General features: G+C 38.3%; 1 long non-coding RNA gene and 1 pseudogene across 1 annotated transcript; one reads left to right on the top strand and one right to left on the bottom strand.

The window, feature by feature from the left end:
• Window positions 1-30,351: 30,351 nt before the first annotated feature.
• On the bottom strand, window positions 30,352-31,060 carry LOC143350157 (uncharacterized; annotated as a pseudogene).
• Window positions 31,061-49,505: 18,445 nt separating this feature from the next.
• On the top strand, window positions 49,506-64,530 carry LOC143349816 (uncharacterized). Its single transcript, XR_013081000.1, has 3 exons — window positions 49,506-50,363; window positions 50,826-50,899; window positions 64,486-64,530. It is a non-coding gene; the product is annotated as an uncharacterized LOC143349816 (long non-coding RNA).
• The last annotated feature ends 7,559 nt before the right edge of the window (window positions 64,531-72,089 follow it).

Raw genomic sequence — 72,089 nt, 5'->3', positions numbered from 1 at the left:
AATAATGATTTTTCATCTTTAAATTCTTTACATCTTACCATAAAGAAGTAGCCAATTACATTCTGAACCAATTGAATAAAAGAAATAATTTTGGCCAGCTAGATCGAGCAAATACCCCACTGTGCGCCGGTGGAAAGCGTTTACGGGATCGTGTTCCGTATTCCGGGAGAATTTTTCTTACTGAAGGATATGACTATCAACCCTCAAATGTTCCTGGAGGAATTTCGAGAGCACATGCGCCAAGTTCGCTCAGTGCCAGTAGCGCCGAAGTTCAAAAAGCGCGCGTTTATATGTATGTGAAGACTTAACTACTATCCAGCGATGACTTGTTGGCTAGACACCCACAAACTAAACGGGACAAGGGCAAGGAGAGAAGGTCTACGCACCGCCCTATTCCCACTATAGAGGCCCGCTCTGACGTCACGCTACATAGTAGTAGGATCTCGATATCTGCGAGAGATATAACGAAACCGCTTTTACTTACTGTTTACTAAATAATGCAAGTTCATTCATTTGGTGAAGTCTAGAATAGTCTTCAAACATTTCACGAATTATAAACAGACCAAAACATAAACGTATAATTCATATGAAATATTTAAAAAAATGTAAGAATTATTAATAAGCTTTGAGATCTTTTTGCAAATATTTAAGAATAAGTATGTAATTATTTATACGAAAGATTTTTATTCGAATAATTTATATGTATTTTTTTTCATTCAAGAATTTCATAAATACTTATTTTATCGGATTCAATCATCCTTTAGAAAGTTGTGACAAAAGGGGTCCGTTTCGCTTGTCTATGGGCGGGATAGGGGGTGCTACAAATAAATAAGTCGTCTATGTTTGGAGGTAAATTATGACTGTAGGTCGATACCTGCATGAGAAATGTTTCATTTACGCGATAATGATGGACGCTCAGACCAATCGGGCCCATAATAAACTCGGCTGGCAGGTAAACTGTGCAGACTAATTGTGAATTTTCTGGCGACTTTCATGCGATTTTTTACACTTTCAGGTCGTCGCAGACCCTTCTTCCATTCCTCATTTAGAAACAAATGAATTTATAGATTCATAAAGTTTTTCGTACTAATTCCGCAAATTTAATATGATTCCTTATAATTTCGTAAAATTTTATCTTAAAAAATGCATTCAACACATTATAGAAGTTGTTTAATTTTTAATAAACTTAGAAAAATAATATTATTAGTGCACCAACAAATTTATTATTTTGCCGATCAGTTCATAAATTGTGTATAAACATGTAGATAATTTTTATAGTTTTAAATAAAAATCATCATTATTCTGTAAAAGAAACACTGAGCGAATTTTTAACACGGAATCTCGGCTAGGGGGCAGTAAAGGAGTGACAAAGAAAATTATGTCGGGAAAGGTTTATGATACTTCGAAATCCTTTTTGTTCTTTTACCGTTTTACTTAGAACCACCCAACGACCAATCATATTTAAAATATTGTAAGGTATAACAAAACACACCCATTTTTTAAGCTTCGTGAAGCACTGAAAAAAAGGAAGGAGTCATTCTTGTTGCGAACATTTAGTGAGCAACAACTAATTTCTCTTGAGCAAAAAGCGACCAAAAAATTACAAAGTCTCTTCAGAGATTTCTTATTTAGTATAAGATGGAATATTTTATATTATATTATATATTTTATACAATATTAATATTAATTTTAGTTAGTGTAATATCAAAGTTTAGTGATACGTTTAGTATTAAAATATAAAATTTCAGTGCTAAAGTTCAGTGGTACATTTAGTGTTACAATTAGTGTTACAGTTTAGTGTTTATTTATAATGGAATCGCACAAAAAAGGTCAAATAGTTCGCAGTGAAGCGAGGACCATGGTGAAAAGGATAGCGGTAAAATGTGACGAGGAAGCGTCAAAGGGTGAACTTCTGCACCCAATACAGCAGGCAAATGCACGTGTTGCCAAATACACTGGTTTGTCGATCAAAATGATCACCAAGATTCGAAAGGAAAGTTCAACGTCTGAACAAGGAAAGTTATTATCGCCAGGGAAGAAACGGCCGAAAAGTATCGAGAAAAAATTCCATTGCACGGAGGAGAATAAAATAGTGATTAGAAATATTATCCACGAGTTTTATGTGGAGAAAAAAATTGTGCCGACTGGTCCAAAATTGTTAGCCGCGATAAGGGAAAAAATTGTTTTCCCATGGAAATTACACACACTACACAAATTATTAAAGAGCATAGGGTACACGTGGAAAAAAAGTGTTAATATCAGACAGATATTAATTAAAAAGCCTAATACTGTTGCCTGGAGAGGGAAATATTTAAAGGCAATTGCTCATTATAGAGAGGCAAACAAAAATATTATTTATATTGATGAAACATAGGTTGATAATACCTTATCTTTCAGAAAGTGTGGTATTGTGAAAAATACCAGTTCTTCTCACCGGTTTATAATTATCCATGCTGGTGGGAAGAGTGGCTTCGTCAACAATGCATTGTTGATGTTCAAAGCGAACAGCACAAGTGGCGACTATCATGGTCAAATGAATGCCATTAATTTTGAAAAGTGGATGACTGAAAAACTTTTGCCGAATATCGCACCAAATAGTGTTATTGTGATGGACAATGCTCCATATCACTCCGTCCAAATGAATAGGCCACCATCGAAGTATGCAAAGAAGAGCGACATGATGGACTGGCTTCAGACATGAAAAAATATGAATTAGTACACTTAATACAAAAACATAAAGGACCAGAAAAAATATTTAAAGTGGATGAAGTGCTGAAATGCCATGGGCACATTGTGCTGCGATTGCCACCGTATATGTGTGATTTGAATCCCATTGAGTTGGCGTGGGCATTAATAAAACGGAGAATTCGCGAAAGAAATCCGTCCACATTAACAGTGAATGAATTGCAAACCATTGCGGAAGAAGCAGTAAATCGGACAAGTGTTGGTGAGTGGGAAAATCTTTGTCGCCACACAGAAGATTTAGAGAAGAAATATTGGGAAAAAGACAATTTATTGGAGGATGCCATGGATGACTTGGTATCAGAAATTTTGGACCATTCAGAAGACAGCGAAGACAGCAGCAGCTCCTCCGAAGATTTGTAAGGTAAGATACCATTTTTATAATTTTTACGAATTATAATGATACTGTAAAATGTAAGGAAAGATTTTTGTTCTATTCATGGTTAGTATTCTGAGCGCGCGGTTACGCCAATGTCGCTAACTCTTGTTCTATCCTACTCTATCTCGATACGTTTCGTTCGCGTCCTTCGTCACGTAATGGAATTGTAGTTGTGAGCCCTTCAGCCAATAGCGATAATACGTGTGAGGACGGGTGTCGCTATGACGCTACGGCCAATCGGCGTGTCTAGCCAGCAAGTCATCACTGTATGGTACCTGTTCTCATGTCTTCCTGCTGACTAAGGCTACAAAGAAGCCATTAGAGCGACCGTTTACTGGTCCGCATCGCGTATTGGAGCGAATATCCGACCGCGTATATTCTATAGAGGTTAATGGTAGCGCGAAGAATGTATCCGTAGAATTTATTAAATCCGCGTATATTCTTTGCGAGGAACTGCCAACCGACGGCAGCAAAGTACCACCGATAGATCAATCAAGCGATGCGCATCCAACGTTAAAATCTTACCCTGGGAGCAAAAGATCAGTGACGATCGCAACTGACGTAGTAATTAAGAAATGAATGTAACAGTTCCTACGAAACCAAAAATATCTAATTTATTTTTCGTATATAGTCATATATTTTTATATATTATAGACTAGACTAGACTAGCGCTGCACAACCCCAGACAGAGAGAGTGGGGGAAGAAACGAGCGAAGTTACCTGCGCGCAGCAGACTACGTGGGGGCAGAGCGTGCCCGACCAGTGTGGCCAGATCTGGCATAATTGAGTGCACCGACGTCGACGTTAGTAACGACAAACTTCCTTAGTGTTTAACGGAGTAGTGGGGAAAGTCGACATATCTTACCGCACGAGCCACATGTTACGCTGGATCAGCACCTCATGCAACTTCGAGAATTCGATAAAGAACGTGAATAGGAGCCTTTCCTTCTTGCTCCTGAACAGCCGAAGTCCGTCTTTGCGGCATACAATTTTGAATTTCGACGGCCCAGGCATTTAATACGTTTCGAGCTATATAGGCACATACATATAAGTAAAGAATTATTATTTGAAATAATAGAATAGTTGGAAAATAAAACGTTTAAAAATAGTTTTCATAGTCTTATTTGATAAACGAAAACGTCGGATTCATCCGCCGAGGGATTCGTCATAGGTGCAATAGTATGTAAGTCGGTTAGATTTAAGATTTAAAGATTAACGTCGAACATTTCTTTGATCAAATTAATTTAAATTAATTCTTAATTTCTTTCTTAACTTGATTAGTTCGAGCCTCGACGTTAATTTTCGGCCCTTTAGCATATGCGTAAATTGCCAATTAATTATTCAATTACTAGATTCTCGTTTTCAGTCGTTCCCTCGTCCTTGGCTTCGGTCACAGCTGTTTCATTGAAGGAAATATGTGATCGGCCGTGTGGCTGATCCGAAAGATCAAATCGTCTTCTCCTGTTGGCTGGATTCATGGAGAATGGTACTCCACTTGAAGGTGTGGAGTATCCGTTTCCTGCGGAAACGCATACCTTCCGGTTGGAAGTCCTTGTTACAGGTACTCTCTCTATATTAGACATCCTGAGTCGGGTCCTTTGGTTCTCGGCGGGTTGCAGTGGAAAAATGGAGACCAGTTTCAGGGGCGCGCATCCGTTCTCCTGTAGAAATCGAGTCATCAAGCGGAGTCAATTCGATCCCAAAATCTGTTACACGGTTCAGCATCGCGTCGTGTCGTGTCTCCCACGGTTTAGATTCATCCCTCTTTTAAAAAAATGACTACTTGGCATAATTCTATCTCTCTCTCTTCTATATTAGTTTCTAGGACTGTAAAGGGGAGATCGATGGAACTTTGATTCGATCTATCTCTCTTCGAGTCTCCACTCGCAGCGACCTCCTCGTGGTAAGACCTGGTAATCGGTGTTACCCACGATGAGGAACTTCTCTTCATATATCTGCAAAATGTCACTACAAAACAACCTACCTGTCGTTAAAAAAAAGGCCGAAGATATGACAGCCTAGACAACAATACTCCCTTAATAAGAAAAAGTATTATGTTTCAAAACGGAATAACCGATACAGAAAATGATTCGAACTCGGAAAATGAAAATAATTTCCGTCTATGTAAAAGACGAAGAAACATATGCAGCACATCGGAATTAGAAACGGAGTTAATAGACGATGAAGCTAAGGACGCCTATTGCAACATATTATGGACATGCGATAATTTCACACCAAAAATTCATCAGTTCTCTTCAAAGATGTCGGGAATAACAAAAAAAATACGCAGATCGTCCGAAATAATAGACTACTTTGAGCTTGTGGGCAATTATACGTGCCGCCTTCGGAAAATCGGCACCGCTGTCAACAATCGGTACCGCTACCGGGCACGTGTCATCGAACACGTGCCACCGAGCACCGGGTTGCGTATGATGAGTGTGTGTGTGTGAATGGGTATTTTAGAGAGAACGGAGAGAAGACGGTTTAGTCTGTGGCGTCGCCTCCCATGCTCGCCACCAGAGGGGTCGCGCTCTCGCAAGCGCTCGACCGACCCCTCAGTTCCTATATATACACTCCTCGAACGACTTCCCAATATCCTGTTGTCTAAGGCAGGGCCTGCTAGAAAGCCTTACTGATGAGTCCACTAGCAGGCCCGGACGAAACGCGCCCCCCCTCCTTTCCTTTTCCGTCCGTCCTACAGAATTCACTCGAGCAGCCCCCCGTCGCAGCGAAGCAGCGCCACAAGTCTTAGCCCGGACTCCTTTGGAGGCCACTGTTACGAATAAAGCCTTTTTTTGGAAACTTTAAACGTTTTTACGCTCAACCATCCTACAAGCTGTTCATTTCGCAAAAGCTCATAGAATATATTGCATCGGAAACAAATTGCTATTGGGCACAAAAGAATAATAACAACGTAAATGCCTAAGAAAAAACGACAGTAGACGAAATGTATTGCTTCTTCGTTCTATCATTATTGATGTCACGTAACAAAAAATTAACATTGCAAGAGTACTGGAGTAAGGATAAATATTTACAAAGCAATATTTTCGATGAAGTAATAGTCAGAGATCGTTATCTTTCGTTACTACAAATGATACATTTTTCACATGAACATGGACGCACTGATGATCGTCTAAGTAAAATAAGAGTCATAATTAATATCCTGCGAAAATCGTTCAATGACGCATTTCACCCTTTTCAAAAACTTTGCATTGATGAAAGTTTGTTATTATATAAAGGTCGCTTGTTTTTCAAGCAATACATTTTGATGAAAAGAAACCGCTTTGGCATAAAATCCTATATGCTTTGTGACTGTAAAACAGGCTATGTACAAGACCTAATAGTTTATGCTGGAATATTAACGATTATAGAAAGTGAAAACTTTCTATAGTTAGAAAATCGGGGGAAATAGTTTTGTCATTTTTGAAACCGTACCTAGGAAAAGGTCATACACTCTACGTCGATAATTTTTATTCAAGTCCCGCGTTATTTACCTTTTTACACAACAATTATACCGATGTATGCGGGACCATGAAAAAACGACGAAAAGGAATGCCGAAGATTGAAGGGAAATTAAAAAAAGGAAAGGCATGTTTTCGATATTCAAAAAGTCTGCTGGTCATGAAATGGATAGATAAAAGAGACGTTTACATGATTTCGAGTATGCATACCACAGATTTTGCAACAGCATCAAAATATGGAGGGCAATGCAGTGTGCAGAAGCCTGTGAGTGTTATCGACTATAATAAGTCAATGGGCATAGTCGATAAGGTAGACATGATGATTAGTACCGTCAATACAACAAGAAAATCATTAAAATTATATCGTAAATTTTTTTCCACCTCATCGACATCTGTGTATGGATTGCATATTGCTTGTATAAGTACAAACGGGGAGAAATCATATCGATGGCAAAATTCCATTTAGCGTTGATAAAGCAAATAATCAAAAACTACCATCATAATGTAATTCGGTGTAATACCAGAGCCGCTGATAATCCAGCGAGATTAACGGAGAGACATTTCTCCTCACTGTATACAGGGTGGGGCATTTTAAACAGGTCACCTGAATAACTCGCTTGTTTTTGAAGATAGGAGAAAATACATTAGACCAAACTTGGTATTGGGGGGCTCATAATCTGGTATTACCAATTTTTCTGTAGTTGGAGGCGTCAAGGAGATATAAAGGTTAACTCTGTTTTTTTAAATGGAACAGTATATTTTTTTACTTACATTCTGATAGAATGTTTCAAGGCGAATACAATGACCTATTATTAAAATCATTCAAGGTCACCCAAAGTCAACTGCAATAGAAAATAAATTGTTTCAGAGTACTTTTCGAATACTTGTGTATCACGTGTGTGTCTTACGTGACACGGGTCACAAAACATAAACAAAAATTCAATCACATTGTACGCTTATCTGTATCCTCAAACATTATTGGTAATTTGACTACCGACTAGAGTACAGCTTTATTCAGTCTAAGTGTTCAGTTTTCTAAAATGCGTTACACGATAGCAGAGAAAGTAGAAATGGTTCTTATTTATGGTGAATGTCATAGAATTATGAGGGAAGTGGTATGTGTGTATGGTGAAAGATTTCCCGATCGTAATAATAGACTTTCACTTTTTGTCTTTACAAACATTATAAAAAAGTGCCAAGAAACTGGAACTGTGGATAATAAAACTCGTAATCTTGTCAAACGAGCAACTGATGATGGAAACTCGATAAATATTGTAGCAGCTGTAATACGAGATTCACATGTTAGTACAAGACAACTGGAACGTGAAAATGGGATCAGTCGACGAAGTATTTTACGAATATTACACATTAACAAATTTCATCAGTTCCACATATCACTTCATCAACAATTAACTGAAAATGATTATACAAAACGTTTACAATTTTGTGAATGGGGCTTACGAAAACTACAAGACGATGAAATGTTCTTGAGTAAACTGTTATTTACCGATGAGGCCATATTTACAAACCATGGAGCAATTAACTACCTTACTGGTCAGTAGATAATCCACGATGGTTGAGAGAAGTCGACAAATAGAGACCTTGGTCTGTAAACGTCTGGTGCGGCCTTCTTCATAATAAAATAATTGGTCCATATTTTATTGATGACACACTAAATATTTAGTAGTAAGTACCTGAGAATCTTAGAAGACGTTTTGCCAGAATTGTTAGAAGACACTTCACTGGACATACGACAATCCATGTGGTTCCAGCAAGACGGATGTCCTGCTCATTCAGCACGCAATGTTACAGAATTTCTAAATAGAAAATTTGGAGATTGTTGGATAGGTCGATCAGGAAGTAACAAATGGTCGGCACGATCCCCAGACCTGACACCTCTCGATTTTTATTTGTGGGGAAAATTAAAGGCAGAAGTGTACCGCGAAAAACCAACTACCAAACTTGACATGCAAGAACATATAAGAAGAGTGTAGCGGCCATTGTATAGCCACTACGCCCTTGCCAGAGTATGAATGGTAATGGAATGCAAGGCTAGTTTTAAGCATTCTATTTTTCCATTTTCCCGGGGTCTCGTGCGAGCCTGGTCATCCTGTAAACACTTGGCGACCAGAGCCGTACGAGGCGCCTGTTTTCCTTCAAGGTTTCGCCTGGGCCTCGGACTACCCCGATCCGGGCCCGGCGAGCCTCTTCACTTTTATTGCCTGCGAGCCTGTTTCATTTTAACTAAACTTTTCCTACACTCGATATTTTTCAGTTTCGTTTTTCCATCTTTCTGTCCTATCTCTGTTTCTCTCCCTTTGTCTATTAGGGTAAGGAGTGTATATAGGGTGTAGGGTTTTAAGAAAGAATGCTCAGTCCGTTAGAGACGTTGTCAAAGCTCAGTCCGTTAGAGACGTTGCCGTTACACAGTCCGTTGAAGACGTCGTTATATCACAGTCTGGTAAAAACGTCGTCGTGATTATATTTAAAGTCAGTATTAACTTAACCTACGTGTGGTAGCGTATGCCCCACACCACCATCACTCCCGCATATTTAATAAATAGTAATAATTGTGGGGTAGTCTGGTAGAGTGATCATTTTACCTCCTAGCCCCCTCAGAGATTATCACGGACAAATGGATGCGGAGAAATTTGAAAAGTGGATAGTGGAAAAATTGTTATCAAATATTCCACAAAATTCAGTAATTGTTATGGATAACGCTCCATACTATTCGACCCAATTAAACAAGCCACCAACAAAATCATCCACCAAAGCTGCTATGGTGAAGTGGTTAACAGAAAATAGCGTAACATTCTCTTCTAATATGAGAAAATTTCAATTATTTGATTTAATTGAAAAAAATTAACCCTAGAGAACTTTTAAAATTGACCAAATTATGAGGCTACATGGACATAATATTTTGCGCTTATCGCCCTACAACTGCGATTTAAATCCCATTGAATTAATACGAGCTGAAATGAAAAGAAAATTGAGAGAAAGAAATATTTCATCATTCACAAGAGCTGAATTGGAGACATATACCTTCGAAGCAATTAGAGGAATTAGTGTTACCCATTGGAGCAATTGTTGTAAACATATAGAAAAATTAGAAAACGAATATTGGGAGAAAGATGGATTATTAGAAGATGTTGTAGAATCAATGGATCTGATTACAACAGACGAAGAAACTGATGCTGAATCGAAATGTAGCACAAGTTCAAATAATGAATGAGGTAAAAAACACATACTATATTTTTTTTATAACTTGTATATGCACAATTTTTGATAGCTGGTTTGCGTCAACTTGAATAGCGCGCGATAGAAGTTTCGCGAGCGTTCTAGAAGAATGCAACTTCTCGCGTATGTCTTTTTTTTTCGGCGACAATACGTTCGACCATGCTCTTACCTCGTGGCCGCCTTACGAGACGGACGCATCGCGCGAGTACAATGTTAATCTTGTTATATGTATATTATATCTAAACGTATATTTATATGTGATTATACTATATTAAAGTAAGTTTTCGCTCACAATTTTTTTATAATTTGTATATTTCAATTTTGTGACGATAAAATAGGTGTACTTTTACATTTTTCGTTCAATATACATAAATAATTAATTTTATTAAAGTTTTTTTTAAAGAATTGTCCATTAAAATACTCAAATTAAGTATATATTGTGTCTTTATTTTCTAATATGTCCGTTTTTATTTATTTCCCCGCCAATTATCATTGTTAACCTAGGTGTACGCTTAATTTTGTGAGTAACTGTATGTACAGTCCATTTCTTGATCCATTTCAATCATTCGCCCAAGGTTAAGTCAACGTGCGAAGTACGACTTCCATTATCCGCCATGATAAAAAACGCATACGCAACACCATATCCCGTTAAATTTCTGCAGCACAACTTCTTCCGTAGAGTTTTACCGATGACCTTAGCAATAAATAGCAACGACCATAAGCCAGCGATTTTCTGAGCACTGTCAGGCCAAGTCAGGCGACCCATGGAGGTTAACGACCCCAGCCTTCGGCCCAGTGATCGGCGAAAACGACGATCAGCAAGTACACCCCCACCTAAGCGTATTTCCGTTCCAACGAACAATGTATCGAGGGCGTAAGCAACGGGCGGTAACAAAAATGTAAAAACCCATCGGATTGGCGAAATCCAGCGCGTCGATCGCCAAGGTATTAAAATCTGTGCGGGACGAATAAAGTTTAAAAAAATTATAAAATGTCGACTAAAAAAGTGATGTTGAATATTCAACAACGCCTTTAAATGCTGGAGGATTTAAAAACTTTTCCTATTACGATTGTTGCTGCAAAATATCAAACACATCCGTAAACAGTTCGGAGAATTAAAAAAAACAAAATTCGTATTCAGCAATTTGCTGCGGAGGGTAAAAAGCAGCAAAAACGACAAAGAATAAAGATAGCAGTGTATCTTGATCTTGAAGAACAATTGTTGACGTGGTTCAGTGAAAGAACAGCTCTTGGCGAACGAATAAGCGATATTCTCATACGACAGAAAGCTGTAGAATTACAGTAAAATAGTGGAATGTCCTCAAACTTTAAAGTGAGTATGTCGTGGGTGACGAATTTTAAACAGCGCCATAACATACGTTTAGTGAATGTATGTTGTGGAAAAGCCAATGCTGATACAAATGCAGCAGAAATTTTTAAACAACATTTTCAGCGGCTTATAGAAGAGCAGGACATTGATATAGAAAATATTTATAATATGGACGAAAGTGGGCTGTTTTAGAAAGCGCTTCCAACAAAAACCTTATCTATAGAAAAAAGTGTAGCTGGCTTCAAAATTAAGAAAGACCGAATTACCTTCAGTTTATGTGCCAATGTTACTGGAACCAATAAAATTAAGCCATTGGTAGTTCACAAATATAAAAAACCAAGAGCGTTGAAGCACTCGATGCACAGACTTCCAGTCTGCTACAAATTTCAGAAAAATGCTTGGGTAGACCATCCAATATTTCAAGATTAATTTGAGAATCATTTCAAGCCCAGCGTACGCGAAATTCAATTAAGAAAAGACATCACTGGGAAAGTAATATTATTAGTTGATAACTGCACAGCTCATCAACTCTCACCATCCGAGCACGATGAAGACTTGTTTTTGTTAAAATATCTTCCAGCGAACACCACATCCCTTCTACAACCGATGGATCAAGGAGTGATTCTGAAAACTAAACGAATGTTTCAGAAAGAAATATGCCGCTCAATTTTAACATATGAGGGTGGGGTTAATGAATTTTATGCCCATTATAATATAAAAGACTGTATAGACATTTTGGTGCACGCATGGGCAGAAGTTACGCCGGAAAATATACGGCATAGTTGGAATAAAATAATTCCAGCTCCTTCACATATACAGAATTATTTTAGAAACGAGAGTGAAGAAAACGGTTTAGAGGATGTAATATCTGTGATCAGTGATGGGCAAATTTTACAAGAAGAAGTAATTATTTTTCTAAATACGTACCGTGCAGAGGAAGACAAAATTACATAAAGTGACACAGACAGTGCAACGAAAATTAACAGCACAGTAACGATGAAAGTGAGAACAATGATAATGAAAACGAACACAACATACAATCATCGTAAGAACAAATAAAACATAAGTTACTATGTTTAAAACACCATCTAATGAGAGCAAACTGTTTAACAACAGAATTAGAACAACTTACATCTTCATAGGAAAACTTAAACATATTAAGGTAAGGGTGAAATTGCAATGTTTCTTATTCCTTATTTTTCATTCAATCTTATGACCTAATAAACATGAACCGATTTATATGGTGTTTAGTCTCATTTTAATCAGAAAAATCTCTCCAACATGAGTGTGGTCACACTGACAGGGGTATTTAAACGAAGGTGACGAAGGCAATAAAGATTTTTAAAGAAAGCCGCTACGTTTCCGGTTACACTTCGCCTCACTGGTTCAAGGGGAATCCCCTTAGCGGTGGGGTGTTGGAAATTCCGACACTTTTCCCCTACACATGAGGCAAGGCGTCACGCAGGCAAGCGGGCCCCAGCGACGAACGCCAGGCCCCGCCATAAACCACCCCCGAAGGCCCTTGACAGGCCTTCGTCAAGAGGGCTGCATGGCGACTTGGGCGAGACGGAAAAGGGACACTTCTTTCCGAGCGACTAGCTGCGAAACATCGTGCAGAGCACAGCGACGAAATAAAACCTTTATTGTATTTTTGAAAACGTTTCTTATATATAAGTACAGAAAATGAAATTATTGGAAAAACGGGCACTATAGTTATGGAATTATTGAAACCGTATTTAAATAAAGGCCGTACTTTATATGTGGATAATTGGTACACAAGTCCGGCCCTTTTTATTCTTTTAAATCAAAATGGAACTAATGGTTGCAGAACAGTACGAAAACGACGAAAGGGTATGCCAATGATTTATTACTTGTCGTATGCGCTGTTTAAATAAAAAATTGTTAAACCATCAGAAATATTAACAAACATATTTGAATCGACACAAACAATACCAGTTATTGAGGAAAATAGCGACGAAGATTGAATAAAGACTTCTCCCTCATAACATTAAAATGCTTTTTAAATTATTGAACCATGCTCCACCCATTTGACAGTACTGAAAATTTAATATAAAATAATTCGGTAATAGAGCATTATTTTTAATTTTTTTGGTGATTGTCACTCAAGGGGTTGTTCGTAAACACCACCCTCAAAAATTAAATTAATTTTTTTCCACTCCTTATAATTAACTTACAATTTTGAAAAAAATTTATGTAGGAGAGCTAATAAATATCTATTATTTCCTTTTGGATTTGTCCAAATATCATAACCCGTTTCCGAGAAAAAAAGTGTTAATGCTCAGGGTTATTATCCCCATATCTACCTTAAGAGGAGGGTTAGAGATCTGAAACTTTACACAGTTGACTTCTAGGTAAACAGTAATATTTGGAATACATAAATAGTAGTATTGGTGATGGGGGCTGCTTCCCCATGCTTATCCGGCTAGGCCCTTCCATAGGCTATCAAATTATTCTGACCGAATATTCATACATTTCAATGCAATTATTCGGCATCAGCTTTAGATTTTTTCAAATTATTCTGTTCCGAAAATTTTATAAATTTCGTTGTTGGCACGACAAACGATTGTCGGATTAGAGTTGATAAGGATACAAATACGATAAATTCCCGAAACACTTCTCCCCCAGAAATTTATTATTTATAATTTATTTAAAAAATTATCATATAATGAATACTGGTTTAACGACAAATTGTCGAAAAGCAAAATTTTTGGAAAAGTGATGAGTCGAGACCAATTTTTATATTTGCTAAAATTTTTACATTTTAATTCTAACGAAGTAACTGCAGAAAGCGACTAATTATACAAAATACGGGAAATTTGCGATATGCTTCGAAGTTTTAAAAATGTATTTTACCCGTTTGAAAACTTATGCATAGATGAGAGTTTACTTTTGTATAATAGTAGATTGTCATTTAAACAGTACATTCTCTCTAAACGAAACAGATCATTCATTTTATGCGATACCAAATTTGGATTCATACAAGATTTTATAATTTATAGTGGAGCATTGACTATAAGTAGCGAAAATTAAATTATTGGAAAAACGAGCACTATAGTTACGAAATTATTGAATCCGTATTTAAATAAAGGCCACACTTTATATGTGGATAATTGGTACACAATTCCGGCCCTTTTTATTCTTTTAAATCAAAATGGAACTAATGCTTGCGGAACAGTATGGAAACAACGAAAGAGTATGTCAATGATTCAAAATAAATTAAAAAAAGGTGCAGCGAGTTTCCGCTCCTCTGATTATCTATTGGCTATGAAATGCTGTGACAAGAGGGAAGTGTTTATGTTGTCCACTTTTCACAATAAAGAATTTGTCGACACGAAACGGCATTGTCGCACACACGAAACTAAAGTGTGTTGTCGATTATAATCGATTAATGGGAAGTGTTGACAAAACAGACATGGTTATTAGCACAATTCATTCACAGCGAAAAAATATGAAATGGTATAAAAAATATTTTTTTCATGTATGACAATAGGGACGTGTATAGACAATAGGGATATCACCAGTGGACAATAGGTATGTTTTAGTTCGTAATTATTAATAAGACATAGTGAATTTAAGTTTAGCGTAAGTGGACTTTTTATTAATTTAGTGACTATAAAGTGCATATCATGAGTAATATGGATCGTGCGTCGTGCAGCCGAGATGTGAATGCGGCATCGAATGGAGCCAGTGTCGTGGAATCACGCCTCGAAAAACTTGAGAATATTATAATGGAGGAGTTTTTAAGACGTTCGCGCATGCAATCGCATAGGTCGCGACGGCGCAGTGGTTCGAGCGAGGAAAAAAGACGATTTTTGCAATGTTGTATAACCAGGTTCTGTTTATTATAATTGCGAATGAAGATGATTGAAGTATCAGAATCAACAGAGATTTCTGTAAATACCCACCTGATTGCAAAGATATTATAACATGAAAGTTAGCAAATAGGGAATCGGCAATTTTGGACTACAAGTGCACCTACAAATAAACGCAGTTACAAGTATCTGAAAAATTTAAGAAAAAATACAATTATGTAATTTGATTATGTTGACAATAAGTAAGTAAATTACATAAATAAAGTTAATGACAATCTCATTTATTTCAATAGGACATATGTTGAACAAAACGGTATTTTTAAGAATAGAATTGAAGTTTAATTAGACATAACTTTTTTGCGTCAGCTAGCGTCAAAATGAGACTTAATGCTAATTGTGCACTATATTTTTAAGTTTATATCCAAATAGGTTTCAGCTGCGTAAATCTGCAATTTCGATATTGGGAGCATTTTTTCTGTAATGTTGATCAATGTCTGAAATATCTCGCTTTCATTTTGGGTCATTGATATTGTTTTAAATGGAGTCATATATTTTTTAACTTATTATTTCATTGTATTTGTTATTTTCTACAAAAAAGTACTAACATATTTATATCGGGAGATCATTAGTTTTAATTTAATGACTTAATATTAACCCTTTGCACTCGAGGGCTCCGGAGCGGAGCCATTTAAAATTTGTCTTCAAACTCGAGGGCTCCGCTACGGAGACAATGCAAATAATTTTCAGTTTTTAACATAAGAACAAAAACAAATCGTAAAAACTAGTTGTAGGATGTTTCGCTGTTGGTGACAAATGACGGTCGCAGCTCGCGGATTGTTATGCTCTCGATAACAGCAAATAATCGCGGTTTGAGCAACATTCTGTTGTCCGCACTTGGATGCAAGTGAGTTAAGTCCTATTATTTAGTAGTAGAGTGTATCAGATTCGAGTTTATCTGTTGTTTTTATATTTTGAATTCATATTTATATCCCCGATATGGCAAATAAAAGAAAAATTTGTGAAAATTATAGTGATATTGAAAGTAGTAGCGATGAATTAGAATTTGAAGTTTCTAGTGAACATAACATAAATAATATAGACGCTCTTACCCATGATAACGCAGACAATATTGAACTAAACCATGAATCCGATTCTAATGATAGTGATATATTTCCTGTTGTACGACGATACATACCGAGAATTGAAAGTGATACCGGAGAAAATGTAGAAGACACAGCAGATTCAACTGGAAATGACGAATGGATAGATGTTTCGGAAGTGGATAATATTCCATCTCCTATGGATTTCGATATTTCACCTGGAATTGCCGGACCACAAATTTCCAACGATATAAAAGAACCATTAGATTTTTTTCGATTATACTTTACGGATACATTGATTGATTCCATAATAAAAGAGACAAATGATTACGCAAATTCAAAACTGCGAGGAAAGCAATTGTCAAAGAGATCAATATGGAATACATGGAGTGATATTAATCGGAAAGAATTTCTGGCCTTCATTGGAGTGATCTTGAATATGGGAACCATGCCGGTTGCAAATCTCCAGGAATATCGGTGTACCAAATTCACCAGTAAAATTCCATTCTTTTCAGACGTATTTACCCGAGATAGATTCCAACAAATATTTTGGATGCTTCATTTACACAAAAATGCACCAGTAGGCAGAAATACATGCTTAAGGACCCGCATTCAAAAGGCTAATAACTTTTTACAATACATCAACTGAAAGTTTTCCGAACATTTTGTACCTTATCAGTCGATTTGCGTTGATGAATCCATTAGAAAATTTAAGGGGAAAATATGTTTTATGACATATAATCGAGCTAAACCCACTAAATGGGGAATTAGAATTTACGTTCTGGCCGACTCAAATACCGGTTATGTTTATTCGGATTTGCCTTATTAGGGCAGTATTACTTCTGAAAATCTCATAAGACCTGATCTGCCTGTCAGTTCCAGAATTCCCTTAGACCTGTATAGAAAACTATTGGACAATGTTCCTAATGCTAAAGGTTATCACATGTATACCGACAGGTATTATACAAGCATACCCCTTGCTGAAGAACTGCTAAAAATGAATTGTTTCCTCACCGGCACAATAAAAACAAATAGGAAATATTTACCAATGGTAATAAAAAAAGCGCAATTTGTAAGAGACAGAAAAACAGTGGCTTACAGAAAAGGCAAAACCCTAGTTCTCGCATGGAAGGACAAAAGGATTGTAACTTTGTTAAGTACTCGTAATGAAGCGGGTTTGATATCGGTTGATAGAAGAGTACGTGGTGGTGAATTAGTCAGAATACAAAAACCTAAAATTGTTATTGATTACACAAAAAATATGCGTGGAGTAGATCGGGCCGACCAATATGCTGCAACATATTGTTTTTTGAGAAAATCCCTGAAATGGTGGAGGAAATTATTCTTCTGGGGGATGGAAATGTGTACAGTAAATTCATACATATTGTACACTTCTGTTAAAAAAATAAATAATGAAAAACCAATGTCACATTTGAAGTTTGTAAAATTGTTGGTGGACCAATTGATTGGGAATTTTCGACAAAACAGCACATCTCGAAAATACACTTACACACCAAATACGGAGGGCAGGCTCAACAACCACCTACACGTTATACGTTCTGGAACCAAGAAAGATTGTGTAGTGTGTTCCAATAGAAAAATTTCGGGTGAAAGACGGCAGACCCATTATTTTTGTGATACCTGTCTAGAAAAGCCAAGATTACATATTGGCAATTGCTTCGAGAGGTATCACACTTTCGACGATTACAAAATGTAATAATTTTATAATTTTTTGTTTTTTTATATATCATAACATTTGTATTCATAAACAATTAAAAAAATACTAACATACAACGATGACTTTTCTTTTAATGCGAATATCATTAACTTACATGTGAATATGATCTTTTCACTAAAATCGCTTCGAGTTGCTGGTAATATGAATGAAAAAAAACTTCGAGTGCAAAGGGTTAAAGAATATGATATCATCATTTCTTGTAGTTATTGTGTGAATACTTCTATTGTTCCTAAAAGGAGCATATTCTTTATATTTTCTACAGCCTTGTCTTTCCTTGTTACAGAACAACACATTGCGAGCTGGGCCGATAGCAGCCGGCAGGTTTTTTCCCCAGACGTATGGCCGACGTCTAGGCAGTTTTTTTCCCTTTTTCTTTTATTAAAGGATAAAATAAAAGTTAAATTAAATTATACAAATATAAAGTAGTACAGATACTACTTTACGAACCCATTTGAAGTTTGACTTGTTAGTAATAGAGGGCACGAAGATAAGTGAGAATACGAGACAGAAAAGTCATTAATCAGTATAATGAAGGAAAGATAGGGAAGAATAAGCTGTTAATGCTGTTTCTCTATTTATAGGTAAGGGATCTGTAAATAATGTAAACAAACTTTAACTATAGTTTAATAAATATCATCTCTATTTATAGTGAAACCCAGTTTAGTTTATTCACCCACAACGTATTGTATTAAAGGAAAAGCTCTTATACAAATTTAAGTGCATCGATTTTTTAATACTTTTTCCCAGTGTCCTTTCCCTCGTAATCCGGACCCCCGTTAGACCAGAATAACCCCCTAAGGGTGGTTAGGTCTTTAAACAATTTTGATTGTTGAAAGTGGCGAGTTTCATTATCGTTCCCTCAATTTCCCACAATATTATATTCCTTTTATTGACAGTTTTCAATTTTATCGTTTTTTTAATTTGTTAAATTAAATAAAAAAAAAAATCATTATGGAACGTAAACAAGGGCAAACCATACACAGTGAGGCCCGAAATATAGTTCGGCAAGTAATCAAACGGCGTGATGAAGAAAAGTTTTCAAATCAATTGATTCACCCTATTCAGCAAGCAAACACTCGTATTGCTGTATACTGTGGAGTGTCCATGAAAACTGTGTCACGCATTCGGAAAGAAGATGCATCGTGCAGAGGGGAAGAACAATTATCGTTGTCCGAAGGTAGAGAACAAATTTCATTGCTCCGCTGAAGAGAGAAAAAGAATCAAAAGCATTATCTCCGATTTTTATACAATTCAGAGAACTGTGCCAACGGGCCGAAAATTATTGGTGGCTATTCAAGAAAAAATTGTTTTTCCATGGAAATTGACCACCTTATATAGATTATTAAAAAGTATGGGATTCAAATGGAAGCAAAGCCAAAGCGACCGAAAACTTTTAATTGAACGACCGAACATTGTTGCTTGGCGAGGGAAATATTTACACGCTATGCAACATTATAGGTTGCAGAAAAGAAATACAGAGTGCGCCGTTAGAATCCGGACAGAATTGAATTTGAATTTCCACCATATTAGAATTCATAGGTTGGTGCTAATTGGCTCTAAAGTTAGTTAAATATGTCAATAAGGATTCTATAACCTTAAAATAACAGAGCTCGTCATGCCAAGCGCAGAATACAATAGAAGAGCGGCGATTATAGAAAGCCTTTGCGCCGGGAGGACGCCGGTCGAAATTATAAAGTTCTTTGGGTACCCGAGATCGACGGTATACGACGTTGCGAAGAGATACGCAGCCTCAGAGAGTTTCGAGAAGGGTTCTCCTTTTCCGGCGAGAAAAGTTCAGGTTGGGGAAAAATCGACAAGGACTCCAGAAATCATTCAAAGGGTGCAAGACATGATTTTGGAAGATCCGGGGACTTCACTTCGAAAATTGGCCTCCCTCTTGGGGGTGAGTGAAACGGTCGTCCGTCGAATCGCTCAAGAGGATCTTAGATATGTCTCCTACGTTCTCAAAGTCCGTCAGATGCTGTCCGAGGCCGCCAAGCTTAAAAGACTTGCCCGTTGTAATTTGCTTCTGTGTTCATTAAAACACGAAGCTACTGGCCACATTAGGTTTTTTTCTGATGAAAAAATTTTCACTGTGGATGCCAAAGTGAACCGGAGGAACGACCGTTGGCTTGCCCACAATCCCGAGGATGTCCCTGTTGTGGGCAAAACTAAATTTCCAGACAGTGTTCACGTTTTGAGCGTCGTCTCAAGTGAGGGCGATGTCATGCCGCCGCACTTCTTCCAAAAAGGTGAAAGAGTGACAAAGGAGGTTTATTTGGAGGTCCTGAAGACTGTAATAAAGCCGTGGATGGAGACTATGACTTCTGGAAGGCCGTACGTATTTCAACAAGATGGCGCACCTGCTCACACGAGTCATCTTGTTCAAAATTGGCTCTCTGATAATGTCGACATGTTTTGGTCGAAGGATTTCTGGCCTCCTAACAGTCCCGACCTTAACCCCCTGGACTACTACGTGTGGGGCGTAATCGAGAGACACACTAACAAGTGCAGGCACCCCAACATCAACTCCCTGCGCGCTGCTATCGAGTCAGAATTGACGGCTATGAAACGCGACCAATTGAAGTCAGCGTCCTCGCGTTTTAGAGCAAGAATCGAGCAGGTTATAGAGGTGCAGGGAGGCTATATAGAATAAAAGTTCTCAGCAAGGAGCCTTTAAATGAGATATAAAAGCAGTTTTTGTATTTTTGTATATTAGCTTAAATAAACAACTTTTTACACACAACTTCTATTGTCCGGATTCTAACGACGCACCCTGTATAGTACTGTTGCGACGGATTGAAGATGCAACGTTGCGGCAACGTGAAGGCTGTTCCGCAACGATGTGAAGCTGCCCCTACGAACGAGCGGATGCGAGATCCCGTGCCTTCCGGTTGCTGAGAAACTGGCAACGATTTGAAAAAGAGAACTACGATAGAACTCGTGGAGAACGAACGTATTCAAAGCATTGTCAATAAAGTTCATAGTTTGTGTTAATAGTTGTGTTATGTTGAATTTTTGTGGTGTTATTATGAGCTACTGGAAAAACGCCCCGCCCCGGCGCAACAGTATGATTAGAACAGAAATCGAGAACAACCCACGCTCGACATTACGTCAATTAGCAGAAATGCTAAATCAATCAAAATCAACCATACACGATCATACAGTGAAGCTGGGTTATGTAAACCGCCTTGATGTATGGGTTCCGCACGATCGAACGGAGAAAAATCTGTTGGACCGCATCTCCATTTGCGACTTGCTTTACAAGCGCAACGAGGAGACGCCATTTCTAAAGCAATTAGTGACAGGTGATGAGAAGTGGATAATTTATAGAAATGTTCAGCGTAAAAGGTCCTGGGGAAAGCGTGATGAACCACCTTTAGTCACCCCAAAAGCCGGTCTTCATTCGAAGAAGATAATGCTCTGTATCTGGTGGGATTGGAAAGGAGTCTTATATTATGAGCTTTTACCAAATAATGAAACGATAGATTCGGAAAAGTATTGTTCTCAACTTGATAAATTGAAGACGGCAATTGAACAAAATCGTCCAGAAATTGCGAATCGGAAGGGCGTCGTGTTTCATCACGACAATGCGCGACCGCATGTGTCTTTGAGGACTCGGCAAAAATTGTTGGAGTTTGGTTGGGATGTCTTACCCCATCCACCGTATTCGCCAGACCTTGCGCCGTCGGATTTCCACCTTTTCCGGTCGTTACAAAATTCCCTTAATGGGAAAAATGTCGACTCTTTGGTTGAGATCAAAACCCATTTGGACAAATTTTTTGCCGAGAAATCTGAGGTTCTGGAAGGACGGAATTCTCAAGCTACAGGAAAGATGGAGAAAGGTTGTGGAGCAGAATGATACCTATATAATTTAATAAATGTATATCAATATTTAAATGAGCTGCGTTTTAATTGTCCTAAAATATCGGCACGAACTTTCCGGACAACCCAATACCGATCAGCCAAAATTTGTACATCCCCATCCACAACAGTTTCCACCAATAGCAATAGAACCGAGACTATGGATACCGCGAGCATCACCAAAAATGTTACTTGTTCTTCAAAAAGTCAATCAGAACCACGAATAAAGAACACACACAAACCGCTTTCAGTGCATTATTTATCATAACCTGCTCCGACGACATTAATTTGCCGAACGAGCAAGCTGGGTTCGCGACTTGAGAACTTACAATTCTCAAAGGAAAGTCCGCGATACATATCCGGTACAAAGAGTAATAAAAGAATTTAGAGAAAAATTAGGTCTAATAATAGATACCCCAAAACAAGGTTTCGGAAATACAAACGATGCGATGGTAATAGTGCCAGACGATTTTTCAAAAATTTTGATATTACAGCGAATATATTAAATATAAAAGAAGAAATTATTATAAGATGTAAAAATATTTTGAATATAATAAATAGTGGATTAAAATTGAATCCACAAAAATTTGGAGAATATGCAAAAAGCACTCTGAATTTATTTAAAGAATCATATCCCCACAAAAATTTAACTCCAACTGTACACAAAATTCTATGCCATGGAGAATATATTATTGGGCCTCATATTTTGCTAATTGGAGAATTATCCGAAGAAGCACAAGAGGCCAATCACAAAGAATACTGAAGACTAAGACTCAATAACACGTGTAAACTATCCAGAGAAAGAATCAACCAAGATCTCTTCCGCATTATGCTTGCTTCATCGGATCCATTAATATCGTCTTTAACCCTTTTAGTGCCGGACGACGATATATCGTAGTTTGCTACACTTGCCAAAAGTGCCAACGACGATATATCGTCGTGTGTGTAATAACGTCTTATTCTTCGCATTACGAGACAACTTTATCTGTTAATAAATTTATAAATGATCTAATTTGATTATAAATAATCAAATTTCGTTGACAAAGAATTTGTAAACCGATTTGGGTCTGACATTTTACACATTCTATACCGGAGTGTGCTGGGACCCTGTTTACGCTGGAGCAATAAGATGAACACTCGACGCCAGACACTCTTCTAACCCCCAAGTTGAACTGTTTATAATAGTTATCTGAGAGTTCGTATGCCACGACTTCATCGAGGCTAAGATCCTTCTTTCAGTCTTTGCTTGACTTTTATAGAGAGAGTTTCTAACCCGTGTGCTGTGACGTTCTTTTGTGACAAAAACCGAGACGTTTTTCAACAGTTTTCTTCAAAAAGCTGTGCCCTTTTCCAAATATGGAGGACGAAGAAATAGTTCGGTTTATTAGCGAGCTTGAAATAAATGAAGAAGATTCTGATAGTGATGATCAGTTATGTGTACCGAGACGACGGAATGTTCGCCAAATTCTAAGCGATAGTGAAACTGACCAAGAAGAGGGGCAAGATGTACATATTAGCGATAGTGAGGAATCTTTTAGGGATTTCACTGAAGTTACTGTTGGAAATGATACGCAATATAACCCACGCCCATTATTTTTGGAAACAGTGGGTCCAAACATATGCCACCGAAGAATTCTTTACCTATTATTTATTTCAATCTATTCTTCACTCTTGAATTTCTTGAGATCTTGAAAACAGAAACAAATCGGTACGCAAAAGCATTTTTCGATAGCACGCCCAGAATATCAATTGCATCTAGAACAATGGACTGGAAGAAAGCCACAGTTCCAGAGATAAAGGCTTTTATAGCCGTCTTACTCGAGATGGGAATAACTCGTAGACCTACAATGTTTAGTTACTGGTCAACAAACCATAGGTATATTCCATGGTTTGGGCAAATGTTTAGCCGTAATAGATTCCAATTATTATGTAAGTTCTTTCATACTGTGGACAATACAACCTTAGCACCACGGAACAGCCCAGACTACGACGCAGCAGCAAAATTTGAATGCGTTGTTGCACATGCAAATAGAAAATTCAGGTACTATTATTCACCGAATCAACAGCTCAGCATAGACGAATCACTGGTAGGCACAAAGACCAGATCATCACTAACTCAGTATTTGCCGAATAAGAAGCACCATAAATGGGGGATCAAATTTTGGATGCTAACTGATGCAATCACACAATATTGTCTCTCATTTTATTGTTATCGGGGAGCCAAAGACGAACGTGACAAAATTGAAATAAAACAAAAAGGCCTTGCTCATGTCGTAATAGACAAGTTACTAAATATGGGTAATTACTTGATGAAGGGATACCATATAATAGCCGATAATTTTTTTACCAGTATGACGTTAGCAAGATATCTGTTTAGCAAGTAAATATTTTTCACTGGAACAATTCGAAGTAACGGGAAATATATCCCACCGCAGATGAAGCAAAAACTAAATGTGGGCGAATCTAAATATTTGCGAAATCGTGAATTACTATTATTAGGTTATAGAGAAAAAAAATCACAAACAAAAAATGTGTTACTATTATCAACACATGGAACAGCCGCAACTGCAACCAGATCAAGGCGAAGGTCCAATCAGGAGAGAGAAGGAGAAATACCAGCTATCGTAGCTGATTATAATAAATATATGGGAGGTATAGATGTTTCAGACATGATGGTTTATGCATATTTAGATGAACGAAGAGCAGTGAAGTATTGGAAAAAAGTTGTATTTTTCGTATTTTCACGCATGGTTCTGAATGCGTATATTTTATATCAACTGAACACAGAAGGAACGGTTATGACCCGACTGGAATTTATAACCGGTATCATCCAATCAATAACAACCGAATGGATGACGGTAAAGAGTAATGTTGAAAGGCCAGTGTGTGAAACATCGAGCAATACCGCAGGCCCAGGTATTCGCAAACTTCCTCAAAGGCGAGAAAAAGTTTGTATTGTTTGTAGTAGGAGGGACGGTGGGCCTGTACGAAGATCACGCACAATTTCTATTCATTGCGGTAAAGGGTTACACGGTGTATGTATTAGCAAACATCAATGCTATAATACGTAAATGATTTGGGTGAGTTATAAAAATGAAATGTTACATATTTGCAATAGCTAGATAACCAAATAGCAATATTTGTGATAGTAAAATTTTGTTTCAGCAATGTTGTAGTACCTATACCGACTGCTTGTCTTGCAGCAGATAAAATCCGTTTATCGCCCGCACTATGCAATCGATCTCTTCTTTTATTTTTGTTATGTAATATTGTTTATCTTGTTACATAATAGCAAAATATATTTAGATGTTACATAAATGCAAAATATATACTTCATAATAATTGGTCTATATAGAATTATGATGAAAAGATGGCTTCTTGTATGCGCAAATACGTTTTGAAAGAGGGAACTCAACGTTTACTTTTTCTTATGGAGACTTTTACCTTTGTTATTTATATAATTTTAAACGAGTAAAGAAAAACTAGTGTCATTGTTTTCTTCTCTGTTTCATCCTTAGTATACTGCTTTTTGAATCATGTAAATATTGTTTCCCGTTTGGTTTTTATGAGTATTTTCCCAAACCCTAGTAAAACTGTGAAATCGGTCGGTTATTCTTGCATAGGCACCTCTTTTTCGTCCGGCACTAAAAGGGTTAAGGACGCAGCAAAACGGAAAGGATATTCAAGAGGAATGGCCAGAGGAGATTTGGGATATTTTTGAATTTTAAATAGTAGATACGTAACGTTATTGTGTTAGTTAATTAATTAAGTATCATTTAACGTAAATAACGTATCTAGTGTTGCTTAAGTAATGAAAAATACTTCAACTTCATTAAAGAAAAAAGAAATATTACTTCATCTTCATTCGGTCAAAAGTTATACATTTTTGGCCGCTGAAACATCAATTATTTCCACGTCAAAACGATTAGCATTCCACGGCTTGAATTGAATGCTCTTGTATTGCTGACCCGACTGCTGCAATTTGTTCATGATTCGTTGAATCTTTGGCACATTCCTACATTCGGATGGACTGACTCTATGGTCACGTTGACATGGATACCATCCATCGAAATGGACTACGTATGTCGTTAATCGCGTATCGGAGGTACAGACTCGAATGTCCTCCATTAAATGGAATCATGTTCCATCAAGAAAGAACCCTGCTGACTGCGCTTTTCGCGGTCTGTCGCCTGCGGAACTTCGCCAGTTTAATTTGTGGTAGTACGGTCCTAAATGGTTAGGCTCCTCCACGTCATATTGGCCTTTGCAAGGTGGACTCGAGAATCAATCGGAATCCGGCCGCGAGGTTATCGAATCCGAATCACGAGGATCTACGATATATCAAGTTAGCCACATACAAGAATGGGAGCTCCTGCACAACGTTTCTAGCTGGACGAAATTGATTAGTATTACCGCGCGTGTCAAACGCTTTATTAACAATTTAAGAAATCTCTGAACTAATTCAACTTTAAACACAGAGCGCGTGTCTGCTATCGAGTTCCAAGAATAATTCTGCCATACTCAAATCCAGTCCTTTATTGGCGTTTCATCCCTTCCTCGCTTCATTATTCTCCGCTGAATTACAACGAACGCCACCCAATAATCTTACGGACACATCGAATTTCTAATCTATTAATCGATCAGGCTCACAAAACCGCCCTTCATGGGGGCACCCAGTTGACCCTTAGAATTATACGTCAAAATTACTGGATCTTTTCAGCACGTACCAGTGTAAAGGCGCACATACAGTGGCTCACGAAAGTATTCGAACGCTTACATATGCAAACTTGAATGGCCGAAATAATGTACATTAAAGTAATTTGCTGAAACAAGTAGATGCCAATAGGAAGATGGAAGTCTTAAGATTATGCCAGTAAAATTTGAAAAGGATTCAACAACGTAAAGAGGAGTTATGAGACATTTATTAGAAACACGCATGGTAAGCGACTCACGAAAGTATTCGAACGCTGTAACACTGTTGATAGTTTTTCATCTTCCTTTGCACCGAATGTAAACATCATTGCTAAATGAAAATATTGGTACGTTCACTTGATGTTAGGATATCGTTTCAGTAATAGTAACATAAAAGTGTGCACAATACTATTTAAAATGAACACCAAAACGTCTGAAACCAAAAAGTGTGAAAGAGAAATAATATTACGATTGCATGAGGACGGCAAATCGTATAACGAGATTGCCGGGATTGTGAATAGAAGTAAGTCTGCAATACATTATATCAAAAAAAAGTCAAAGAATGAGGGAACACTTGCAAACAAAGTTCGATCATGTCGACCAAAGAAATTGACTGGAACAGAGGAGAAAATTATCATTCGCGAAATAAAAAAGAATCCTACTATCTCCGCTCCTCAACTCGCAAATATGGTAGCTGATATGTAAGAATGTATGTATGTGAATATGCACATGTGTGAAATAGTAAATTAATAGATTTGGAAAATGTAAGATGGCATTGTAATAGCCCCTCCCCACCAGAGCGTGTTCACTGAGAAAAAAAAAGGAAAGAAAGTTCTGGAAGCGTCACTAGAAATTCGACCATCGTGGCATACAGTACGTTGATTGCAAAAAGTGAATTCAAGTTCATCATAAAGTCATATCCATTTTGGTTACCATAGTTATACAGTTCGATTGGTTCATTTATTATTTGTATTTTGTTAATTATATCGAATATATTATTTTATATAAATATTCCCGTGTTCGTCATTTGTATCCACACAACACGTTCTCTAATATGATATGTTTCATAAAGAAGTTCACCCGGAATTATGTCGACGAATCTTACGAAACAATGATTTTCATGGCAGAGTACCGCGAAAGAAGCCATATATTAATGCAGTAAATCGTAAAAAAAGATTGACTTTTGCGAAAATCTACATTAATAAAAATAATTCTTTTTGGGATAAAGTCATCTTTTCGGACGAGTCAAAGTTTAGTATTTTTGGCTTAGATGGTCAAAATTATGTGTGGAGAAAACCAAATAGAGAATTGGAGATTCGACATTTGCATTAAACAATGAAATACGGAGGTGGATCGGTCATGGTATGGGGGTGTATGGCTGCCACTGGCACCGGAAATTTAATATTTATTGACGGAATACTTGATAAATATAAGTATTTAAATATTTTAAAGAATAATCTTAAAGAAAGTGCCAATAAACTAGGATTATTGGAAGATTTCCACTTCCAACAAGATAATGATCCGAAGCATACTGCTAGAATTGTAAAAGAATGGATCGTCTATAACATACCACATATGTTAATTACTCTACCGCAAAGTCCAGACGTAAATCCGATAGAAAATTTATGGGCTGAAATCGGGAAAAGATTACATAAATTTAAAATAACATCAAAGCAAACACTGAAAAATAAAATTATAGAAATATGGAACTCCATTGAGTGTAGTTTTACAAAATCATTGGTTTATAGTATGGAACGTCGGTTAAGAGATATTATAGCTGCTAAAGGTGGTCCAACAAAATATTAATATTAAATAATTTAATAATACATGTAGCGTTCGATTACTTTTGTGAGTCGCTTACCATGCGTGTTTCTAATAAATGTATCGTAACTCCTCTTTACGTTGTTGAATCCTTTTCAAATTTTACTGGCATAATCATAAGACTTCCATCTTCCTATTGGCATCTACTTGTTTCAGCAAATTACTTTAATGTACATTATTTCGGCTATTCAAGTTTGCATATGTAAGCGTTCGAATACTTTCGTGAGCCACAGCACAACTGTGTCCAAAAAGTAAGGTGACTTTTCAATTTAAACTTCGCGGCTTTATTCAAACTGATAAACTTTTTTTCTATAGCTTGGTAGCTCTGTTACTGTCATCTATTTCAAATTTCACGTCATTATCATTATCTTCAGTTGTTTTTGAGATACGCTTGTTTATCCACAACAGTAAAAGTGCATTCGGCGATTTTCATAATGAATATTTTTGTTGATCTAAGAGTTTGCTTTTAAATTTTGTTTGCGGAATGAATATTCTGTCGCGGATACTTTGGAAATGATGCAAAAAGCCTTCGGCGACCAGGCTATGTCAAAAAAAAATGTTTATAAGTGGTACAAAGAGTTCCAAGATGGCCGAGAAAGCGTTGAAGACAAAGAGCTCCACGGACGACCATCAACGTTTACTAATCAAAGCCACGTCGATGAAATTAAAAAACTAGTGCTACAAAATCGTCGATTAACAATAAGAGACCTTTCAGACACCGTTGACATTTCAAAAGGGTCAGTGAATACCATTTTGAAAGATGTTTTGGTCTTGAAACGTGTCAAGTCTCGATTGGTACCGAAAGCACTGAATTTGTTCGAAAAAGAGCGTCGTATTAACATCTGTAAACAGATGATTTCCGACTATGAGCCAGTCATGAAACGCATCATTACGGGAGATGAGACTTGGATCTATGCCTACGACCCGGAAACAGCTGACCAATCGAGCGAATATCGTGCTAAAGGTGAAGAAAGACCGAAAAAATCGCGCCAAAGTCGTTCAAAAATCAAAGTCATGTTAATAGTTTTTTTCGATTATCGTGGTGTGGTGCACCATGAATGCCTCCCGCCGGCTCAAACTGTTAATAAGGAATATTATTTAAGCGTTATGCGTCGTTTGCTATTCACAAAAAGAGGTCGGAATTGTGATGAATCAACTGTTGGGTTTTGCACCATGATAACGCGCCGTCTTACACTGCGTTGATTATTCGTGATCATTTGGCCAAAAATTCAACTCATATCGTTCCACAGGCAGCGTATTCGCCTGATTTAGCACCATGCGACTTCAGGCTATTTAGTAAACTCAGAAGACCCCTTCGGGGATACTGGTTTGAGACTATTGAAGAGATTTAACGTGAATCGTTGCGCGCTTTAAAGGCCATTCCAGGAGAGGACTTTTTCAGCTGTTTCGAGGAATGGAAAAAACGTTGGCATAAGTGCATTATGTCGAATGAGGATTACTTTGTGGGGGATGAAATTGATTTGTAAGAATAAATAAAGATTTTGCATTTTATAACAAATGTCATCTTATTTTTTGGACACAGTAGTACATAAGTGCGTTCAATGCGTTTACGTGCGCACGCGAACCGCTCAACAGCTGATGGGGAACCTTCCCCGCCCCCGTGTCACGCCTTCCGCTCCGTTTTCGCACACGTGCATCGACTACGCGGGACCTATGAATATTTTAGCTTCGGTCGATCAAGATCAACATCCGAAAAAATATTATGTCGTTGTATTAGGGGGACCGGAAAGTAATGTCCTTTTTTTACATTAAATTCAAACAGTTTTTAACAAGTTTTTATTTTTAATCAATGATGTAATCATCCTCGTTACCAACAACCCTTCGCCTTCTAATGTGCAAATTTTCCATGCCGGATCGAAAAAAATCAATTGATTTTTTAGCAAAATATCTGGAGATGGCATTTTGAACATATCGAAATTTTCAAATTTTTTGCCACTTAGAAAATGTAGCGATCTGAATAGATGTAAATCAGTGGGGTTTTGCATTATCGAGTTGCAGAATAACGCTTTTTCTATTGACAACCGCTGAGCAATTTTCAATTAAAGATTGGTTTACTCGATCCAATTGTCAACAGTAAAAGTCAGCATTCACTGTTTGCCCAGGTTTCAGTACTTCAAAATGAACAACCCCGCGAATACTCTACCAAACACATGAAAGTGCCTTTTTTGGATGTAAACCTGGCTTAACTGTACTTTTTGGCGATTCATTCGAAGAGAGCCACTGCCTTTTGCGTTTTGGATTATCATATAGAACCCATTTTTCATCTCCAGTGATCAAACGATCAAAAAACGTTTCTGTATTGTGCCGCTGAAGCAATAAGCTGCATATGGTGGACCGGTTAGTTTTGTTTTCTTCGGACAGATTATGAGCGACCCAAACATCTGCTCTGCTTACTTTACCAATTTGCTGCAAATGTTCTTGGATGGTCGATCAAGGTTGGTTAAGAGTCTTTGACAGTTCCTCGATGCCATGGATTTACTTCCACTTCAGCCTTTAACATGTTATTGGTTTCCCTGATCGATACGAGTCGGAAAGATAGAAATTCCCGGATTTGAATTTAGAAGACCAGAACGTCTAATGCACTAGGATAAACATCGCAAATGTTTTTTGGTAGCAACTGTTGCGTTACTACCCTTGCGAAACTCAAAAAGCATACAATGCCGGATATGTACCTCTTCTGGTATTTGACTTGCCATTTCACCATAAATTGCAAACAAAATTTAAAATTTAATTATTTTCGAGTAAACAGGTCACTCTAACCTTAAAATGTCTTGACACGAGTTTGAAGTACACAATGAGCTGACAAATGACAAACGAATATCGACGTGCGCAGAAACGACATTACTTTCCGGTTCCCCTAATATTTATCTGTCTCGCTATCAAAGCAATTCATTTGGAATACGTAGAGGATTACGTTACCGCTGGATTTCTCGCTGCCTTTCGGCGATTTACAAGCTGTCGCGGCCTTCCGTCCGACGTTTATAGCGACAACGACACTAATTTTCGGGGTGCAGATCTCAAGGACTCAAGGAAAAGAATTAAAATATTATCTGTAAGAGACGAGCGTTCTTCGTCGAATCGCATCGATCGCGATGAACAGCTGAGCGGACTGAATGTGTCGACTCTGATTGAATGATTACATGATTGAATGTATGAGTGCGTCGACCTTAGAGACGGAATGTTTACAAACGTTAGGAACATTCGGGAAACAATACCGGATGAGGAACTGGCAAGAATTAAATGCGAAACGTCAAGAACGTTCTGGAATGATTGAATTACATGAATGTGTCAACTCAGATTGAATAAATGATTGATTGCATGAGTGCGTGGACTATGGTAACCAAACATTGATGCGAAACGACGAGAACGTTCTCGAAGCTTTACCGGACGTGAAACCGGCAAGTGTTCGAGAGCGAAGGAATAAAAGCACGCGTCCGGAAGACGAGAGCGGATTTTACGGCAGTCTGTTGCGGTGAACGTTACTGTTCGCGCTCGGATCGAAATCGGTGTAGTTGTGATTTTGAGAAAACGTTTATTTAGTAACAATAACAAAGTGGACTGTATATGTTGTAACGTCCGCGTGGCGTACGTTTCTCCACTCTGACCCCTTTCTCCCCATATTTCGTATAGTAAGTTACTAGATAGTAAGTAGCTGGATCGTGGAAACCGCGGTATTTAATTCAGGTTATGTTTATATTCGTTGGGGTTTTTATAAAAGCTATAAGGGATGGTTAATTAATGTTATGGGATGAAGTACGCATGGAATTGAGAGATATATGGTAGAGTGGGTATTTTCGAAGCAAGCTGTTAGCCGTATCGCGATAACCGCCAATCGACCTCCCACTAGACGAATGGGTTTCCCTTGTCCGGACCCAACGAAATGGGTCCAGTTGGGAATCCGACCATTCAATAAGGGAATGTGCATTCCAAGTGTCGCCAAGATGGTTATCCATCTTGGCGATAGACCCTCTAAACAATACGCCTATTTTCCGAGCGTCCCCTTTTTCCAAAATTCCTAATGTCGCCAAAATGGCTCCTCCTGATAACAGATTTCCCAAACTCCCCTTTTCTCAGAATTCCTTGGCTGCTCTCCTACTCTATCTCCCACCCCTTCAGGAGGCCTAAGTTAAATACCGGACCCAAACAGGGAGACGAGCAGTCTTGTACACCAGACCACAGGGTCACATTGTCATCCCGGACATACATGGCAAACCTATACCAGTTTGTACGAAAATTCTAATAAACGATCCAATAAATGTAATTCGGAGTTACCTCGACGACAGCCGAGCCCAATCAATAAGTGAAAGAATGTTATCTGCGTTCGGTGTAAGGTAACCTGAGGAGTATGGGAATTGTATACCTTTAGAACGGGCTGTCAGCTGAGCCTGATCGATAAATAAGTGAATGATATCTGCATTCGGCGTAGGGTGTTGCGTGTACCTGATATCCCTGCACGGCAATGCTTGCCGGATACATAAATTCATCCCCTACCTGTCAACCCCTGATCCCTATCATGTCCTTTCTGTATCACCACTTTCCCATTAACCGAATACATAAATTTAGGAAAACTCCGTTTTCCTAAAAAGCACTGAAGAAGGTATCGTACCCTTTTCCAGACAACATGTTGGAAATTCCGACACTACCCGGTACATATGAGGCATAACAACGGGCAAGACGTCGCGCAGGCAAGCGGACCCCAGCGACGAACGCCAGGCCCCGCCATAAACCACCCCCGAAGGCCCTTGAAAGGCCTTCGTCAAGAGGGCTGCATGGCGACTTGGGCGAGACACTTCTTTCCGAGCGATTAGCTGCGACGCATCGTGCAGAGCACAGCAACTGAATAAAACAATCATTGTATTTTCGAAAACGTTTCTTACAATGTCCTTTACATCTCCCTTTTCTCAGAATACGCACCCTCACCCCACCAAAGGGTTTTTCCAACCCCTTAAATAGGAGTTCCACACAAGAACCGGACGACTCTTAGTCGCAACTCCGTCAAGTGCGGGACATACTTGTACAATTGTTTAAATAAAAGTCTTAAGAAAATTTCAGCGTAGTCTTACGAAGGTAACCTGAGGAGTATGGGAATTGTATACCTTTGGAACGGGCTGTCAGCTGAGCCTAATCGATAAATAAATGAATGATACCTGCATTCGGCGTAGGGTAACGGGGGAGTATGGGAACGCTTCTGGGCGCGAAGTCTGAGCCGGGGATATCGGGATTACCGGGTATCACAAGGAATTCGGACCACCGGGAAGGGCACCCACCCCGTTTGTCTGAAAGGAATAAAAGGGGCATCGGCTTCCAAGGAAGGGAGAGTGAGAGTTGGAATAGAATGAGTGGACATAATTGTTGTGGCGGATAGCCAAAGAATGGATAAGCGTTGCTTGGCCAGTAAACAGCGAAGGCCTTTTCATAAACGATATAACCTGTTACACATTAGAGCCGTGCAAAGGCTCCTATCTTGTAAACAATAAAGTACAGTATTTGAATTTAGCCGCGGGTAGTTTATTCCGCTCCCTGAATCTGCCTCCTTCAATTACAAAGTGAAGACGCCGCTCGAGTTCAGCCCACCGGAGTTAAACCTCCCGCCACCAACCCGCAACGCCGCCTAGCCGCAGCCCGCTACGTCGCCACCCGGGTATCTTGACCCGCCAACATTTCCAAACGCGATCCGTGACGTCAGCACTAGGGGGGAAGTTCTAAGCCTAGGGGAATCTCTTCCTACTAACACCGACGCGTATCCGACGTAACATGTTAATGAGTAGCGCGACTGTAATATAGGAGGAACTGTTTCCCCCATTCTACTTTCAAACATATGTCCAACAAGTTAAGAGAGTTGACTGGTATCCTGATCGGATAAGAGTTGACTGCTTCTCCGAGAGGATCGGTTAACACGTTGACGCCGGCGTGCATCACCGGTGGGTCACGCGTGGCTGTTCCGTGGGGCGGCGTGCATCACCGGTGGGTCACGCGTGTCTATTCCGTGGGGCGGCGTGCATCACCGTGGGTCACACTTGTATTTCACAAAATAGGTGGTACAAAATAGGTTTATTTTTCAATTCTCAACATTATAAACAGACATTGAACATTAAAAACATAACTATTAAATATTATAAACACAACAATTCAATATTATAAACATATGTGTGATTTTTCTACAAAGGCAGAGGTACTGACGTTGTCAAATTACTTTAGGTGGGCTATGAAGGCGTTGGCGCTATGAACGTTTTTTATAGAAAAATGTTTACAGAATTGTTCCGTCAGGTTTACTTAACATTTGCAGGTATATGCAAATTGATCTTGGAAACTATAGCAATACAATGTATTAGTTGAAGTCTACGGAATTCACTGAATCCAACAGGAATCGTATAGCTTTCGTAGTTTTGTTATAAATTGAGGTCAAAGTTGAAAGATTTTCAACGCGCTGAAACAGCGTAATCTGTGGCTGCGCCGCCCCGCAGAACAGAACGTGAATTCGGGCGCCGCCTCTCAGAGAAAACTCTGAATATCGGCGCCGGCGCCGGCGTCAACGTGTTAAGAGATGACTGGTATCCCGAAAGTATTGGATAAGAGTGGTTCGGTGTCCGGAGTCCGTTTCCTCCTCGGCGTAAATCCCCTCCAAGAGGTATACTTGGGGGTGTTTGCAAATTCCTCTGTGGAATTTGTGACTCGATTGATTGGCCATCGACTTGGGAGAGGAGGACCCATTTTCCTGCCCCATTTCGGCAGGAAACTCCTCCTTCACCTCGGTGGTGGAGGAAAGTCCCAGGACACGCTGGCGAGGGTGGCCGAGGTTTCCTCCTCAAGTCGAAAGCCGCGTTAATTTACCGAGGAAGAAACGGAACTCCGGATTATCAACGCGCCAAGAGGCCGCGTCTGTTTTGCAGCTGTTTTTTGGCTATATTGTTCCGCGTGTCGGCGATGACCGTTGTCATCGGTGCCTACATTTGGCTTCGACGACCGTGCCACCCGCGGACCAATATAGCCCTTCGCTGGTCAACTCGAGTGTAGCGTTTCTTTCATTTGACAATTCTTTTCTGTTACTTTGAAATTTGCCAGATACGAGAGACTCGAAGATCTTTGCGACGTAGTACCGATTTCACATCTGGCAATATAAAGGATCGGAAACAACCCGAGTTGGCCAGCGGAATGTGCGCATTTTGTTTCCCGAACAGTTACGATTACGAATATTATACGTTGTGTTTGCGAAAGTTATATGTTACAGTGTGTTTTTCCAATTATAAAAATTATATGTTTATTGTATTCATCCGCGCATTCTGAATAAAGGAATAGATTTTACATTTCTAATCCTACACATCTAAAAAGAGTAATCGGATTTCGCACACTATCGCAGCTAGAGGTCGCTACGTTACTGTGTCAGACCTTTCAGCTCTGACGCCAGGTCATTTTATGATAGGGCGCCCGTTAGTAAGTCCGCTAGAAGAATCGATACTAGATATCGATTCTAATTGACTATCGCGCTGACAGCAAATGCGTTCGATGTTGGAACAGATCTGGCGTTTTTGGTTGGCAGACTATCTGCACACTCTGCAGCTTAGACGTAAATGGCAAGAAGATCAACCCGAGATTAAAATTAACGAGCTTGTTCCCTTAAAAAACAATTTACTCCCCCCCCCCCCCCCCCCCGCCCCTGAGTTACTGAGTACATCTAGAAGCAGATAATCGGGTCCGATTAGTTACTGTACGTACCGCCAAAGCTGTATTCAAGCGACCAATAACGTAGATCTACTGCTTACCGATATTAAATGACACTGATCTTTAAATTTCCTTTATCGCAATTTGTACATGTTTTTATTTGTACATGAAAACATAGCAATAACTTCAACTATTGTACTATACAGGGTGCTCGGCCGCCCCTGGGAAAAATTTTAATGGGAGATTCTAGAGGCCAAAATAAAATGAAAATCAAGAATACTAATTTGTTGATGGAGATTTCGTTAAAAAGTTATTAACGTTTAAAGTTCCGCCCGTACTGAATTTTTTTCTAGAAAGTGGGTGGGATTTCGGGGGTAGGTCTATTCATAAAAAAATATTGTAATTGACCCCCGCAATCGAAAATAATTTTTCCAGAACGATTTGAAAATTTTTAATTTTGTCAAAAAATTTCACAAATTCTCGAATTTTTTTCTAGGAAATGAGTAGGATTTCGGGGATATGACTCTTCACCAAAAATGATTATAATTGACCCCTACAGGCAAAAATATTTTTTTTTAGAACGATTTGAAATTTTTTTTTTCATCGAAAAATTTAGGCACCTACCCCCTGTCGATTTTCCTTAAAAATTCGTTTTTGATTTTTAATAATTTCGCTTGACGTCCTACAGAAAAGTTGTTTCATACTTTTTTGTAGACACCTATAGGCTCTACTTCAGAAAAAAGTTTCATTGAAATATATTCGCTACTATAGGAGTTATGGCTGTTTGAAAATTGGACCATTTTTATGGGTTTTTTCTCATTTTGCGAGGTCAACGAACAACTTTTCTAATATTTTTAGAATATCTACATATTCGACACTAAAATACGCGGCGTTTGGCTTTTTGAACATTAAAATCGTCCAATCCGTTCAGAAGTTATGGTGTTTTAAAGATTCGCATGAAATTTATGGGAAGCATTTTTGGTCTGAAATTATATTTTCGGTAAAGAATTTTTTTCTCGAAAATGGTTAGGATTTCGAGGGTATGTCTATTGACCAAAAATTATTATAATTGGTCCCTGTAATCAAAAATAATTTTTTTAGAACGATTTAAAATTTTTTAATTTTCTTGAAAAATTTCACCACCTACCCGAATTTTTTTCTCGAAGGAGAGTAGGATTTCGGGGATATGTGAATTCACCAAAAATGATTGTAATTGACCCCCGCAACCGAAAATAATTTTTCCAAAACGATTTGAAATTTTTTAATTTAATTGTTAATAACTTTCTAACGAAGCCTCCGTCAACAAATTGGTATTCTTGATTTTCGTCTTATTTTGGCCTCTAGAATCTCCCATTAAAATTTTTCCCAGGGGTGGCCGAACACCCTGTATGTGTTGCGCACACACATCGGCTGGCGGTCATACCAGATATAATGTATGGTTAATGTTCATTATAATATCTGGTGTTTACTATGTATACTAGTCACTAGTAAAGTTATTTATAGCTTACAATATTAATAAAAATTACTTTGGTATTTACGTATTAATATGCGATACATACATATGGTAAGGAATATAATTAATATAAATTAATTTCCGGTACTACTAACATCATTGGTGCAATTATATTTCAAATGTATGTATACGTAGTATAAATTTATCACCTGAATTTTTTACATAATGTATGAAGTTTATAAAATGATTCACTTAATATTCAAATTTGTCGCAGAAGTGATGTTCATGAAAAAAATGTTTTAAACAAAATGCTTTTTTCCACCAAGAACATTTAACTGTCGGTGTTTCATCACAGAGTGCACATTTCATTTGTGTGTTCTGTTCGAAAGCAAAGTCTACAGGATTCACAAAATCTGATTTTTCTTCTATACATATACCCACTTTTGTACCAAGTTTACTGGAATAGATTTTGATATGTTGGTGAAGATAGTTGATTGTAAGAGGCAAACATACTATGTGATATATCAATGGATTCAGAAAAGAAATTGTGTTCTTTTTTGTTATTATGTAAATGGTGATTTCTTTTAAAATAATGTTATAAATAAATTATTTTTTACAAAATTGATGACCAGGCATTTATATGTGCATAAAAAAGCATGAAACTTTTCCTTAAGAAGATTTCTTCCATCTATGATGGTTTTTGAGATAGCCTATTGTAGCTGAAACTTTAGGGGGTCGTTTCACCCCGTAAATATGAAAACAGGCCAATATAAAAAATACGTATATCTTACTTTTCGGTCCTTTAAAACATATCCAAAATTCAAAACAATCGGAGGCGAACACCTGAAAAACCTTCCTTGTGAGTGAAAAGTGAGGTTAGAATCGCGCGCCACGTGTTCAGTAAAATTTGCAAAATGAATCTAGGAAAGATTGAACGTATAGACAAACTGAACAGCACGAACTATGAGACGTGGGAAATACAAATGAAAAGTGTGCTGAGGTATAATGATTTGTGGGGTTATGTGAATGGAACCGTTCCGAAACCCGAAGGAAATGATGGTGAATGGACCACGAGGGACGAGAAGGCTCTAGATGTAATCACCCTAAGCATAAAATCGGACCAATAAAACTACATAAAAAGGGCGAACACTTCGATGGAAGCGTGGGAAATGCTAAAAGGTATTTATGAATCTAGAAGGCCCATGAGGCAATGCATACTCTTCAATCAGTTATATCGTCTAAAGAAGTCCACAGACCAGAACATGTCTCAATATATAAATGAGTTTGTAAGAATAGCAGAACAACTGGAGGAGTGTGATATGAAATTACCAGAAAACCTGCTATCTGTTTGGCTTCTAAATTCACTACCAAGTGAATATGAAACTATTAGCATAGCGATACAGTCCAGAGATGGGATGCCAACACTGGAAGAACTCAAAACAAGGCTGCTCGAGGAAGAAGCTAGAAAATTAGAGGGTACACGGGATCAAGAAGTAGAAAAAGAAGAAGAAGCCCTACTAACAAAGAGGAAAGGAGGGTACAAGAACATGCCATCAAAGGCCCACACAAAATTCCCACAAGGTTGTTGAGCGCGGAAACGGACACGCCGTTTCTAGTACCGCGCCCAATAACAAACACCCAAACAGCAGAAAAAAACGTAACAAAGCTAGATTTATGCCAGGGAAAAACCAGCGACATTAGGCGCTTCGACTGTCGCATCTGCGTGCCAACACTCAGCCCTGGCATAAATCTCCACGTTCGAAGCGAGCGAACGCCTTAGACAAAGCGTAGCAGATCACCAAAAGCCACGTCAAGTGCTGTTTATGACAGGGGCTGGGCTCGTCTGCAGCGTGCAGGTCGAAACTCCGGCATCTGCAGGCCAGCCCCAGCCCTCTGCATAAAACGGCCAGTCCTGCATCCTTTTTTTCAACTATCAGGAGACCAGACAAAGCCAGTCATCTAGCGACGTCGACACTCCCACGCGACACGCACCCCCTTCCAAGAGCATCGCGTAAGGGCGATTTGGAAGGGAGGAGACGGCATGGGAGCTTTGGAAAACCGAGGCAAGAGCACTTGGTTCTGAGTTGCTGACCATAACATTTTCACAACATTCCTCCATCCGGAGTATTAATTTATTCTTGGAAAGACGCGAGCCCGACGTTGAGGGCAGACTGTACACTCAACGGATACCGCGAGCCGCAACAAAGGTAAAAAGACGTTTAAATGTTTTAATTGCGGAAAGACAGGCCACCTGGCCAAGAATTGTAGATCCAATCCAAGGGGAAAGAACATGGAAAGGAGAGACGATGCGATGACAGCAGTTGCCTTGAACATCGGTCTCCCAAGGTCCGGCACATGGTACATAGACAGTGGCGCAACAACACATATGTGTAATGACCGAAGCAGATTCAACGAGTTGAATAGAAACGAAACAACCAAGATACGTACAGCTGCGGAGGAGTGCGTCAAGTCAGAAGGAAAGGGAGAAGTGAATATTAAAGTGCAAGCGGAAGGCAACAAACCAAATGATATTAGGTTACAAGAAGCAATCCTGGTACTTAAATTCAAAAATAACCTATTATCGGTGTCAAGCATCACGAAGCATGGTTACAAGGTAACATTTCAAAAAGAATATGCGGTAGTAACCAGAAAGGATGGATCCGTAGCGATGAGAGCTACTATGACAGATGGGTTGTATGTGGTCAACGAGAACTCTCCCGAGTACGCCGGTATGTCAAAAATTCACAAAATAATTTGACAAAATGGCACAACAGGTTAGGACATCTGAACTTCAATGATCTCAAAAGAATGAAAAATATGGTACGAGGAATGAACGAGAATATGGATGATCGAATTGAAAAGTGTGAAGTATGCGATAAATGCAAAATTCACCAATTACCTTTTAGATCATCAACGAGAAGGGAAAAGAGAGTCCTGGGACTTGTGTACAGTGACATGTGTGGTCCAATGCAATAGCCTCGCTAGGGGGAGCGAGATATTTCGTTTCTTTCATAGACGACAAAACGAGATACACTGAAGTTGTCATGCTAACGAACAAGTCAGATGTGTTCAAGGCATTCCAGGAGTATAAATCCAAGGCGGAGAAACATACAGGACAATCGATAACGAAGCTCCGCACTGACAATGCCAAAGAGTACTTAAAAGAATTTACGAGTTACTTGAAAAGCGAAGGGATAACAAGGAAACTATCAGTTGCTTACACACCGCAACAAAATGGAGTGGCCGAGAGAGCAAATAGAACATTGGTTGAAATGGCAAGGTGCATGCTCCTACAGGCCAAAGCACCTTTCACCCTATGGGCAGAAGCCGTCAACGCAGCAGCGTACATTAGAAATAGGTGCCCAACGAAGGTGTAGCGACTTGGTCGCCACCATGTATTATTTCGGAGCGATAGGCGTTTTGGCGTTTAGACGGTCGCCGGGGTCGGCCGCGTGGTTGAAGCCGATTGTTGCCGTCGCGTTTGGCGGATGTTTAAGCGAAAATCGGAGACGGACTGTCGTTTGTCCGAGACAGATATAAAAACCCCGTGAGGAACAGGTGGAGGCCACTTGGTATCGATCGATCGCCGACGCGAGTCGCTGACCTGTATTTGGTATAGCCGTGTAGAAATTATAATAAAAACGTTTTGTGTTACTCCCGCAGTATCGTGGTAAGGATCGAGTTATAATTCTTTGCCTATCCCGATCCCCCCACAAAGGCATTGGATGAATGTACACCGTACGAAGGATGGACGGGAAAGAAACCGTATGTCGGATTCATACGAATATTTGGTAGCCGTGTCATCGCGTTAAACAAAAGACACAGGTACAACAAATTCGCACCCAAGGGAAAGGAGTTCGTATTAGTAGGCTACTTGGAAGAATCCAAAGCATATAGGCTATGGGAGAGAGGGAGCAGAACTGTGGAGAAATACAGAGATGTAAGATTCTTGGAAGACCGAGAGATAGAGTCACCTGAAAACGAGGAGACGTTTTTCGAAATGCCCCTAAATAAATCAGACACAGACGAGAGCGACAACGAACAAGAAGAACTCCCAGCGACAACGGAAACATCAACGACACGCAGAGGTCCTGGCCGTCCCAGAATAGGGAGAACTGAGAAAAGAGGCAGACCAAGAAAGATATTCCATTCGCACCCTAAAGGAGAGTATGTACCTGAGGAACCAAAGACGATAAATGAAGCCATGAGTACGTCGGAACGAGAGGACTGACTAGAGGCTATTCGCACGGAATACAATGGCTTGATGGAAAACAATACCTGGACCTTGGTAAGTAGACCAAAAGGCAAGAAATTACTAAAGTGTAAATGGGTTTTTAAGGTTAAAAGACACCAGGACGGCTCCATAGGAAAGTACAAAGCTAGATTGGTTGCTAGAGGTGATCAACAGAGAGAAGGGGTCGACTTCGACGAAATTGTTGCACCAGTAGCGAGACTAGAGACGATACGCACCCTACTTGCGTCGAGTGTCGCCAGGAGAATGCACGTTCACCAATTGGATGTGGTGACGGCCTACGTTCAGGGAGATCTACATGACGAAATATACATAGAGCAACCTGAGATGTTCGTGAAACCGGGTCAAGAGAAAAAGGTTTGCAAGCTAAACAGGCCATTGTACGCATTAAAACAAGCAGGTCGTGAATGGTATCGACGACTGGACGACTACTTAGCTAAGTTAGGATTTAAGTACATAGCAGAGTTTCTCTTTCGACGAAAATTCAATTTTAACGATCGTCTTGTTGCGTTTTTTAATATAATGGCGGACGTGTTTCCCATTAATCAACCGGTGCTTAACATGTACACCCCTAATGCAATAATATCTACGAAATATTTAATAAAATTCGAAATTTAATCTAATTAATGCAATATTCAATTTTCCCACTACACATTACCGAGTGTTAACCACGCGCCCAAAGCGACGCATTAGCACGGAACCGTCGCTCATCTACTGTTTTCGTAAACGGTCGGTGTGACCAGCAAACGACGTACAGTGACTCGCATTAATATTCGGATACCATGCTGTGTGCGAGATTATTGCTCTATATATTTGTTTACACTAATGTTATTGAATTGTTTTTTTCGTAATATATTAAAACACTTATTGTAGTTAGTAGAAACATAAACTTTATTTATTTCACACACATAGTTTTTTGCAAAATACGTGATAAAGTCAAGAATGTCGAAATTTAACATCGCAAAAATATTCGGACACAACAGTTTATTGGCTGTAGTAAGTCGTTGGATCCAGTCGGTTATTTTGCTAGTGTACATTGTTTGTAAACATAACGTCTAGCGTGCATCAAAGAGTCAGTACTGTTATTGACTTCGTTAATAGTAGACGTATTATTAGTGAATATGGGACGAAAAGGCAAAAATACATCCTTTGAAATTCGACAACTGGTTATTTACCACAAAGAAAAGGGAAAATCATATCGAGAAATAGCCAAATTGCTAAATGTAAGCAAGAGTGCTGTAGCAGATATTGTACACAGGTATATTCATGAAGATCGAATCGATTCAATTCGGCAAAAGGGACGTCCAAAATTATTAGATTCTCGCGAAGAACGCAAGATTGTTAGAAAAATAAAGAATGATCGTAAAAAAAGTGCTATAAAACTAGCTGCCGAATTATTCCAAGAATCTGGAAAGAAAGTGCATCCCGACACAGTGCGTCGGGTATTAAAAAACCATGGATACAACGGCAGGGTTCCACGAAGAAAACCATACATAAACGAAGTGAATCGTAAGAAACGATTAAATTTTGCTAAAGACTACGTTTCTAAAGACCAAACATGGTGGAACAATGTAATATTTGCGGATGAAAGCAAATTTAATCTTTTTGGGTCAGATGGACGAAGAACGATATGGCGTAAAATCAACGAAGAATTGAAATTAAAAAATTTGAGAGCAACAGTGAAACACGGAGATGGCAGTGTAATGGTGTGGGGTTGCATCTCAACTGCAGGTGTTGGTGAACTAGTTTTTATCGACGGCATTTTAGATAAGATGAAATATTTAGACTTATTGAAACAAAATTTAATCAAAAGTGCTGTTAATATGAACATACGCAATAGTTTTAAGTTTTATCAGGACAACGATCCTAAGCACAAATCGAGAATCGTTCAGGAATACTTACTATATAACTGTCCTAAAGTGTTACACCCTCCGCCTCAATCGCCAGATTTAAATCCTATTGAGAATTTATGGAATCAATTGGATCGTAAAATTCGAACAACACCCATAAAAACAATAAAAGAATTAAAAGAACGTTTATTACCAGAATGGAAATGTATAACACAGGAATATTTAAATAAAATTATAACAAATATGCCCAAATGATTACAGGAAGTAATAAGACAAAAGGGTCAACCTACAAAATATTAATACTGTTCAAAAAATATGTATATTTTATATAAAATTTATGTAAGTTATTCACTCTCCGAATATTTTTGCGATGTTAAATTTCGACATTCTTGACTTTATCACTTATTTTGCAAAAAATTATGTGTGAAATAAATAAAGTTTATGTTTCTACTAACTACAATAAGTGTTTTAATATATTACGAAAAAAACAATTCAATAACACTAGTGTAAACAAATATATAGAGCAATAATCTCGCACACAGCATGGTGTCCGAATATTAATGCGAGTCACTGTACGTGGCCACGAGTTTTCACGTCTGGGCAGAATTCAATATGTAATAGCACTAGTTTTTTGCAAATATCTCACCAACTAAGCGCGAGCGGGGGTAATATGTATAGGAAAAAGTTGTTCAAAATGTATATTTCTACAACATATTTCAAAATCATCGAAATCGATGAGGTGTACCCTAATCTAAATAATTACCGATGGGAAAAGCAAAGGAAAATTGACTGACAAGGTTATCGGTGATTTGACAATTTACTATGGTTTGGCTATTAGAAGACATTGTCATTCGATGAAGTTTTAAAAGCTATAAAATCTGTATATGAAAATCTTTCATCACAGGATTTGTTAGAGCGGTGCTTAGGAGCGAAGATGGAAAATAATAATGAATCTCTAAATTCATTGGTTTGAACCTTTGCTCCAAAACATATTCATGCTGGAACCGCTACGGTTGAAATCGCCACATTCTTGGCTGCCTGCATTTTTAACGAAGGGTTTTCAAGCATATTAAAAATATTATTCACGATGGGTGTCAAAATCAGATAGCAAGCAAAGCGATATGTGATGTTACGCGACCAAAATAGAATTGACTGTTCCGAAAGACGAGCGTCAGCCGCTTCAAAAAAAGCTAGGACTGCTAGAAGAGAAGCACTGTCTGACAAAAATCAATTTCACGAGACAGAGGAAGGAGCCATTTATGGACCCGGATCGGCTGATTAATTAGTAAGAATCAATAATTTCATTCAAACCTCATCAAACAGTACGAAAACTTTAAACATGGTTTTCTCAAAACCATGTTCTACAAATTGGCAACCACGATATCTCAGAAATCAATTGGCTGATTCAGCTCAAACTTAGTATACACCTTCAGTAGACTGTTTTCTAACGTTGGTAGCAGAATTGAGTCAAAATCTTTTTGTTGTGTTTTCTTTTAACTTCTAGAAGAGGCAAAAACAGGAAAAATCGGTAATTAAAGTTTAGCATACCGCCATTTTGAAAAGAAGTATTTTTTTTGACCGTATCTGGTACCAACCTTCACAACACCCATATAAATTAAGAATATGTTTGATTTATTTTTTTCAGATGTATACAACGTCCACAACATTGGTTGCTAATTACAGGTTTTTCCCGCGCACCATCATACTTAAGGATACAAAAATACGTAACATTTTTTTTTTGTGCACATTTCTAAAGAAGCAATAAATATGTCCAAAAAATTTTAGAAAGAAAACCCAAACAGTTTTAAATTTATTCTATCCTACAAATTACCTCCAAAACAGCAGTATACGCGACAATACTGCCTTAATGCAAACGCACTTGGAAGCAAAGGATAATGCTAAGATTAAATGTGTGTAATGATTCAGACTTAGAAGATGAAACAGAAAATCAGATTGAGACACAAGAAAATATTGAAGCTGCAGAAGGTAACGAAGATTCCTCGTTTGTGGATGCAGTAGAACATCAAGCAATAAAAGAAGGTCAAACAAGACAAGAGATAGCAAATATAAGAAAATCTGGTAGCAAAAAAGATTTCCGAAAATATATGATGAGTACGTCTTTCTAACATATGAAAAAGCAGTAAAAGGTGTAGACAAAGAATTGTGGAAGAAAGCAATTGATAAAGAGAAACAATCGATTAAGCAAAATGAAGTATGAAAACTTGTGGATAAAGAAGAAACAACGAATAAAAGAATTTTAAGTTCCAAATGGATATTCAAATCCAAAAGTAATGGAATGTATAAAACAAGACTTGTAGCAAGAGGATGTGAGCAAAAATATATAGATATAGTCCAGTTGTAAACATTAAAGCATTAAGGATAGTAATTGCATTGGCAACAATAAAGGAAAAGCATATAGCAGCGTTTGATATTAAAACCATGTTTTTGTATGGAAATTTGAAAGAAGAGTTATACTTAAGCGTACCAGAAGGCTTTATGGAAAATCCAAAGTTTGCAAATTGCAGAAGACCATATATGATCTCAAACAAACTCCATTGACCTGGAATTTGAAATTTATCGAATTCCTGAAAGAAATGAATTTGAGATCTACGTCTCTGGAATCATGTGTCTCTGTAAACGAATCAAAAACATTGACACTGGCCTTGTGTGTAGATGATGGATTAATTATGAGGGAGATGATCTATTTTTTGGAGAAATTAGGTGAGAAATTTAAAATTAATACTGATATTAATCTAAAATCATTTTTAGGAATTAATCACGTTTGGGAAAAGAATAGTCTTAAATTAAATCAATGAAGTTATACCAAACAAATTCTGGAAGAATATGGAATGTCAGATTCAAAGAGTGCAGATACTCTAAATGGTACATACGATTTCAATGAAGAAAAAGAGGCAAGTCAGACTAATTTCCCATATAGACAATCTGTGGGAAATTTATTCTACTTGAGCAACAGAATTACAGATTTGGTATATGCTGGAAATCAAGTCAGCAGATACGTAGTAAGATATGTAGTATAAAATAATTGTAATTTAGGAATACGATATCAAGTAGATGATTTTGCCAGATTTTGCCAGATACTTACAAATTCAAAAAAGTACCATAGGTTACGTTATTGTTTTTGCTAATAGACCCATAAGTTGGTGCAGTGGAAAACAACCAATTGTTACTTTATCAAGCGTAGAGACGGAATTTGTTCCTGCCGCAGAATGTATGAAAGATATTTTATATACAGAAACGTTGATAGAGGAACTAATGAATGTAAAAGTAACAGCTAAATTATAGATAGATAGTCAAAGCGCATTACCAATAAAAGAACTGAACATATAGATGATAGGTATCATTTTTTGATAGAGGAATTTAAAGAAGGATTGTTAAAGTTAGAACATTGCCGATCAGTGGAACAATTAGCTGATGTTTTTACAAAATCGTTAATTAGATTAAAGTTTGACTTGTGTAAAGATAAATTAGTAACTGAATAAGTTTGATTTAATATGTGAATTGGAAAAATGCTATACTTAGGGGAGCATGTTCAGAAAAACACATTTATTGTTTCCGGTTTGTAATTATAAGCATTTTAAATTGAGTTCGCAAGACTGTTGCATATGTAATGTGCAGGTGTGTGAGAAGCTATACATGATTATGCGAATGTAGAGGAGCGTTATAAATTAGAAGAAGTCAAATAACGAACCTAACACATGACAGCAACACAATTTGAAGAATACACAACATTGAACTAACCAATAATACAGTTGAGCAAGACAATATAATCCAATGCGTACACAATTACATAAATGATATCTGAAGTCCAGTAGATCAGGAAAACCAAACAATGACCACTTCAAAAGACTTGATGAAAATAAGAAAGAAAGTAAATTCACATAAAGCTTCTAGACATGATGAAATGTAAAATACAATACTTAAAAATTTTATAAAAAAAGCAATAGTTCAATTAACATACATTATGAGTGGAATATTCAAATACATATACTTTCCAAAGCATTGGAAAGAAACTAATATGATACCCATCTTTAAACTTGAAAAAAACAAAGCAAATCCAGGAAGTTACAGACTGGCTGACTAATAATATTAAGCAAGATTACAGAAAAGATTATATTAGATAAACTTAAAGACCATGGAGAATAAAATAGGGTAATCAAAGATATACAATTTGGTTTTAGGAAAAAATGCCACACTGTATAATAAGTAGTTAGAATTATTAACGATATAAGCCTAAGTTTTAATAAAAATAAAATAACAATATTATTATTATCTGACATACAGAATATTTTTGATGAGGTTTAGATACATGGTCTTATATAAAAGACGATAATGCAAAAATACCCACTCAACTAAGTAAAACTAATTCATTCCTATATGGTGTAAGGAAATTCAAAATAATATATAACAATGCTAGCTCCAACAAAAAGGAGATTAAAGCAGGTTTTACTCAGGGATTTGTATAAGAACCACAACTAATTAAAATATATCTTAATGATATACCAAAATTTATAAAAACTAAAATTTTCTGATGATACCGTCACATATGCACAATTTTTTAATGCAATAATTGTAATTATTTTTGCAATACAGCATTAATACAATAATGTAGCAAAGGAAATACAAATACACATAAATAATCTAGAGAAATGCTACAATAAATGGAAAATAAATATAAATCCAGACAAAACAGAAGTCATAATTTTTAGTAAAAAGAAAGAACATTAAAATATTTATGCCAATAATAATATACATATAACACAAATACATCACCAATAAAGAGCGTGAAATACCTTTGGATTCGTAACTAATCTACCAAAATCACATTGCAGAAACTCTGAGAAAAGCATAACCTATCTTAAAGAATTCTAGAGAAGTCTAACATTGTTCTAAATTTACGATCTCACTGCAATTCTGCAGGGCTCATACCTATAGTGCAGAGTAGTGACGATCTTTAGTGAAATATAAATTGAACGAACACATTCAACCTATCATTATTCCGTCTTAATAATTTAAATTTTTTTTTAAACGTTCTCACCGCATTTTCAGCTGCAACGTTTAGCGCCGAGTGATACGCAGCCGTATTGTGGTTTATTAAATCATTATCATATTTATATAATTCTGTGTTTTGATGTTATTTATCCCATGTTTGTATCCCGTGTTTGGACCACGTGCAAAAATATTCTTTAAAAGGTCAAATCGTTGTTTCCGCAGTCATATTTTTCATTTCTTTAATGTTAATCCATTTAGAGAATACATAAATAATTATTAAATACATTACCCCCTCTATTGAATCTGAGAAAATCCGCGTGAAGACGATGATTTGGCCCGTCTGGTCAATCCCACGTGTGCGATGATGATTTCCACGGATTATTTGTATTTTTTAGACACACCTCACATGATTCACACACATTTTCCATCACTCTGTCAATTTCGAGCCACTACATGTATGATCGTGCAATGCCCTTCATACGCGCGATTCCTATGTGCAAACTATGCAATTCGTGTAATAATTCTTTGTACAGGGAGTCCGAAATTACGATTCTGTGTCCCCACATGGCAATACAAACTTGCCAGTCGGGGCGCCGGATGCAGGCTGTGGCGTTGACGGGAAGTCGGATTTCAGTTGTTTAAGAGCGAGAAGGCAAATGTGAGCCTTTCTCTCTCGACTCCCACGAGGCGGTCCGAAATTACTTCGGGCAGCTTCGGAGAATCAAGAAAGAGGGCACGCGACAGTTTGCCTTTGTCGACTTTCCGAAACTCTACAAGCCAATGTACGCGTGACCTAGCATAGTGTGAGTAGTGCACCGGTGTTAAGTGTGGCATGCTGATCTCTGCTTAGATATTGTATACGGCTCGAAGAGTATCACGTGTATAAACCTGTACAAATCTTTTTGTATACCTTTATTTAAACTCCAACAAGGTTATGAACCCAAGAATCGCAAAGCAGTGAGATAAATAGTATGCAGATAGATTTTTTGCTATATAAGTGGGCATAAGTAAAAACGTCAGTGCCGGAAGGAGAAGCAACAAAAGTGAGGTTATGTGCATGGATGCCACGTGGTCATAAATTCAAATTACAAGTAAAAGACAAAAAGGAAACGAAAATGGCATTGTACTAGTAATCAGTCGATCGGATCGACAAGTTAAATGCAAGCAACTATCGATCGTGGAAATTTAATATTAAGATGGCGTTAGTCCAACGAGAATTGTGGCAACACGTGACTAAAGAAGCAGTAAAACCAACAGGTGACGATGTAGCAGCATTGGAAAGTTACAACCGGAAGGAAGAAAAAGCACTAGCTACAATTTCTCTGAGTGTTGAGCATGACCAGCAAGTGCATATCATTGACTATGAGAGCGCATCTGATGCATGGGAGGTGTTGAAAAATGGATTTGAATCCAAATCACGAGCAAGAACTTTACAATTAAGATAACAAGAAGTGTCAATACGCCTTGAATCTAACGAATCTACGACCTCGTACCTTGCAAGAATAAAAACATGTTGCAATAACTTGAAAGAAGCTGGCTATGAAAAAAGGGATGAATATTTAGCATACATAATGCTAAACAGTTTGCTAGAAAATTATGAAGCTACTGTTATAATATTGGCAAATTTTCAAATCCTCTGACATAAAAGGAATTCTGTTAAATAAATATGACAGAAGGACAACAAAAAAAACAGAGAAGAGCAGTGAACAGAAGGAAGCATATTATCAATCGAAGGATGTACATTACCAAGGTGGGCAAGGTCAACGCAGCAGAGAAGCCTACAATCAAAGCTGGGAACCACAACATCGAATTCCAGACTTCAAGGTGAATGACAGGAAATGTTTCAAATGTGGCAAGCAGGAACACATAGCAAGATACTGTAGAACACCACAGTGGAAGAATAAACCAAATCAAGAATCAGGTACACATTTTTCACATAAGAGTCAGGCCTCATATTTATTAGAAGTAAATAGTGCGCAGTTAGATAATTGTTGGTTACTTGATAGTGGTACAACTCACCATGTGTGCAAGCACAGATAATAGGTTACAAATTACAGAGAAATAGAAAGTGAGGTAATTTATTCTGCTGATAGTAATATAAAGAATAACTTAAGAGTGACTGGAATAAATGACGTAAATAGAGAAACTTATGTGAATAACGATCCCTTCAGCATAACTTTACCAAACGTTTATCATGTACCAAATGTAAGAAGGAACCTAATATCCGTATTGCAAATAGAAAATAGAAATAAGAAAGTAATATTTGATAATGGAAAAGCGATCATCTTGAATAAGGCGAATAATCAAATAGTGGGCGAGGCATTTAGGAAAGATAGTTTATACACTATAAAAGCGGAATGTATGAATATGTTAATTATTTCAGAAAAAGAAACATATATTGTTAGCAATGCGAAGGCGAGCGAGAACGAGACATGTTTTGGTTGAAGGTTTTGCCATGTAAGTATATCAAATATAAAAGAATTGTCAACGAATAACTTTGTGAGAGGGCTAGAAAACGTGAATATTAATAGCATACGTTGTGACGAGTGTAGTATCGAAAAATCTGCAAAAGCTCCGTGTAAGCAGATAATAGATAGGCAAACGAGAGCATTAATACCAGGTGATTCGCGTGAAACAGTACACTTAATTATCTCCGTTTGACTTAAAGATAGAAGAAAATGTTAGAGAAAATAGTTGTACTGTTTAAAGAAGCAAATATGGGGATATAAAAAAACTTTCCGATTGTTGTCATTTTCAAGGTCTTTTGAAGGTCATTGATGATTTTTGGATTGCACCATATATTTTTAAGATCATAGAGTTGTAGCTGATGTCAAGACGAGTACAATGATGTGGTACACTATGACCTTCAAATGACCTGGAACTAAAGAATAGGTTCTATTTCGTTTGATCAACGAAAATTTAATTTCTTAACCGTTTTAGTGCCAGGGGTTTTTAAAAATCCGTGTCGGATTGTGCCATGCAGCGCGATAGTGCTTCGTTCGTTTATCTGCGAGTAATGCCGATCGATGCGATTGCGCGGCTTTTTTTTTCGTTTAAATATGCCGCTCGGCGCGCTTGCGCATCATATTGTTATTCAATTTTTTATTCGTAAAAATTTCATCAGTCATATCAGAAACGTTATACTAAACACTCCAAAGTTTGTAAAATATTCGTATTTTACGTTTTGTTTACGTGATAACATTCTATAATACAGGTTTTGGTTTTCCAATTCAAGAGGTAATTTATACATTAGTTTTTTTTAATTAATTTGATTATTATTCGTGTATCCCTTGAAGGATACGAAAAAGAAAAGAACAAAGTCAAGTTGAAGATCTAATTCAACTTCTGAATCTGACGATAGTAGTAGTTGTAAGATCGTTCCAGTCTCAAAAAGAAGGAGAATAGACATTTTTTATACATCTAGTAGTGAAGATAGTATTCCATGCAATTTTATCTGTTCTGCTACATTTGTAAGTACTTCTATCGATTATACAGGGTGTGGCCGGACGGGTGGTACAACCGAGCAGGGAGTGATACTACATGTAAAAATAAGTTGAAAAAAAGGATTAACGTTTTTTCGTTTGGCGCTTCGTTTTCAAGAAAATCGAGTTTGAAAATTCTATCCAGTACGCGTGCACTGCACTGTCTCCCGAAGTCACTGTTCGTTACAAGTTTCATTTTGCTTACATGTTGTAATGTTGACTTTTCTAATGTTTACATTTTTTCTTCAACCATACGACTTTCTTCTACTTTTAATGTGTCTCGATCAGTCAAGCTGTGACAATGTCTACTTATAGTAACCGCGAATACGTCGAAATTATAGAAGCTTTAGGAGTTTGTTTTTTTTTTTCAATTTTCAAATCGTCGTCTTCCGGACAGAAGAATGATACAGAGGGCAGAGCAAAGATTAATTGAGCGTTGTTCTTTTTACAATTACCATAAGTTTGGTGGCAGTAGAAGATCCCTAAATTTAGAAACAGAAGTTCTTAATACCGTTGCTAATAATACTAAGATAAGTATACGAAAACTTAGTGCTCGTCATAATAGCAATACCAGAACTGTTGGTCGCATATTATGCGATAACAAAATGCATCCATATTCAATACTCGGAGTCCAAGCACTCGAATAACCTGATCGTTTCGCACGATTAAGCTTCTGCGACTGGCTGCTTCAACAGTATGATAACGATAATCAATTTACATTGTACATTTTATGGACAGATGAGTCAATTTTTACACGAGATTTTGCAATTAATTGGCGCAATGTACACTGGTGGTCATCTACAAATCCGTGCATAATTCAAGAAAACCACTTTCAAAGGAAATGGAGTATTAATGACTGAGAAAAGTCTCTTTGACTTTTAAAAAAATAAAGAGACTGCCTTCGCCGACCAAGTTTATGACACTTTGTATTTTGCTTAACGAAAACTCTACAACATTTTTTGCTCATGCTGGCCTTGACTAAATTGTACAAACGCGGTTCTGTGTCATAAATCTGGTCGACTCACCAAAGCCCAAACAGTACTAGTACTTTTAAGCAATCTTGGGCGTAGTCATGATCAATTCGTCAGTGAACAAAAATAATTTATTATTTCAAAGCGGATAATGAATCAATAACAATTTTTAAATTAATACTTAGGTATTTTAACATAAGTAATATAGTTCACGTAATTTAACCTGGTTAACGAAACATACTTAATTAATTATGGTTTGAAAAAACTCGTAGAAAATTAATAGTCTTCAACTGTGCGATATCTTTCAAAACAATGAGGTACATGTAATGCAACTCGACATTTGTTACATTCCCACGTCGTTTTACTTCTTTTCTTTTGTTTCGTACATACTTTGCAAGCTCTCGTTGGGTTTTTTTTCAATGGCGTGGGATCTATATGCTTCGGAAAGTGACCCCAATGTTGCGCCTGTAGTCTCATTGGTATATTAAGTATATTTCCATTCGATAATGGTTCTCGTCTGTTATAATCTTGCGATGGCACGGTTTGTAATAATCCTTCAACTATTCGAAGTCTATACTTGCTGTAATTCTATTTCTTAGCCATATTATTTCTGTTGTACAGAATATATGAATTCAAAAGTGCCATATCACATATCTAGAAAAAGATTTTTCGGTATATCTTCACGAATTTCCTCATAATAGGGACACTCGCTAGTACCTGATCCTGGCGATCAATACCAATCATTCCCTTGTTGTAATAAACAATACATCTTGGTTTGAAAGTAGGGCTTAGGTGACTTCTGTTTTGAGCAATCATTTCTGCATTTTCGTGTTTTGTAGAAATAATATGGACGCCATTACAGCTTCTTATTATGCATTTTCCTTTTTTTAATTTTGCTTTAACAAAATCTCTCGGCATATTTTTTCTATTGCAACGTACTGTCCCAAGAACATTTATGCCATTTTTAACCGAAGTTAAAAACAGTTTCGGTAAAGAATACCAGTTGTCTATACAGGGTGTTCGGCCAACCCTGGGAAAAATTTTAATGGGAGATTTTAGAGGCTAAAATAAGATGAAAATCAAGAATACTAATTTGTTGATGGTGGCTTCGTTAAGAAGTTATTAACGTTTAAAATTCCGCCAATACTGAATTTTTTTCTCGAAAGTGGATAGGATTTCGAGGGTATGTCTAATGATAAAAAATTATTGTAATTGACCCCCGCAACCGAAAATAATTTTTCTAGAACGATTTGAAATTTTTTAATTTCGTCGAAAAATTTCACACCTTCTCGAATTTTTTTCTAGAAAGTGGGTAGAATTTCGGGGGTATGTCTATTCACCAAAAACGATTGTAATTGACCCCCGCAACCGAAAATAATTTTTCCAGAAGGATTTGAAACTTTTCAATTTCGTCGAAAAATTTAGGCACCCTATTATAATACTGCCTGTCGATTTTTCTTAAAAATTCGTTTTTGATTTCTAATCATTTCGTTTGACGTCCTACAGAAAAGTTGTTTAATACTTTTTTGTAGGTACCTATGGGCTCTACTTCAGAAAAAAGTTTCATTGAAATATATTCACTATTATAGGAGTTATGGCTGTTTGAAAATTGGACCATTTTTATGGGGGTTTTCTAACATTACGGGGCCAAGGAACAACCTTTCGAATATTTGTATAATTGCTACATATTCTACACTAAAATACACGGCGTTTGGTTTTTTGAACATTAAAATCGTCCAATCCGTTCAGAAGTTATGGTGTTTTAAAGATTCGCATGAAAATTACGGGAAGCATTTTTAGCCTGAAATTATATTTTCGGTAAGGAATTTTTTTCTCGAAAATGGTTAGGATTTCGAGGGTACGTTTATTAACCAAAAGTGATTATAATTGGTCCCTGCAATTAAAAATAATTTTTTTAGAACGATTTGAAATTTTTTAATTTTGTCGAACAATTTCACATCTTCTCGAATTTTGTTCTCGATACTGGGTAGGATTTCGGGGGTATATCTATTCCTCAAAAATGATTCTAATCGACCCTTGCGATCGGAAATATTTTTTTTAGAACGATTTGAAATTTTTTAATTTAATTGTTAATAACTTTTTAATGAAACCTCCATCAACAAATTGGTATTCTTGATTTTCGTTTTATTTTGGCCTCTAGAATCCCCCATTAAAATTTTTCCCAGAGGTGGCCGAACACCCTGTATATAACGTATGTCCTTTATTTAGTATTGATTTCAATAACTCCATCACAACAGTTTCAGATGCACTGTAATCATGATTTATTTTATCGTTTCCTGTATATATCTTGAAATTATAGCAGTAGCCCAATGCTGATTCGCACAATTTATAAAATTTAATCCCAAATCTCGCCCTTTTCGAAGGATTAAATTGTTTACAAGACATGCGTCCCTTAAATGTTATCAATGATTCATCGATCAAGATATTCTCTTCCATTACATGTACTTCTTCAAATTTTTCATTAAAATAGTTTATCACAGGTCTCACTTTACGTAAGTTATCCCTGTTGTCAGTCTCTCCGTTATTTGCAAAGTGGAGAAACCTAGAGATTTGCAAAAACCTTTTCAATGGAATACTTTTTTTTGAATATGGGTGTTTCTATAATGGCTCTTTTAGACCAGTTCATCTGGATTTTTGTTTCTTTTTACTTGAGCCATTATTGTGCACAATGCAAAGTATATTTTAATTTCATTGCAATCTACTGGGCTTAAAGTTTCATCAATTCTCTTTCTTTTATGTTCACAGCTTATTGTTTTTTCTGTGTACCGATTCGTTTCCTGGACAATAATATTCCAAAAACATTGTTAAACATTAGATTAAAAAAGTCTAACTCTCTATTATTTTTACCTAACTGATCTAAAATTGCTGTTCTTATGCCAGGAGTTTGCATATACTCCCAGATTTTTGGCTCGTTATTTTTTTCTTCCCAAAACCATGGCTCCGATAATTGTTGATAAATGCTATCTTCTTCGTCGGAGTCATCTTCAATGATTAATTTTCGTAAACGTTTTTGTAAGAAAGATGCTATTATGATCAGGACAGCGGTCGGGCGTTTTAATAAAATTAACACGGGGTGGACTTTCTAAAATTGTATTCTGTGACTGCTCACGGCAAAAGCCAATACAATTCTGTACCCTGATAGAAAACTAGGGTCGTGAGGGCACCCTTGATAGTACGGCCCTCCTTTTGCCAAGTCTCTTGACCGAACCTCCTTTAAGAGGGGGAAACGCGCCAAGAAGAAACACATGGCCTGCTTCAGGCATTTATTTATTTCGATTTTTCTAACATTCAGCCATACTAACAATCAAGTCTGGCCTCAGACTTTACAATAAAATTAATCTTTTGATTTTGGCTAAAAATAAAAGGGTTGTCGTCGTGACATGATACCGTAGCATCACTCACGATCAACTATGGATACCGTTGTATCCCTTATTGACAACCACCCTGCCTGTGATACGCCTTCGGGTCCGTCTAGTTCGGAACCCTTCTCCGCACAGATACCGTTGTACCTGGCGAAGGATGTTTACCTAAGGTACCTGCGTACCTATACTCAGCAACTTTGACACCGTCGTGTCCGTCTACCTCACGCTCTTCTCCGCTAAGATACCGTTGTACCCGCGAAGGATATTTGCCTAAGGTACCCTTGTACCCATGCTCGGCAACTTTGACATCGTATGTGTCCGTTTGGCTCAACGCCCTTCCTCGTTAAGATACCATCGTATCCGCGAAGGATAACTTTCTTGGGTCATTCCCGTTGGAACGCTGTTGGGTGACCCCTTTTCGTCCTTCTCCCTCATCAGGTGCTTAGGCCGTTGCCCTCGCTCGCCGGATTTTGCCTGGTCGCCGGGCAAAGTCCCTCCTGGTGCTTATCGAAGCCTTACGCTTTCGATCCACCCTGACATTTCTGTGAACAAACTTGTCAGATTGTCCGTAGATCGGGATATAAATGCCTTATATTATCACCACCGAACACATCGAATAATAAGTTCTATTTATTAATGTTGAGAGAAAAAAGGGTCCAGAAACATTCTAATTCCACGCGCGAATTCTTCCAAGGAGTGGGGCAATACGATTCAGAGCGCGACGAGCGTGTGACAATTTCTCAATATTCGGCACTTCCTTCACAAAACCGATAGCGAGCGATTGTATTAACGGGGCAGTCTGAATAAACTTACTTTTTACCGGAATTCTCCTTTTTCTTAAATTACCGTAACAATTAATATATAATAACCACGATAACAGAATGCCGCCGCATAGACGCAGTTTCGCAAAGACACAAAACGACTCTCTCATTCGACACCATGCCAGAACAAACGACAATCCACTTGCCACGCTATGCCGTTGTCTCAACCATGCCGTTATCGATCCACACTCACTAACAAAATTCAAACAAATGTGAGATTGCATTTGAACTTATGTGACAGTCGATCGTTAACGAACGACTATCCGTACTAAAACCAATGATATTTTAAATTAAGAAAAAGAATATAGCGATGGTTATTATTCGATATCGTGGTCGTCCCCTTAGATCGTAATCCACGGTTTCATCTTATCGGCTGCAACGACTGTTCGTAATCGTTTCGCCTCTTCCCGTAGATCTTCTACGTCATAGCGGTCATTCGGTAGCACCGCTCGAACCTTGAATGGTCCTTTGTACTTCGGCAGCAACTTTCAGCTGCTCCTCGTTGCAGGTTCATTGGGCATTCGTATCAATACGAGTTCGTCAACGATATACGTACCATACAGTGATGACTTGATGGCTAGGCACGCCGATTGGTCATAGCGTCATAGCGGCGCCCGTCCTCACACGTATTATCGCTATTGGCTGGAGGGCTCACAACTACAATTCCATTACGTGACGAAGGACGCGAACGAAACGTATCGAGATAGAGTAGGATAGAACAAGAGTTAGCGACATTGGCGTAACCACGCGCTCAGAATACTAACCATGAATAGAACAAAAATCTTTCCTTACATTTTACAGTATCATTATAATTCGTAAAAATTATAAAAATGGTATCTTACCTTATAAATCTTCGGAAGAGCTGCTGCTGTCTTCGCTGTCTTCTGAATTGTCAAAAATTTCTGATACCAAGTCATCCATGGCATCCTCCAATAAATTGTCTTTTTCCCAATATTTCTTCTCTAAATCTTCTGTGTGGCGACAAAGATTTTCCCACTCACCAACACTTGTCCGATTTACTGCTTCTTCCGCAATGGTTTGCAATTCATTCACTGTTAATGTGGACGGATTTCTTTCGCGTATTCTCCGTTTTATTAATGCCCAGGCCAACTCAATGGGATTCAAATCACACATACCTGTATACGGTGGTAATCGCAGTACAATGTGTCCATGGCATTTCAGCACTTCATCCACTTTAAATATTTTTTCTGATCCTTTATGTTTTTATATTAAGTGTACTAATTCATATTTTTTCATGTCTGAAGCCAGTCCATCATGTCGCTCTTCTTTGCATACTTCGATGGTGGCCTATTCATTTGGACGGAGTGATATGGAGCATTGTCCATCACAATAACACTATTTGGTGCGATATTCGGCAAAAGTTTTTCAGTCATCCACTTTTCAAAATTAATGGCATTCATTTGACCATGATAGTCGCCACTTGTGCTGTTCGCTTTGAACATCAACAATGCATTGTTGACGAAGCCACTCTTCCCATCAGCATGGATAATTATAAACCGGTGAGAAGAACTGGTATTTTTCACAATACCACATGTATCATCGCTCTGCCAGCACTTTCCGAAAGATAAGGTATTATCAACCCATGTTTCATCAATATAAATAATATTTTTGTTTGCCTTTCTATAATGAGCAATTGCCTTTAAATATTTCCCTCTCCAGGCAACAATATTAGGCTTTTCAATTAATATCTGTCCTATATTAACACTTTTTTCCCACGTATACCCCATGCTCTTTAATAATTTGTGTAGTGTGTGTAATTTCCATGGGAAAACAATTTTTTCCCTTATCGCGGCTAACAATTTTGGACCAGTCGGCACAATTTTTTTCTCCACGTAAAACTCGTGGATAATATTTCTAATCACTATTTTATTTTCCTCCGTGCAATGGAATTTTTTCTCGATACTTTTCGGCCGTTTCTTCCCTGGCGATAATAACTTTCCTTCTTCAGACGTTGAACTTGCCTTTCGAATCCTGATGATCGTTCTGATCGACCAACCAGTGTATTCGGCAACACGTGCATTTGCCTACTGTATTGGGCGCAGAAGTTCACCCTTTGACGCTTTCTCGTCACATTTTGCCGCTATCCTTTTCACCATGGTCCTCGCTTCACTGCGAACTGTTTGACCTTTTTTGTGCGATTCCATTATAAATAAACACTAAACTGTAATACTAATTGTAACACTAAATGTACCACTGAACTTTAGCACTGAAATTTTATATTTTAATACTAAACGTATCACTAAACTTTGATATTACACTAACTAAAATTAATATTAATATTGTATAAAATATATAAAATAATATAAAATATTCCATCTTATACTAAATAAGAAATCTCTGAAGAGACTTTGTAATTTTTTGGTCGCTTTTTGCTCAAGAGAAATTAGTTGTTGCTCACTAAATTATTCTCGAAATTCTCCGAGGAATATCTTGGAGTCTGGCGTGAAATCGCCCTCTAGGACAAATTCTCCAGGAATGCGCATTGTCGTACCGAACATAAATTCCGCGGGCGACGCGTTAGTATCTAACCGTACCCGCGCACGCAACCCTAGCAATACCGTCGGAAGTTTTCGCGACCAATTTGTCTCACACGCGTGGCACATGAACGCTGCTTTTAGGTCTCGGTGCTATCGCTCGATCATTCCGTTGGATGCTGGGTGATATGCGGTCGTTCTCGATCGTCGGCACCCGATGAGTGCTAATATGGATTCGATAAATTGGGACTCGAACTGCGTTCCTTGGTCGGTTGTAACTATTTTGAGGGCTCCGTAACGAGACACCCAGGTGTCGAAGAACGTCTTCGCCACCGTTTGCGCCCCTATTTCTCGTAACGGCACGGCTTCAGCATCGTCAAAATGTACCAATATCCGTCCGACTCCTGCAATGGCCCTACTATGTCCACGTGGACCTGGTCGTTTCGCCCATCGGGTGCCACGAATGGTGCCGGATTATTCCTTACGTGGCGCGTGACCTTAGATGTTTGGCACGGAATGCAGTTTTTACACCAATTCGACACGTCGCGACACATATTTGGCCATACGTATCTTTGCCGTATAATTCTATCGGTTACCTTAGCGCTCGGATGTGCCAGCGCGTGAAACAGATGGAAAACTTTTTTTCTAAGGGCGCCAGGGATAAAAGGGCGTACCGTTTCGCCCGACTGTTCACAGTATAACCGCGTGTGGGCCGGCCCCCACATAAACCGCACGAGTTGGAGAGGATCCGAGACGATGCCAGTCATCCTCTCCAACTCGTCGTCGTTCGCTTGTGCTTGCGCCAGTTCGCACAGCTCAATGTCCGTGGGCAATCTTATTGACTCTATGCGCGACATTGAGTCGGCCACGACGTTGTCGACCCCTGGAAGGTATTCGATCTGGGTCGTAAACTGACTTATATACGACAGCATGCGCACCTGACGCGGATTGGCCTTATCAGCGCGCTGCATAAATGCGTATATAAGTGGTTTATGATCCGTCACGATTTTAAATTTGCGCCCTTCCAGGAAATATTTTAATTGCCTCACGGCGGAATACGTAGCTGTCAACTCCCGATCGTAGGTACTGTATCTTTGTTGTGCGGAGTTGAATTTTTTCGAGAAGAACGCCAGAGGTTTCCACATATCTTCCAGTTTTTGTTCTAACACTGCCCCCATTGCAAATTCGGATGCGTCTGTGACTACCCGCGTCTCGGCATCCCCCGAGGGATGCGCTATCAAGGTCGCGTTTACAAGGCTATCCTTGACTTTCCGAAAGGACTCCTTGGCTTCTTCTGACCAATTTATTACGCTCTTATTTTTTCGCCGCGACTGTGTCAAGTAAGCGTTTAAGGGAGCTTGGAGAGTGGCAGCGTGCGGAATACTTCGTCGGTAAAAATTGATGATTCCAAGAAATCGTCGCAACTCGACGATTGTCTTGGGTTTCCCAAAATTTTGTATCGCGTTAATTTTTCCCGGGGTCGGTTTATAACCTTCTCTATTTATTAGGTGACCTAAAAATGTCAATTCTGGTACACCGAATTGACACTTTTCTACATTTATTGTTAAATGGAATTTTTTAAGTCTCTCGAGGACTGTCCGCGTGTGCGCGATATGTTCTTCCCTTGACGCGGAAGCTATAAATATATCGTCTACATAGACGAATGCAAATTCCAAGTCGCCGAGGGCGCGATTCATGTACCGTTGGAACGTTTGACCGGTGTTACGTAACCCGAACGGCATTGCCAAATATTCGAACAAGTCGAACGGTGTAATCACGGCGGTCTTAGGAATGTCCTCCAGCGCTACCGGGATCTGTTGGTACGCTTGATGTATGTCTAAACAAGAAAATACTGTTTTTCCATGTAAATTTACTGAAAAATCATGGATATGCGGTAAGGGATGCCTATCCGGAACTGTAATATTGTTTAACGCGCGATAATCACCGCACACTCTCCATCCTCCGTCTTTTTTCGGGACCATGTGAATGGGACTGGCCCACGGGCTGCTCGATGGTCTGCAAACCCCAGCCTCCACCAGACGTCGGAACTCCAGCTTGGCTGCTTTGAGCTTGTCTGGTGCGAGGCGCCTAGCGCGCGAGGCAACCGGATGCCCTTCGGTGCAAATATAATGGAATACCCCACGTTCTTGTAGCGGAATTGCTTGGGATATCCCTGTCACTTCCGGAAATTTGAGTAATATCCCCGCTGTTCCCGATAAGCGATCGACGGTGTGCGTCGAGACGTGGTTCACGTTCTTGGTCATGCACCGAATTTGCAATTGGGTCAATGAATCTATTATTTTACGGCCTCCCAAGTCCACGGTAATGGCGTAGTGCGTCAATAAATCAGCACCTACGATCGGGTATAGCACGTATGCTACACAAAAATTCCACGTGATCGGTCGTCGTAGATCGATTTTAATGGTGCGCGTCGACTCGCCATACGTGTCGACACGCGTGTTGTTCGCGGCATAGAGCCGCAGACTGCTGGCCACTGGCTTGCAGTTCCTGGCTACAGGCACAAGAGAAATGTCCGAACCCGTATCAATTAAAAATACCTGTCCTGAAATTTTGTCCTGAACGTGGAGACGTTTTGAATTTACTTGTTTCGTACCCTCACACCCTGTCCCCGCGGGGGAAGGTATTGTTAGTTTTCCGTCCGCGGTGACGGTTTCGGCCACGTACAATTTTCCGGGTCTTTGCACACGTACGCCTTCGCCCCGAACTTACTATGTGCTCAGCACACTGCGGGGGTTGGTTTCGGCGCCGCTCGGCTTCGCTCGCTCGACCCACCAGCAAACGCGCGTTGCCGTGATTTCGACCGCGACCGCGACATCGCTCTTTCGAGGCGCTCGAAGCTGGCCGACATCTTTAATATCGCGTCGGTTAACCTGTCTATTTTCGCCTCTACCGAGTCGCACTTCGTTCGATCCCTAACTCCGACCGATGCGATGACATGGCTGCTGCTTTGCGCGGTGGACTCGTGTATCTGTTCTGCAAGCTCCGCCAAATCTTGCAGTTTTGTTACTTTCGCGGCTACCAGAATGGTTTTCACCATTTCTGGCATCTGGTCCAAAAAAATTGCCCGTATTACCTCATCGTCGCATCGCCCGTCGTCCAGGGCACGCAGTCTATATAATATTTATGACGGCTTCCCTTCCGTCGTAACCTGCCCCTTCAATAGTTGCCGGAGCCGGCTTTCCGCCGATGCCGCGTACGCGGACATAATACGCGCTTTTACTAATTCGTATATCTCGTCCGATCGCGGCCCCGTTAACAAATCCCTAATAGAGGATACGACCTCCGGATCCAATTTTATCTACAGTCTCAGATCCAGCATGTATGGTGCTGCATGAACTTGTGGAAAGTGGTCTTTTAATGGAGATTTTGTTTTGAGAAGAGCCCCTGTATTCATCGACTAAACCCGATTGTTTCTCGTCATTCAAAGGAGGAAATGAAATTTCTTTGTTCGAGTCAAGCACATGGGTCGATAAGGATGAGCTACCTATTTGTTGAGGTGAATCTGTAGTAGAGTTAGGACAATGTTTTGCCAGATGCCCTTCCTTCTTACATTGTGTTAAAATAGGTACGAGTTCGTGCAAAGGTTATGATAAAACCTTGTCTCGTACCCTTTAACGAAGTATGGTCCGGATTACGAGGGATTGGAAATATGGGGGAAAGTGAGTGTACAATTGAAAAATTTCCTTCGCCTGGTCCACCGGACACAGGCCGTTTATTTAAACAAAATAAAATTGAAAATAAACAAAAAAAAATGAAGGAAATTAACAAAACGAAATTAAATTTATCTTTATTATTTTAAAAAATGCAGGAAAAAACCCCGAGCTGATGGCTCGGGAAAAAAAAACCTGCGCCGCCGTCGGCCCCTACGGCTCTCGTCTCGGTTTTCTGTAATCAAAAAGAAATACCGAAATCCGGCGGTTAATACCTGACAACGCTCGGTGCGTTGTCTGACTCGCTCTAATCCACACGCTCCTTCTTCCGTTTACGGTAAACAGGAGCGGGATTCTTACACAGCGTTACACAGCTGTGTTAGCGGACTGTATTATTATTTCAACGTTTCAGATTTTGGAAACGTTGAATTGCAGATGGGGAAGACGAGATTCTAATCTCGATCTTTCCACTGCTGCAGGCTTGGTTTTTGCAGGAGAGGACAACAAGTGGAGGTTGTAAGGCTCCAAAGGTTGTCAACTCCGCGGTCCCTCGCCGTTCCCTGGTCCGTACGGGACCGGTGTGATGCAGAGCCTTAACTGCGCAGAAGCGACTGATTATTAAGGTTCTAACACCACGGTGCCCTTTGAACGTAGTTCTACGTCGAGTGTCCGTACCCACTGACGATCTGGAACCCACGCTCGAGCAGGTCGAAACCAGCCGAGATATTTACCCAGGGAATGCCAATAAGGCCTCTATCGGGTGTTATCCCAAACTTTTGTTTCGATCCTGGAAAACGACGAACCCAACCCAGGGATTTTGCAACGAAGGCTCCCTATAGGTTGGGGTTCTGAACCGTGCAATAGCCAAACAGAGAATCAAGAAATTCTCTCGGTTCTCAAACACGACCACTGATTTCAGCAATACGTGTTTGTCCGTCACAATGGTGGCGATAATCAAGCACTGTTTAAGTGCAATTTGATTATATTCAGCCACCGATGGCGGGTTGTGAAAATTACTCAAATTATCGAGTAAATTTTCCCGTTCCTCTGGTTCATTTACCGCGAAAATCGAGATATTCTTACGAAACCGTAGGGTACGAAATTCGACTTGGCGTGATTCTTTCGAATCCGCAGCAGTCTCTGTTTTGTACCGTTTCGATTAAGTGGATCCACGATCGTATTAGACGAATCTAATTAATCGTATTTATCGATTCCGATAGATTGACAAGGTCGGCTCAGGAGATCCGCACTCGTCGAGAACCAGGTAGCAAGTGTTCCCGTGACATACCTGCTTAACCGTGGCCACGAGAGAGGGGAAATTTTCGTCTCGTGGCGCTGTCTGGTTTAAGCTGTCTGTCTCTTACTAATTTTGTATCCTCTCTGTAATTTTGGCGTATTAACACGTGTTCTCGGAGAACCGTTACTAGGCCGATCGCGTGATTTGTATCGAAAGTAAGTTTGTAGTTTTTCTACACGGTATTGCTCGAAACATATTACGCCACAGAGAAGGCTCTGGAATGTCGCGTAAACTGAGAATACCGTATAAGAAATGTCCTGCTTTTTCTATCGATCACGCGACGATTTAACCGACGTTTTTCAACTAACGAATTAACGCGTTATTTAAACACATTGGAAACACTTCAAATTGTCTGTAGAAATGTATACCCAGTAGTATTATCATAGCTAACTTGTAAGTTCTCTGGTAATTTGTTTACGTCATCCGGGTGAATGTAAACCTGTCTGCGAAAGCTGAGTATGTGTGTGAATCCGACTTCAGTGAATCCCACTTTTACGAAGGAGATGGGTGATACGGTTCTGATTCCCATTTGTTTGAAAATGTTTGATAATACAACGTGCGGAATGATGGGGCACACTTTTGAAAGAATTACTCGCTTGGTTTTCATAATTAGAGGTCTAACAGAGAGTAACCCATCTTTGATAAATATGTTTGCGTTGCCCGACGTGAGTTTGTCAACAAGAGATTTGCCCGCAAGGTATATACATACTCTATTGTTAGCGATCCTTGAAGCAAATCGAATATTAACAGATAAACTGAGAGCACTCACAAGTGGGTTTCTTCTGACTTCTTCAACAATGTCGCGTTGCTCCCTCACTGTTAAAACTTTCGGTCGGCCTGATCGCGGTTTGTTTTCTGTCGTGGTAAACTCCTCATACTTTTTAACAACATTTCTAACCGTAGAGAAACTAATTTTTAAGAATTCTCCGATTTTGCGATAACTTTCGCCCCGTTTACGGAGAAAAATAATTTCGCTTCGTACTGCAATCGACAGCTCTTTCGTTTTTTCAACCATCCTTCCTGTATGAGACGAATACTGAAACTAAATACTTCTATCGAACAGAGAGACCAATGTCATATATATATTTGTTTACATTTGCGTCCTAGAAATCGTGTAAGAAGTGTCCTAAAGGAAGAAACTATAGAGCTACAATTGCAGACATGACTGTGCCAATACTTTCTTGACTATAAATTTTTCGCTATTTCTTTATAATTTCCGTTGTTATTGATATTGAGTAATGTGCTTCGGTATACAAGTAGTGTACGTTAAAAGATATAAATGATATAGATGGGGTTAATAAAATACTTCAACAAATAAAGATATTTACAAAAATTTGGGTGTGCCAATACTTGTTGGATCCACGATATGCTACGGCTAACTGTAGTATTAAGAAATTTTTGGCATCGTTCTAGATATTTGTACCTGTTGAAAGGTTTTAGGGGTTTTATATTAAACATAAATAAAGCGTGTTAAACAATAAAAAAATAAGTTTTATTTATAAGAAAGAACACCACGTGTTACACACCATGCGACCGAGAGGCAACTGAGACGGCGAGAGGGGAACGTGCCTCGACGAACATTCGATGCGCGCATATCTTTTGTTTTACCGACTAGGCGGTTACTCTTCAACAGTACCACTCACCAAAAGCGGTATCAAAATGCGATTAACCCCCTCTACCTGACCATTACCTCTCGGCATTCCGATGGTTACGCAGACATGTCTTATTTTTTCGTCTATACAATAGCTCCCGAATTCTTTGGACGTGTAACTTCCGTTTTTTTATCAGACATTTATTTCGCTCTCATTAAATAACAAAATTATATTAATTTATTATGTATTCACTACTATTATCTATAATCTTCTTCCATCTTCCTGGCAGTTTATCAATTCCTTCCTTGTAAAATGTGGTTGGTTTGGACTGAAAGAAGTTTTCGTCAGCTTACCTGACTTGCTCTTCAGAATTGAAGGTTTTTCCACTTAAAAAGTTTTGTAAGGAACAGAAAAGGTGGTTGTCTGTCCGGGCAAGATCCGGGGAGTAAGGTGGATGTGGTAAAACAGACCCCATCCAAGCTCAAGAATTTTTTCTTGAGTCACTCTTGCTGTATGTGGTCGCGCATTGTCGTGTAAAAGAATGACGTTTTTGCGATTGACGAGTGCAGGACGCTTTTCATGGAGTTTCTCTTGCACTCTTTGTAACTGCTGAACGTATCTATCCGCAGTAATTATTAAATTTGACTTGAACAACTCGTGGTGAATTATTCCTTGACAATCCCACCATACACACAATAAAATGTTTGTGCCATGGATGTTTGCTTTCGGATCTGGTAGGGGTAGTTGATCCTTATCAAGCCACTGTCTTTTGTGGACTATATTGTCATAGGTAACCCATTTTTCATCGCCTGTTACAATCCTGTTTAAAAAAGGCTCAATTTCTACCCGTGAGAGCAGACTTGTGGCGATTTACATGCGATCTTCTTTATTCCGTTCACTGAGATTGTGAGGTACCCATACTCCTAACTTGCTGACTTTCCTTAATTTCTCCAGATGGCGGTTAACAGTTGATTGTGATATATTCAACCTTTCTGTTATACCTCTTGTTGATTGACGTGGATTTTGCTCCAATATTGCCTTTAAAAGGTTGTCGTCAAAGTCGGAAATACGTCCCGCCCTCGGTTCGTCTTTTAAGGTCGTATCTCCAGAACGAAATTTTATAAACCAATTTCTAACTGCCCGATCAGTTATTAGTCCATCACCATATACACTGCATATTTTTTCAGCTGTCGCCGTAGCACTATTGCCTTGTTTAAATTCCCAAAGCATTACATGACGAATATGTACTTTTTGACTCTCCATTTCAGAGGTTTAAAAAAACAGTATAACGTAACGTGTATCACACAAAATAGTTGACAAAGGACTAACTGAAGCCTTGTCTATACAGGGTGTTCGGCCACCCATGGGAAAAATTTTAATACGAGATTCTTGAGGCCAAAATAAGATGAAAATCAAGAATACCAATTTGTTGATTGAGGCTCCATTAAAAAGTTATTAAAAAATAAAATTGAAAAATCTCAAATCATTCTGGAAAAATTATTTTCGGTTGTGGGGGTCAATTACAATCATTTTTGGTCATTAGACATACCCTCGAAATCCTACCCATTTTCAAGAAAAAAATTCAAGTAGGTACTGAAATTTTTAGACGAAATTTAAAAATTTCAAATCATGCTAGACAAATTATATTTAATTACAGGGGTCAATTACAAGCATTTTTGGTCAATAGACATAACCTCGAAATCCTAACCATTTTCGGGAAAAAAATTCCTTACTGAAAATCTAATGTGAGGCCAGAAATGCTTCCCTGAAATTTCATGCGATTCTTTAAAATGTCATAACTTCTGAACGGATTGGACGATTTTAATGTTTAAAAATGCAAACTACGTGTATTTTGATGGAGAATATGTAGAAATTGTAAAAATATTCGAAAAGTTGGTCCTCGAACCCGCAAAATGAGAAAAACCGCATAAAAATGGTCCAATTTTCAAACGTCCATAACTCCTACTATAGCGAATATATTTTAATGAAACTTTTTTCTGAAGTAGTGCTCATGGATACCTACAAAAAAGTATGCGACAACTTTTCTGTAGAGCGCCAAACAAAATTATTAAAAATGAAAAACGAATTTTTAAGAAAAATGGACAAGGAGTAGGTGCCCAAATTTTTCGGCGAAAAAAAAAAAATTTCAAATCGTCCTGGAAAAATTATTGTCGGTTGTGGGGGTCAATTGCAATCATTTTTGGTCATTAGACATACCCTCGAAATTCTACCCACTTTCGAGAAAAAAATTCGAGGTGTGAAATCTTTCGACAAAATTAAAAAATTTCAAATCGTTCTGAAAAAATTATTTTCTGTTGCGGAGGTCAATTACAATAATTTTTGGTGAATAGATCTATCCCCGAAATCCTATTCACTTTCTAGAAAAAAATTCAGTACGGGCGGAACTTTAAACGTTAATAACTTTTTAATGAAGCCTCCATTAACAAATTAGTATTCTTGATTTTCGTCTTATTTTGACCTCTAGAATCCCATTAAAATTTTTCCCAGGGGTGGCCGAACACCCTGTATAGTGAAAACAAAAACTTGTTCTCATGGTAACTCATAGCAGGTAGATACGAACAATAGATTCTACTTGGCTGCATCGGAAGTTACTTATGACTCGATCTAATAATTATTACTTTGGCTGTCGTTGTGCTTTTCGTCGCATAAAGCCAGGTGAATTTCGTGAACGCGTCTACGACCACGAAAATGTGGTTGTAGCTTTTTTTTGTTGATTGCAACGGCCCTAAGTGATCGACATTGTAGGTATCGAGGGGCGTTTCGCCCTTTTCTATGGTATACAGGAATCCCTCGGCCTTCCCATGTTTGCGTTTGAAAGGATTGTGGATATTTCTGGAGTTGTGTTTGATATAATAACAATTTTATTATTAACAATAACGATAATTATACTGGCTACTCTCTTCGCATGTGTTCGCTTTCTTTCTTTGTTGGATCGGTGAGATCGATATTGGTCTAAGCGTTTCTTTTATGTTAGAATGTGTTGCGCGACGCTAGAGCCCCAGGCGGTGATTTTTGTCATCTCGGCCCACTCTCTCGTGGTTGACGCCATGAGGCCACGTGTTGTGCGCGATACCCATTGTAATAGTGTTCAAATATATTCTTTGATATAGACTAAACGATTATCATTTACGCGCCCACCATTCACGAAACCTACTGAGACCTTTCTGTCATTCTTATTTGTACCGACTGACGTTCGTCGCTACTGCGCATAGTCTCCTGCGCAACATCGCACCATATATGCGTTCACAAACGCATCCTCTCTCGCATACTTCACACCATGCGTACCACACACAATATAAATGTATTATTTATGCCAACAGCGTTCAATACATTTAATACAGTTCTGGACGATTCGTTCGATTTTCGCCCTCATATTCGCAAACCAGTAGTCGCGCCTCACAAGCGATTCTGTTTTGGCAACTGTGAAATGACCGTTTTCGTGTACCCGTCTAATTATATTGGTCTGCATAGCGCATGGTACAACTAGCTTAATGTCGTCGCCCATACTTTTGAGTAGCAGGCCACACCGAATCCGTTGGTTCCGCCTCGATTCTTTGGGCAAGTCTTGCAACGTCTTCGTCTTTGGCCTGCGCCCTTTTCAAACGGCAGAGGGACCTACCTGAACCTGGCGCCCGACTTTCAAGAAGTTAATCTTTTTTAATTGCATTTAATTCTACGTCGTTTGTACCCGTTTGTACCATCCTTATTTTCGTTTGTACCTTAACCCTTTCGCTACTACGGGCGACTATAGTCGCTTTGCATAAAATGCCACTGACGTACTACGGGCGACTACAGTCGCTCTGCATAAGATGCCGCGTATTGGATATATGACCAGCGATTGGAGTTATTTCATATCGAATATCTTTTCCTGGAATGTATTATCAGTATTTTGTTTGTATCATTTGTTTCTTATGAAATTTCTCAAGAATAACAATCACAAAAAAAAAAAAAATGCCAATTCAGTTTGGAGACGCTTGTCCGAATGCTTACATCGAGTAAAGTTAGTGCTTACTGAAGATATATAATTTACTTTTTTTCCGACAACAGACACAAATGTATAGTTCGTTATTTTTTTAATTTATTTACCTTTATTTAGATTAATTATTTTTTAATAGATTTTATCCCATTCTTTAAAATGATGAAAAATGAGAGAGTAAGACGTATTAATGATGAGGATGATCATCATGATCAAATAAATTTAAATTTGGCACAAGAAAAACGAAATACAAATAATAAAAGAATTCGAGCAAATATATTAAACTCCAAATCCGAAGAAGACTATTTAATTGTTTTAGAGTTAAATAAATATTATATATATTAATTCAAATTCAATATATTACAAATCATGTCAATCATGTCAACCAGAATAATAACAGACAATCAGTAACACTTTGGTTACTAATGAAATCACTTCACTTAACATAATCACGCGGCACGGATTATAAATTCATTTCCTAACAAATTGAATCTGGAAAAGATATAGGAAGAGAAATTACATGGACTACCAAATTATTCTGGCCGAACATTCATAAATTTCAATGCAATCATTCGGGAATAAAAACGTCAATTGGTTATTCGGCATCAGCTTTAGATTTTTTCAAATTATTCTGTTCCGAAAATTTTATAAATTTCATTGTTGGCACGACAAACGATTATCGGAGTAGAATTGATAAGGATACAAATACGATAAATTCGCAAAGCACTTTTCTCCCAGAAATTTATTGTTTCCTCGCCATAAAATTATTAAGATTTTTATATTTGCTAAAAATTTTACATTCTAATTCTAATAAAGTAACTGCAGAGAACGACAAATTATACAAAATACGGAAAATTTGCGATATGCTTCGACAAAGTTTTAAAAACGTATTTTACCCTTTTGAAAACTTATGCATTGATGAGAGTTTACTTCTGTATAAGAGTAGACTGTCATTTAAACAGTACATTCTCTCTAAACGAAACAGATCATTCATTTTATGTGATACCAAATCTGGATTCATACAAGATTTTATAATTTATAGTGGAACATTGACTATAAGTAGCGAAAATGAAATTATTGGAAAAACGAGCACTATAGTTACGAAATGATTGAATCCGTATTTAAATAAAGGCCATACTTTATATGTGGATAATTGGTACACAATTCCGGCCCTTTTTATTCTTTTAAATCAAAATGGAACTAATGCTTGCGGAACAGTACGAAAACGACGAAAGGGTATGCCAATGATTGAAAATAAATTAAAAAAAGGTGAAGCTAGTTTCTTCTCCTCTGATTGTCTATTGGCTATGAAATGGTGTGACAAGAGGGAAGTGTATATGTTGTCCACTTTCCACAACAAAGAATTTGTCGACACGAAACGGCATTATCGCACACACGAAATGATAACGAAACCAAAGTGTGTTGTCGATTATAATCGATTAATGGGAAGTGTTGACAAAACAGACATGGTTATTAGCACAATTCATTCACAGTGAAAAAATATGAAATGGTATAAAAAATATTTTTTTCATTTAATACATATATGCGTATGGAACGCTTACTGCTTATACAAAATTAAAACTGGCAAAGATATATCAATGGCAAAATTTCACTTACAATTAATTCGCCAACTTTTAAGTCATTATATGCAAGAAACGAACAACAATAGTTCAAACAAATCAGGACAAACAAATCCACTTCGGCTTACTGGAAGACACTTTTCTTTGCTGTATACGAGTACGACCACAAAACGAAAAAATCCATTGCGAAAGTGCATTGTATGTGAAAAAAATGTCAGGAGGAGTGAATTGTGATATCAGTGCCAAAGCCAAATGTTGGTCTATGTGTAATACCATGTTTCGAGCAATATCACACACTATACGATTATATTATACAGTATTCCCTAATGTTGTTTAATTTTAAAGTTTAATTAAAAGT

The sequence above is a fragment of the Colletes latitarsis genome, chromosome 14, assembly GCF_051014445.1.
Source record: "Colletes latitarsis isolate SP2378_abdomen chromosome 14, iyColLati1, whole genome shotgun sequence".
Lineage (NCBI taxonomy): Eukaryota > Metazoa > Arthropoda > Insecta > Hymenoptera > Colletidae > Colletes > Colletes latitarsis.
This window is presented reverse-complemented; position numbering and strand designations above follow the sequence as displayed.